General features: G+C 44.2%; 1 protein-coding gene across 1 annotated transcript; it reads left to right on the top strand.

Annotated features, from left to right (window-relative positions):
• The first annotated feature begins 23,973 nt into the window (after positions 1 to 23,973).
• Gdnf (glial cell derived neurotrophic factor) lies at positions 23,974 to 50,659 on the top strand. Its single transcript, XM_034523226.2, has 3 exons — positions 23,974 to 25,360; positions 29,915 to 30,091; positions 47,434 to 50,659. The coding sequence occupies exons 1-3, from the start codon at positions 25,300 to 25,302 to the stop codon at positions 47,919 to 47,921; spliced, it is 726 nt and encodes a 241-aa protein (XP_034379117.1). The 5' UTR covers positions 23,974 to 25,299; the 3' UTR covers positions 47,922 to 50,659.
• Positions 50,660 to 72,089: the final 21,430 nt, after the last annotated feature.

Raw genomic sequence — 72,089 nt, 5'->3', positions numbered from 1 at the left:
AGGCGGGATGCACTCCCTAATGCTGGAACCCACTGCCTGTGCTTTAAAGCATCTAGACTCAGCCTTCCTGTGCAATTACATCAAATTATAAAAGCAAAGATGATTCCCATTTACCATACATGATAGTGTTCATTGCAGGTACCAATTTGGATGAGCTAAGGGATACCTAGGCAGTTAGTAAAACAATTTCTAGTATGTCTATGAGGGAACTTGTTGAAAACACTGGAAAGAAGAAAAAGGGCAAAGGAAAGGGAATTCTCCCTCTTCTGAAGATGGGACACTTATTTTTCTGCCCTTGGGCATCAGAGCTTCAAATGTTCAGGCCTTTAGTCTAGGCTGAGTCTTACCACTGGCTACCATGGTTCTCCATTCTTTGGATTCAAATTGAGTTGCTCCACTGGTCTCTGTGTTCTCTAGCTTACAGATGACATATGGAATGACATCTTAACTTCCATGATCTCATAAGCCAGTTCTCATAGTAATCTCTGCATCTACTTACTTATCTGCCTCCTATTATTTGTGACTAAAACACCATACTAAAAACAAAAGTGGTATTCCTCCATTCCCTCCCTAATGCAAAAGAAAAAAAAAGATTTCAAAGAGGAAAATATTGATAAGTTTGATATTGATATCAATATTGGCATTATTGATGGTTATCAAGACCATTCACATACTTGTTCTATGAAATGTAATTGTTGTTATTGTTCATGGAATTAATACAAATAGATTTTTCAGGTAATCTAGGGCTGTAAGGGATGTGGGAGTAACTGCCTTTGGATGTCAGCATCTGGTAAGAGAGTAAGTACAGGAGGAAAGCATCCTACTGTCATAAAACTGAAGTCTTAGCTGAGCTTGATGGTACATGCCTGCAATCCCAGCACTCTGGGGGCTGAGGCAGGAAGATCTTGAATTCAAGTGTTATCTGGGAGACAGGGTGAAGACTCTGCTCCAAAAACAAAACATGAAAAGAGAGCTGGAAATCCAGGTCAATCTTAGAATACTTTTTTGGCATTGTGTAAGGTACTAGGTTCTGTCATCTGCATAGCAATTAGCTAATTAATGTATAAATTAATAGAACCAGTGACTAGCAATACAGTAAGTACTCCAAAAGGAAAGGTGAAAAATAATGTTGAGGCCCAAGCTCGAGTCCCTGTTTGGGTGCCAAAATAATGTTGGGGTCCACACTAGCCCCACGTTGGGGCGGCCAAAATAAATGTTGCAGCCCAGGCAAAATGTTGAGGCCCGGGCCGACCCACGTTTGGGTGGCCACTGTATCCCGGCCCAAGCTGCTGCTCCGGTCTGCGGGTCGGGGTTCAGCAAGAGTGAGGGTGAGGGCAGACTCAAAGAATGGAGACCAGACAGGGTGTGATTCAATCCCGTTTATTCTTCAGTCTCTCTTCCTCTAAGTGTCTCCTGTCTGATTCTCCCTCTATACTATCAATCTCTACTGTCTGCCTCTGCCTTTTATATGTCTTACTTCTAAGCCACGCCTCTAAGTTACACCTTTAATCATGCCCTTAGGTCTTGTCTCTAACTCTGATCTCTATACTTCTAAGTCACACTCTTAAGTCACACACCTTTAATCTCACACACCTTTAATATCAAGGTATCTAAACCAAGATTATCGGAGTGTGCTCAGCTGTTGTAGGCTATTGTAATCCAAATCTCATGTCAGGGTATATGGCTCAAGATGGCTGCAAAGCTGATAGCCGCTTTCTGCTAAAAGTCGGCCCCCAACAAAAGAGGGAGAGGGAAAGAGAGGAGGAGAAGAAAACAGGGAGGGATGGGGGCGGAGATGGAGTTGTTATTCATGGGAGTAATTCAGCATCAGTCTAGCAGACAGGAAGACCTCACCCAGAGTAAGAACAACTCTCAACTGCTAATAAAGTACCACCTTCGCTCTGTTCTCCACCTGCCCAGTCTCATTTACTGAACATCAATTCAGTTCATCCTTAAGGTTTCCATGGCTGTGATAAATCACCATAACCAAAATCAACCTGGAGAGGAAAGAGCTAATTTCAGGTCTGTATCACAGTTCCACCTTAGAGTCCAACCCCAAGGGAAGTCAGAGCAGGAACTTGAAGGTGGGAGCTGAAACTGAACCTATGGAGAGGTGCTGCTTACTCTACTGTTTTCCGGGGCTTACTCAGCCTGCTTCACTAGACCAAATGTCCTCTACCTCCATGGTAAATGTTGATAATGTTACCCTACCTGAGCACTTGCCACATCAGCACTGCATAGCCCAGTTACTAACGGGTGACACCAGCATGTCTTCTGTAGGACATCCTGGGCACTCCAGAGCCACTGTCACACTCATGTGACTGGGAAGAGCAGGGAGAGAGACTCTAGCCCACACACTTCTGGGACAACAGAACTCTAAGGAATACCATCTACATTGAAACCCAGAAGGATCATTCTCTGGCTACTCAGGGCCATAACCTACTTGATAATGAACAGTAGAGTTGCTGGGAGACAGGAGTCCAGCAAGGCCAGTTTCCAGTGCCTTGTTTGCTTATTGCATTTTCTGAAAATTCCCCTTGTTCCTATAGCCTGCTCCAATGAATATTTCCTCAGAACCATGAGTATTCTACAATGGTATGTCCAACAACAGTTTCACCTTGTAAGCTAATATTTGTTATTTCTTCTCCTTCTTCCTACAGTGGATGGCAGCAAAACTCAACAGTGAAGTAAGAGAGGACAGACAATAAGCATTCACTTAATGCTTCCACCTACCCACAAAGGCCAGCAAGCACAGTAGACTCTTGTGGATGTTGTCAGAAAGTTTCCCAAATATGGCAGCATGATTACACCACATAAACTAAATACAGCATCTTCTTCCACTTTCGTATTGGCAATACTTCCAAGTCTGACCAACACTTTGTCTCCCTGTTTTGTTTTGTCTTTCAGAAGGTGAGACGTGTTAATAGCCCCGATATGGACATCATCGAACAAAGATGGTGTTCTAGGTATAGAGAGGGCAGAAGCCAGCCCAGACAGCTGCTCATCTGGGCAGCTGTTTGCTGTTAATACGTACAGCATTACTAGAGCCTCTTTGCAGAGCATCCTTACAATGGGAAAACTTTGCTTGAAGGGAGTTCACCAATCGATCTGAATCCACAGCTGAACACCCGACTTTGATGTAAGTGTTATCTAGCATTCACAATGTTAAGTCATTTTCTCCAGACTTCAGTGTAAATGTTTCAAATGTCTGAGAAGACATCTTTGCTGGGAAAAAAAAAAAAAAGACACAGAGAGGCTGCTGCAGACATGCTTCAGGCTCCCTTTTGCATTCTGTTGAACTGCTGATCTCTTTGCCAAAGTAAGCAATCAAGCAATGTCTACTGAGCCAAGAAGGCATGGACGAGCATTGCCCACAATGACATAAGAAGTATGTGGGGGTAAGACCCTTGTGGGATTTGTTATCGTATCCCTGCTACCTAGTTCCTAGACTAGGACATAGCAGGCCTCCAACAGAATACTGTTAAAGGAATAAAGCACTGAGTGAATGGATGGGGAGAGGGGGGTACTTACTGAATAAATCAGCAGATGCATGAAGTAGTGAAATTAATAAATTACAGACATACGCTTGGAAAACCCAAGCCAAGTTCCCTAGCCCACCTGACAATGAGTGACACGAAGATTCAGAGGTAAGGAAAGAACTGACTTGACTTGTCTGATGACTTTGCTGAAGTGCCTACCTGGGGACAGCTTCATTTTGAATCTCTGAAAAAAGTTTTTACACAATGTACTTTTTTGCAGAATGCAGGTACAGAGTCCCTGGAATATGACCAATAGAAAGTAAATGCTTAAAGACTGATGAATAGAAAAAAATTAAAATCCTGCACAATTCTTTGGCTTCATAGTCCTGATCAGACCCTTGTGTATCTGACTAAGTACATGACACCTGTGTATTTCCTCAGTCTTGCTCACCCATCTTCCCATGTCTCTTTGCTCTCAATAGGACCAGCCCCCACAGACTTTCAGAAGAGTCAAGGATTTTTTTTTTCCCTTTCCAGGCTTCAGCTCTGAAACATAAGATCCAGTGTTTTTTCATTGTCACAGGTAACATAGACTTTTTATTTAGAAGATGATCTGTCTTCTAAGTAGACAGTGAGATCTAGGCTGTGCTAAAATGTAGATTCTAGGGGTGGGAAGAGTGGATAAAGCAGTTGTCACACAAGCATTAGAACCCTCAGAGTTTGGGCCCAAAGAACCTATGAAAACACTGGTCAGGCTCATCCATCATCCCAGAAGAGATACAAAATCTCTGATGCAAGCTAGCTAGCTACAATAACCAAATCAGGAAACTCCAGGTTGAACAAGAGATTCTGCGTCAGAACGGAGAGGACAAGAGAGATGGCTCAGCAGGTAAAAGCCCTTGCTCTACAAGCTTGACAAGCCAAGTTCTATCCCTAGATCCCAAGATGGAAAGGAGAATCAACCCCTGGAAACTATCCTCTGACATCCACATATGAATGATCACTCCTAACACACACACACACACACACATTAGTAATAATAATAATAATAATAACAACAAGAAGGAGGAGGAGGGAGAGGAAAAGGAGGTGGAGGTTTTAAAATTATAAAGAAGGGAGAAATTGAGGAAAGCATCTAATATTATCCTGTAACTTCTGGATACAAGTGTACATATGCAGGCACACTCATACATACTTGCAAATACACATGCATGCATGTATATCAAACACATCTACACACAAAAATTTAATAAAGACAAGAGACTTTGGGGTCCTAACCCCAAAAGGCTGGACATTTAGAACCAGAGTACAGCCCAGAAGTCTGCTTAGTAACCATACCCCAGCATACGATTCTATCCTCAGTAGTAACTATTAAAGGCACTGGGGGAGAAGCAAAGCATTCTGGATTGAGGAAATGCTTCATTCCAGAATGCTTCTAGGGACGCAATTCCAACATTAGGGTAGTTGATGCCATCTCAGGATGTCCTTCAGGAAACCTCTCAAGTATGGCCTTCAACTTACTATTATTCAAATGGGAGGGTGGAATACATATTCTTTCTTCTCTGTAGTAGTGGGGAAGAGAGAGAGAGACAGACAGACAGAGAGAGAGAGAGAGACAGAGACAGAGACAGAGACAGAGACAGAGAGACAGAGACAGAAAGATCAAACAAAGGGCTTTAGTAAGTCTTTGAAGAGCTCTTGGGTGTGGTTTATACAGAGCACTTCTCTCAATGTAAAATGTGGAATTTATCACTGAGAAGGGGGTCTGGAAGATGGCTCAGTCAATAAAGTCCTTGGCTTATAAGCGCAGTGACCTGAGTTCAGTCCCCAGAACCTACAGATTGGTGTCACACATTTTTAAATCTCAGCAGTGGAAGTCAGAGGAAAATGAGTCCGACACTCACTGGCAAGCCAGCCTAGCCTCCTTGGTGTGTTCCAGGCCAGAGAAAGATCTTAAGAAGTCAACAGTGCCTTAAGAATGCCAGTCAAGTGTCTCCGCTCACCTCCATATGCACAAAGGTTCACACAGGTGATGAGAGAGAGAGAAAGAGAGAGAGAGAGAGAGAGAGAGAGAGAGAGAGAGAGAGAGAGAGAGAGAGGAGAGAGAGATAACAACATGCACATACATACAAACATATCATAGAAATGGAAAGAAATAGAAATGGAAAGAAAGAAAACCAGAAACAGAGGTTAGGACTGTTGATGCTAAAGGAGATGAGAACAAGGGAGACCCATGGAGCCTCTGACATCTGAGTTGCCCTCGGGAGGATCCTTGAGGCAGGGAGGGCTGAAGCCCAGGGAGAGCCCACTCAAGTACTGGGATGACAAGTTCCTGCAGCATCATGATTTAGAGACTTGTAATGTATCCATCCACACCATAGCTGCTTTGAGAGTCAATGGTGTATCCCTGGAAGACAACCTGGAAATCTGGAAAAATCAAGATAAATGGTCTGTTAGCGTAAAGGATCTTGATGGTTTAAATCCTCGGTATATCATGCCTGCATGAAAGGCTTTCTCTAAAGTAAACAGAGAAGACCACACTGTCTTCCACCAAGGCCTTTTGCCTTGTTTTAAAGGGGGAACTATTTTTCCACTGGGAATATGGTTTCTTCATTGTGTCAGATACACACACACACACATTCTGCCTATGTGTGTAAGTGGCAGGAAGCTCTTCTATCAGTTCTTAAGTAGTAAATTCCATCTCTTTTTTGTATCCCACTGGAAAGACTAATGATGCACGCCAGCTGCTTCTCCGGCACCATTTAGAGACTACTGTCTCAGTGAGTTAGCTGTCAAGATCCATTCTCACTATGCCTCACTCTCACATACCCAACGGTCTATTTGGTTTTGGGGCCACTCTGAATAAACAAAAGTACTTAATGTTTCCTTTGTCTTCCACCAAATCTGGTTTTTAAAAGCTGTACATCACTTTCTATCTATTTTGTAACATATGAGCTTCAAATCTATTTCTGTTGACAAAAAAAAAAAAAAAAAATAGATTCTTCTGTTCTCTTAGACAAAGACCTTATAGACCTGGGCATCTTCCCATAGATGCTGGGAGAGGTACAGAAGTCAGAACAGCTGTTTTGTGCTGTGATGATGCCTGTATGTTAATCTGTTTTTCAATGCTACCATGAAATCCCTGAGGCAACTTAGGGGACAAAAAAGGTTTTTTTAGACTCAGAGTTTTGGAGATACCAGTCCATGATCAATTGGTTCCATTACTCTGAGTCTGTGGAGAGACAGCTCACTGTAAGAACAATGAAAGCACAAAACTTCACAGCCAGAGATAAACAGGAGAGGAAAGGAGAGAGAAGAGAGACAGAGACAGAGAGAGACAGACAGACAGACAGAGACAGACAGAGAGGGTAAGAGAGAAACAGACAGACAGAAAGAGACAAAGAGACAGAGAGAGACAGAGAAGCAGAGACAGGGAGAGACAGAGAAAGAGACAGAGAGGCAGAGGGAGGGAGAGACAAAGACAGAGACAGAGACAGACAGAGAGACAGAGACAGACAGACAGAGAGGGGAAGAGAGAAACAGAGAGACAGAAAGAAAGAGACAAAAAGACAGAGAGAGGCAGAGATGGGGAGAGACAGAGACAGAGAGACAGAGAGAGAGGGAGGGAGAGACAGACAGACTGAGAGAGAGAGAGAGAGAGAGAGAGAGAGAGAGAGAGAGAGAGAGAGACCACTGTTACAGGATGTGGTCTCCGGAGGACTTGGCAGCCCAATCAGTTCAAGTTGTCCCTGGTGACTTGAAGCTCACATGACCTCTCTCTTGGCCACTTTTTTTTTTATTCTATTTGTAATTAAATGCATTGTGTCCAGACAGAGATGGGCACATATGAATGCAATACTGGTGAAGACCAGAAGAAGGCGTCAGATTCTCGGAGCTGGAGTCATTGTGAGCCACCTGACTTGGGTGCTGGGAACCAGATTGCCTGTCCTCTGCTAATGAGCTCTAAACCCTGAGGCATCTCTAGAGTCCTCAGGCAGCTTCTGCAAGCTGTTTAGGCTTCCCTTGGGAGTGTTCCATGTCATTAGCACTTCTACTTTCCTGGGGTCCCTCACTCCAGCCTCAGCTTCAACTGCATCTCAATTCCCACTCTCTCACCTTAACCCTGCCAGAGGCTACTTGCAGGATCTGCCACCCTGAAACACACTGCCTGGTTTCCCAGACTTCCCTTTGAATTTTCAAAGCAATCCTCCATGGTCCCATAATTCTTACATTCTGCATGCCTGCAAACCAACGCCATGTGAGTAACAACAGGGTTCATGCCAACACGAGCCATCTTGGCCTTCCTTACCACAGCTGCAACTGCTTTTCTGTGTCTCACTGGTCGAACATGTGAAATCATTCTCCAGAGACTCTTAGGTAGATGTGGCTTTTCCCCCGCCCTCCCCCCAAGCAATTATGCCTTGGAATGTCATTGAGAGAATTTTTTTATTTCTTCATTTATGAGCAACAAGACTGAATGACAAGTCTGGACCCAGCCTTAGTAAAACTATTTATGCATCCATGTTTGAGTGTGGAAAAAAAAAATAGAACCCAGAAGCTAATACCAGAAGTTTTAAAACAATAATTGTTTTCAGATCAGTGAAATGCCATCATTCACCCATACCAGGATAAGTTACATTTGTAAGACTGACAAGGCCAGTAAGTTGGCTTAGCAGGTAAAGACACTTCCTGCCAAGCCTTGTAGCCTAAGTTCAATCCCTGATACCCATATGATTGGAGGAAAAGATGGACTCCTTCATATTGTCTTCTCACCCTTCATGTAGCATGTAACATGGCACATGTGAACATACACACAATACATACATACATATACACACAGATGGATGGATGGATGATGGATGGATGGATGATAGATGGATGGTAGGTAGATAGATAGATAGATAGATAGATAGATAGACAGATAATAAACCTATTTTTGAAGACTAGCAATATAAAGTATTGGTAAGAATATAGAGTAATCCCAGTTGTCATGAGTTGCTAGTAAGAGCATAGAATGGCAAAACACTTGAGCAAACCATTTTGTTTCTTTAAATGTAAGTCCACTTCTACATATGTATTTCTAACAAACTGATACATATGTCCACCAAAAGGCATGCACAGGGGTGGCCATGCTAGCTCAGACTTGTACCATGTCTCCTTTCTCTGTGGTGAGTGACTTCCCATCATATGATGGAGTCTAGTAACATATGGACACAGGGGAAACTTGCTTCCCCTGTTGAAGTCTTATGCAGAACTGACACAGTTGCTTCTGCCCTTTTTATCCATCACACCACTTACCGAGCATCTGCCACCAGCACGACTTTTGAATGCAGTTTAATCTTCACAAACATAAGTGCCATAGACATAATGATTATCTCTTTACTGAAAACAATTACCAAGACCAGTAAATACCCAAAACTGAATGCAATCAGATTTGGGTGCCCTCTGCATTGAACCAGCACAACGATTGCAGGAGTTTGTTGTAAACTGGGGCTTACCTTTTTAGATGATTTAATTCGCTTAATTTCTATTTCTTCTTGCGTGAAATGGGAGTTAAATTAGCTTGATCTCTAGTCTCATTACCAGGTAGATGTTTAGTGCCCAGAGTCTGTGAACTCAATGGACCATTTTTCATTTAGCCTGATAACAGCTATAAAGGGACTCCATGCTCCCTCTCACCGCACTTCTGGTAACTACATTCTTGGAGGTCTCAATGAGACTGCGGTATCCTTCTACATAGAACAGAGACTAACGTAGTTCCAATTTAAGCATTTTTTTAAAGTTTGCTTTGGGGATAATATTACAGGCACTAGGAAAAAGTAATTCTCTGTAAAAGTAAATTCCTCCGATAATGTAAGAACTTTCTTCAATCCATAGCTGCAAATTTCAATTCTCATGGAAGCACTGTAAGCCTGTTGGTAGCTGACTCTCACCCTCTGCTCTCTGTAAGTTCCTCATACAATAAAACACAGAAGGAGGTCAATTCCCAGGAGAGCTACCTCTTGATATTCATCCAGACAAACCTGGTTCCCATGGGAGCTAAGGCAAGTGCTGAAATTATCTCACATATCCCGTTGCTTAAAATATCTTCCTAACATTTTCTGAGAAATTTTAAGCAAACATACTCTGATCTCTTCCAATGGACTTACAGATTTATGATCTCTACCTATTTGTTTCTCTGTAATGACTTGTTAGTAAATGCAAAAACCACATAGGTGGGTGGGTAAATGGATGGACAGATGATGGGCAATGGACAGATGGATAAATGGATGAGTAGGTGGATAGACGGACAGATGAATGGATGGGGAGATGGACATATGAATGGGTGGGTGGATGGACAGATAGGTGAGGTGATGGATAGGCATACAGATCAATGATGGACAGAGGAGTGGAAGGATAGATAGATGAATGCATAAACAATTAGGTGAACAACTCCTTTCAGGAGTAGGAATGTGCTTTGCATCCATCCTACTGTGCCTCTCCCACTTTCTTAATTCCTGTCACACACTGGTTGTCAACTCAAGCATTACTTCCTCAAAGAAGCTCCCTCTGATCCCCACTGAGAATCAAGTTCTTCCATTTATTCCCTGCCCTAAGGCAGTAGTCCTTGCTTCAGAATAGTCGTGTTACATACTCATGCACTCATCAGAAGAATTACATCACTTTTAATGTTTATTTCCTCTAAGCTATAAATTCCTTAATAGCACAGACTATGTGTGAGATTTTTAAACAAATGAGCCAACGGTTAGACAAATGTATGAACAATAAATTTGGAACCTTGGTACAAAGATGCCTCTACTATAAATGTAGAATGTTAGTACATGAGAAGAGAGACTAAAGATCAAAGACATTTATGGAATAAAAGAGTCTCAGGGATTGCATTGTAGTATATTTGACCTGTATGAGCAGCTTGCCTAACCCTTGTGAGACTTTATTTTGGGAACAAGAATCTGATTTCTTAGAAAATACCATTTGCTGTACAGTACTCTAAAACACTAAGATGTTTGCCCCATATGAGTGCATACCTTATTCTAAAGAAACTTTACTCAACATTTTCAATCACTCAGTTTATAGGCCCACTTAGCTCATCGTACTAACTGAGCTGTGCCTGTACATACATTCACAAGTTATATCTACACATAAAGCATTAAATAACATGATGTCACATTTATGAATAAAGTCATTTTTAAATGTTCCAAACTATTTTAGTGCTGAAGAAGAAAAATCAAAGTTCTGTAAAGTGAGGGATAGTTTAAATTTCAGATGAGTTGATGTCTAACTTGTATCTCGTGAGTTTAGATTTTGAATCTAAATTTTCTGAAGACATGGAGGAGGCCAGTGTGATGGCTCAATAAGTAGACAGTTTGCCACACAAGCCTGACAAACCGAGTTCAAACTCCGGAACACACATAAAGGCAGAAGGGGAGAATCTACCCCACAGAGTTGTCCTCTGACCTCCATGTGTGTGCTCCATGGCTTGTACACATGCCCACACAGATATATTAAATTACCATCATCATCATCATCATCACCATTTTAATTTTTTAAACTATTAGGGAGCTGTAGAAATAACTCAATGGTTAAGAGCACTTGTTGCTCTTTCAGCAGACCCAGGTTCAGTTCTCAGCACCCACATGTTGGCTCCTAATTACCATAGCTCCAGTTCCAGGGAATTTAATGTCCTCTTCGGGCCTCTCTGAGCACCAGGCATGTACATGGTGCAGACATGTGCAGGCAAACACTCATATACTTTTTTTAAATCTCTTAAACAAAATATTCTGAAGATGATACTCACCCACAAAGCTATTCATTTCCAGTACCAGATTTTGCAATGAAGATATTCCTTGGGGCAATGACTGTGGATCATTTTATCATCAGATATATTTGAGTATTTAATTATCTCTGTTTATTGTGCTTCAGAAACCATATGGAGACAACTTGAAGATGTCCTCCTTCGCTTCCTTCTCAGACTAGTCCAATCTGATCTGGAGATCCTATCCACAAATGCAGGATGTCTCAGCTCCCAGCCTACCTGCTGACTACAACCCATTCATCCACACACATCTGTGAAGACAGCTTGTACCACCCTGGAATGGTCTCAGGAAACAGGAGCATCAGTGATCCTCTCACCTGATGCCAGGAACATATCTTGTAATAGGGAAGAAAAATCATGCACAACATCAATTGCTACACCCATGTTCTCATTAGTGAGATCCTGACTATCTAGCTAGTGCCGGGCCTGACTCAGGGAGTTCACACTTCTTCCCATTTGCTAGTGGTCTAGGTGAGAGTCTCCTTCAATCAAGGGAATATGAGGTAAAGTCTTGGGGAAGGGAGCTGCCAGAGCGTAATTTTTCCATCAATTAGAGATCCTCTTCCACTCTGTCTTAGTCTGAGTTTCTATTCCTGTGACCAAACACTATAATCAAAAGCAAGTTGGGGAGGAAAGGGTTTATTCGGCTTACACTTCTACATTGCTGTTCATCACCAAAGGAAGTTCAGACAGGAACTCACACAGGGCAGGATCCTAAAGGCAGGAGCTGATGCAGAGATCATGAAAGGGTGCTGCTTACTGGCTTGCTTCCCATGGTTTGCTCAGCCTGCTTTCTTAGAGAGAAACCAGCACTAACAGCCCAGGGAAGGCACCGCCCACCATGGGCTGGGCCCTCCGCATTGATCACTAATTGAGAAAATGCCTTACAGCTGGATCTCATGGAGTCATTTCCTCAACGGAGGCTCCTTCCTCTCTGATGACTCTAGCTTGGGTCAAGTTGACACACAAAATCAGCCAGTATACTCTCCTCATACCCCTCCATGTATTTGGATCACTGTCATGTGAAGACATGGTTCTTGAAATTATGACAGCCATCTTGCACTGTAAAAAGAAGTGTCACCAATACCTATGTATTAACAGAATGAAACCAGCAAACGTCACTAGCAAGACTCTGTGCCAACCCTGCAAACATGTATATCCAGTGAAGAGAACCTCAGACATCTTCCTGGCTTCAGCCACCATTAATCCAGCCCTCAGCTACTTGTAATGAAACCCACCCCTGATTCAAATCATAATATAGTCGGTATCTTACATCAGCATGGTGCTTTACAGCCTCCAAAACACTTTTATATTCACTACCCTATTCAGTCCTGCCAACGGCTTGGAAAGAGACACTGTAACCAGTGTGAGTCTTCATTTCTACAAATATAGAAATTCAAGATATAGAAAGAACTAGACTCCTTGCTGCTGTCTCTCTTGGAGTTCACAAACTATGATCAATGAGCCAAACAAATAGATGGATAATTTTTGCATTTCCTGAATAGCAAAAATTAAATGTGGAAGACACCATTTCTTGGCATGAACATTTTAGTGTTGGGAAACAGCCACAAGCCCGCTCATTCCCATGTTGCCTACGGCTACACTGGAGCTACGGTTACAGAGCTAGGTAGTGACGACCAACCTCATGGCCCCATGGACTGAAATAGCTATTCTCTAGCTCTCGACAGAAAGCTCTTCAGCACCCTGTTTTACCCTCGTCGTATTCACTCAAAAAAAAAAAAAAAAAAAAAAAAAAAGGGGAAAAAAAAAACAGAGCAAAGGAAAAGCCTCTTATTCCGATAAAAACTGTATTAAGTGATTGGGCCAATGTATTGTGCACCTAGCGAAATGATTTAACTTTCAGTTTGCTGTTTATCTTGGGTTTTGTTTTGGTTTATTTTTTTTTTAACCCTCTATAACCTATTGACAGGATCATAATCCCCAGATGCCAAGATAGGAGCAAACAAATTCCTTGATTGACTGATAAATTAATCAGTTTGGCTTGAATTCTCCCTTTAGTAAACACTAGGACACACCCGTTTAAAACAGTGTTTTGATGTTTTAGTCCCTCAATCAAAAGGAGAACTCTAACATCCCATGTGAGGAGGAAAACTCTAACATCCTATGCAGGCCAGGTGGCAGCAACTTTTTCTTCTCTCAGATTTGCCATCCTGTGAATGTCACTTAATTGGTGAAATCTGGTAAAATGCTCACAGAACTTCCTGGGAGATTATGGGTTACCATATTATGTAAACCAAGATTCTACAAACCAAACATAGCAGGAAAAACAAGTCATTTTATTTCTTAACTGACTTCTAGTTTCAATCTATATAACATGATATTTACTGAGTAAAGCATTTAAATAATCACTAGGTGAGAAAATGTATATCTAAACATTTAACACAGAACCTGATAGTTGTTTGTGTGTGTGTGTGTGTGTATGGTTTTGTTTGCTTTGTTTTGTTTGAGCCAACTTCTCCCATAGCCCAGGCTGGCCTGAAAGTCCCTCTGAAGCTGAGTCTATACTTGAAATCCTGATCCTTCTTGACTCCACCCCTGAAAGGCTAGGATTTTAGGCCTGCACTGCCTCATCGGCCTTCCCAATACATGTGTTGCAGTCATTAAAAATTAGTTGAAGAGAGCTGGACAGATGGCTGTGTCTGCAAGCACTTGCTGCAGAAGCAAGAGGACCTGAGTTCAGATCCCCAGCACACACACACACACACACACACACACACACACACACACACATGCACACACACATGCACAAGCACGCACACACACACCATTCTGGCATATGCCTATAATCCTAGACTTGGGGAGGGAGAAATCGGTAGATCCTGGGGGCTCACTGGCCAGCTAGTCTGGCCAATAGGTGAGCTCCAAATTTAGTGAGTAACCTGTTTCAAAAGAACCAAGTGGAGAGTAAAAGAAAGACACCCAGTGTTGACTTTCTGACAACTACAAAAATACATACATACAATACATACATGCATGTACCCCTGAGCACAACACACACACACACACATACACACATTCAAATTAATTAAGGCTGGAATGTTACTCAATTTCTTGCCTAACTTAAATAAGGCTTTCAATTTTATCCCCAATACCACAAAAAAAAAAAAAAAAAAAAAAAAAAAAGAACAGTAAGAGAAAAAAAGAACAAAGAAAAGGAAAGAAAAGAACAAATGAATTGAACCTGAAAGTTCATGAACCTTGAGGAAGAGTATTCTTAAACTACTTATTAGTATGTGTATATATTAATATATACGTCTTTCGCACATAAATGCTTGGAGTCTACAATCTTCTAAGATTTAACTGAAAATTTGTTTCATATTATCATGGCTCTGGCTTAAACCTCTCCACAGAGCCCCTACAGATCCCTTGAATAATAACAACTTAATTCCAGCGCATATCAACAGTTTTACCAGCTTATAAGCCTTTTGTTGTTACCGAGGCAGAAGCAATTTACGGGTCGCTAAGGAGTTTCTTAAGCTTTTTAAATTAAAATTATACTTGCCACACTACCAGCCACCACCAGACTGAGGTCACAGATTCTCCAAGTTGAAGGTTCATTTCAGTGTTTCAGAACTCCCAGCTCCCTGTTGCCTGGAGAACTTGATGTTCTTAGCCTATCAGCTGTCTAGCGCTGTGGTGACTACCAGGACCCTGGAGCTGTCCTGCCACCTCATGTGACAGCAGTATACAGCAACAGAACAGGCACAGGCAGCTGCATTGATTCCCACAGTTTTGACCTTGCACAGGCTAGGGAAAAGTTTTAAATCTGAAGGGGAAAACTTCGGGGGTCGGGGTTTGGGGGAGAGCCCTTGAGACACACAAGAAAAGAGCCAGGCTGCACCCAACTGTCTCTACCACCCAACAGAAAAGGAATTGTAAAATTGTAAAATGTACAGACTTTTTTTTTACGTGATGGTTTAAAATTCTTTTTGCCTCATACATAAACACTCATTTTAATGATAGTATATTCTCTGAAAAAGAAAAAAGAAGACAGGAAGCTGGTCACTGTGTTACTGGAGAGATGAAGGTTTGACAATGATGTGAGAGACTGACTCTTTTATAACTAAAACAAAAAGGTGATGTGTGTTTGTGTGAACTCTCATCAAATAATTGCCCTGGTTACCTAAGAGCTAGTCATGTTTTATACTATAGGTTACAGGCCAGATTTGATCTTAAACTAGAGTTAGTAAAACACACAATTGGAGATCTGACCTCTAACCTGTGTCTTGATTCTTTTATGTGCTAGTAACTACTGTCTATGTGATAGGGATTACAGGCGCACAAGAGAAAGATGTGACTCCTGCCCTCACCAAACATTTTGTTTAGCTAACAGAGCCATACATTTTATGCTTCCAATCACTTGACCACATGAGTACAGGGCACAGGGCACAGGAAGGATGCCCGATAAGCACCCTAAATGTGTGTCTAGAGAAAGGTCACCTAGAGATATCATTCACTTATTAAAGGAGTATCATGACAGTTCAACATTGAGAGTTCTGCTCCTGTAATCAGAGTATAAGCTGTATCAGTTAGCTACTGTTATAGCAGTGCTGTGTAACAACCACAAAATCCCAGTGGCATAAGTGCTCATTCCTCATCTACCCTAAGAGGCTAGAGAGGCTTCTCTGCTGATCTTTACAAGACTCACGTACATGGAGGACCGGCAAATGACTGTCTAAACTGACCTTGGCTATAAAAGATGGGTCACCACCACTCAGTTTTGCGTATCTTACAGCTTCCACCAAGCTAGTCTGGGAGTGCTCTCAAGGCAGCGACAGAAGTTTGAAAGATCAAGCAGAAACATGTTCAACCTCACGAATCTTGACTCAAATGGGCACACCCTCAGTACGACTTCATTCCACTGGTCACAACAAGTCCCCATGCCAGTTCAGATTATGGGATGGAGATACAAACACCACCAGTTTTAGTTTTAGTACGAGGAACTGTAGTCACGGGACAAAGAACAAATGCAGTTGCAAAATAAGGAAAAAAGAAAGGAAGGAAGGAGAGAGAAAGAGAGAGAGAGAGAGAGAGAGAGAGAGAGAACAAGCTGAACCACTGCAATTTACCACCAAACTGTGCCACTAGAGCAGACCCTAAAGTACCTTCTGTTAGTTTGAATCATCGTCTTTCTTCCACTAGACTTGATTTCAGATGATTCGGTTTAAGCCAGAAATTTAACCCATCCCCAACATCAAGGTAGTTGTTCCCGATGGATGTGTAGATGCTTTCTCTCTCACACGTTTTTATGAGTCCTGGTAACTGCCAACACAGAGTCTTATGAAAAACAATGCCTGAAGGGCATTTGTTGGATGACTGAACAACTATGAATACATATCATAAAAGTGTTTTGAGTGACAGACACATATTAAGATTCATTTGCTCCCCTCAGGCAACCATTTTGACATGGATCATTCGATATATAAGTGTTCCTGAAGAGAGAGGGAGAGAGAGAGAGAGAGAGAGAGAGAGAGAGAGAGAGAGAGAGAGTCAAAGGTCGACATTGGCTATCTTCTATTATAAGTTCTAAATAACTGAACCGTCTCCCCAGCCCGCTCCTGAGTCTATATTTTTTAAGTTACTGATTATGTTCAAATCCTACTCTGACTATCCAACGTTGCAGAACAGAGACATATTCGGCTTACTTCTTAAGCATGTGTTTTTTTACCCCAGTTTCTAAAACCCTCTTCCCATTTGTCTGCCTTTATTTTTCACCTAGCAAAGTCACTCTACAAAAGCACTGTGTGCTAACCTCATGCTGGGCGTGTGACCGTCTGCACGTCACTGGAGAAATGAACACCCATCACTTTTAGTAAGAGGAAATGCACACAGGAGAAAACATAATTACCAAAAAGGAAAAAGTGTCGAATTAAGCCACATCATTAGAATGACAAGAGAATGACTATAAAAAAGGATGAAATAATTGAATCAGAGCTTTATTCCTGGGGAAGAAGAACTCTAGTAAAGAATCTCAGAACTGCCAGAAAAATTAGTATTAGGCAATTTGGTTCCCAAAACCACCGCTAACTTTCTCAGTGTCACTGTTGGTGCTGTATGTACCTCACAGAATCGCTCAGAGAAGTTTACAGGATGGATCCTTTGAACAATACCCTGCTCAGGTGCTTTGTGTACTATTAATTCTTTACATTTCTAGAGCAGACTGTCTCTCAAGAAACTCCCAGCACTGCGCATATGGTGTGTGGTGTAAATGATGCCCAGGAGTGAGCTAACGGTGAGAGGCATTAACTCTTTCAGATTACTGTTCTTCTACCCAGAGCACTGCTCCAGGACAGTAATTTACCTAATCGTACCCCAGTGGCTGGAAAGAGCAAGAACGATATGAATTATTCCCGGGCATTACTTTGCAAACTCTTGAAAATCATGTTTATTACCTCATCTGTTCACACAGTATCCCAGTCCGAGGGAGAGAAGTAGCACACAGAGAGACAGGGAGAAAGTAGATGAGGCCGGGATGCTGCCTTTACTTTAGCCACCACAGCCGGCTAAGGAAGGGCAGAGCTGCCTCTCTGAGTGTCTGAGCATCCTGCCGGGTTGGGATTCGGGACTTTTGAGTTAAAGTTTCAGCTAAATGGGGCTACAATTCCGGTAAAGTGAGTGAAGTCCCGGGATGTAAAATAAAGAACCCCACTCCCAACCTTGCTGCTCATTCAGCACTTGATTGACTTGATTCACTCAAGGGAGATCAAAATTTCATTTGTCTCTATTAAACCTATCAATGTTTCAGGTTTTCAGTATTGAAGAAAAGCAAAGAAGGTCTTGGGGGAAGGGGTATGAGGACAGGGAAACGGTTCACCCTAGTGTTCCTTGCCTAAGTTGGAAATGACCATAAGTCATCCATGTTACAGAAGCAGAGATCAGTCTAGATTGAAATCTGCTTACTATGCAGTTAGCTCTCGGCAGTTTTATCTTGAAGATCTAAGTACCAGCTCCTTATCTCACAGTCAGTTTTCCACAAAGGCAGTATTTAGCTACCTTGTGAATTCTGGCTTTTAAGGAAGATCCCAACAGGTTTTCAACAGGCATTGGATACTCTGCAAAACAATAACAGGCTGGGAGGCTACAGCATGAAGACTGTCACAAGTTCGAGGCCAGCCTAAGCTAAATAGTGAGACTCTGTCTTAAAAGCAAACAAACCAAAGAGGAAACAGGTGTCTTGTCTCTCTACTCACAATCTCTACTTACTCTGCTCAAATCTCCCTGCCCCCAGCGTGCACACACACACACACACACACACACACACACACACAGATGCACACATTCAACACAAAAGAGGGGAAATGTTTAGTACTCTCTGGGCTCTACTTGGGACCTTTGCTACTTTCCCAACAGTACAGTCAAAGAGTTGGCCCAGAGATACCCTAATATGACCCTGAGATACCCCACCCTAATAGATACATTCACAACCCAATCCCTATGTCTAAGGAGACATGGAAAAATTGTGAGACTCAGACCAGTACGCCTGCTTCCAGGTGGCATCCTCCATAAATGACAAGGAAGCCACTCCCATGAAATCTCAAACTCTAGTCACCTAAAGAAGACCTACACTATGATACCAGTTGACAAGGCAGCATGAATGAACAAATCTCACTAGACCCTTTCCCTAAATAGAAGCATAGGAAATTAATGGCTGCTACGAGAGAAAGAATTCAGTTTTCTCTAAGGATGAACCCCTGGTAGGTCATTCAATTCTACGAAGTCAGCTCTAAACAAATATATATAGAAGCATCACTGAATAAGGCTCAGAAGACTATATTTAGGCGTGCGTGTGTGTGTGTGTGTGTGTGTGTGTGTGTGTGTGTGTGTATGTGTGTGTGTGTGTGTGAGAGAGAGAGAGAGAGAATAATTAATAAAGTCAGGAAGTTGAGAGGGAGTAGAGGAGGGCATGGAGGAAATTGGAGTTGGAAGAAGGAGATATAAAAATTATGTAAACGTCATACTCATATAGAAAATGCTAAAAAACAAAAACTCAATTCAATTTTTAAGACAGCCATCAATTCCTTGTCAAAAGTTTGCCACTCCCCCCCCCCCATTCAGCTTGTCATCAAGTGCCGATACCAGTAAAGATGCCATTTGACTTCTCTGAAATCTTACTTCCACAAATTACACTAAGTCACAAGCTCAAAAACAGAACATGGCATCCCTCTGAGCGCCCCCCCCCCCCCAACTCATACATGAAAGAAGCAATTCAACCTGCTTACTCAGATGGTAGAACTGGGCCCTTTACTCCGTGTGACTTTGAATCTGGCTCCTAACCAGGCTCTGCCTCTACTCTCTGGGTATGATACAGTGACTGGACTTGAAGACTCAGCCCTTCCACCTCAGCATGTCGTGGCCCCACTTTCTGTAAGCAGAGGAACAATGTGAACATCACACTCTCTGATCAAAGTCTTATTTCTGGAAAAAGGGAGTCTCTTAAAGTAACTTCAAGAACCCAAAGGAAAATGAACAAAAAAATTAACCAATCTGATTCTTGTTGAAGAAACTGCTAGAATTCATTGGTAACTTTTTCCCAAAGCTGTAACTGATTAATTATGATAAGCCAATTTGCTCCAAAGAGATTGTCTCGTTTCGGTGTTTTGAAAAAAATAAAAGACTGTTGCAGTGCCTTTTCCTCTTTTCTTTTTTAGGTGGTCTAAAGACAAATTTATCTTTTTGTCATGAGTAATAATATCTTCTATGAAAATGACTGGTCAGGAGTAAGCAAGCATGGAACACATCCTTGCTTCTATAAAGTAATGACTTTGAAAAGGAAATTGCCCTGCTTAATGATGACTCCCATTTCCACCATCATGACCCCAAGTTTCCAGGTACTCGGGTCACAGGCATGGCAGCTGAAAAATCCCATTGAGAACTCTCCTGGAACTGCCTGTGAATGGTAGCAGTCTCACCCACCCCTCTGCTCTGCAGCTCTGAGTAAGAATGCAGGCACACTTTGTGTGAGTCTCAAGAGCCTTCCCCTGTGTACCTACCCCATAAAAGGCTTACTTTGCCATGGCCTTTCCACACCCACATGCTACCCTGAAATAATCTTCATCATTTTACCTTTGTGTTTCTCTTCCCAGAGACCTAAGACCCTGGAACACAGATGGTCACATTAGTTTAGACATTGTTCATTGTTAGAGATCCATAGAAATCCCCAGGAAGGTAGGGTGACATAGTAAGTTACCCAGGGCTTCAAATATTTACCATGAGAGATGTGAGCATTCATTCCTTCTGATCTTCAAAAGGGTTTTCCAGGTGAAAAGCAGAGATTTGGGGACAAAGTAAGAATTTACAGCTGCTGTTATTGATGTTTTGTCAGAGGACATTAAAAAAGACAGAACAGTCCTGCAAATTGCTGTCTTCCAGACACTGAGGAGGACCAGGTTCAAATCTAGCCTATCCTTGTGTCCTCAAGATGAGGACCTCAGAGCTGAGCATCTTTCCCTTTCAATTTCTTGGGGGTGCAGAAGTTATAACATTAAGCCAAATTCTTATTCCCAAGACACCAAATGTCTACTTCTAGCTTGCCTGTGTCTGAATTGTTCATTTCAGAAGAAAGCATTCTGCTTCTGTGTACGTGGGGTAATCCTGGACATAAATCGTGTTTAAAAATACTTATTTTAACTCTAAGTTAAATGTTTTCAGTTTTGCCAGGCATAATGGCACCTGCTTTTAATTCCAACACTTGGGAGGCAGAAGCACACGGATCTCTGTGACTTCAAGTCCAGCCTGGTCTCATAGTAAGTTCCTGGAGAGCCAGAGTTATGTAGAGAGTCAGTGTCTCAAAAAAGAAAGAGAAAGAAAGAAAGAAAGAAAGAAAGAAAGAAAGAAAGAAAGAAAGAAAGAAAGAAAGAAAAGGAAAGGAAAGGAAAGGAAAGGAAAGGAAAGGAAAGGAAAGGAAAGGAAAGGAAAGGAAAGGAAAGGAAAGGAAAGGAAGAAAGAAAGCAAGAAAGCTAGCTTTAATTTTAAGAACACTGGATATTCTTCCAGAGCCCAACACCCTTTCCTGGTGTGTAGATACACATGCAGACAAAACACTCATACATAAAAACATAAATAAATATTTTTAAAATGTTTTCATATCCCTTTATACTGCAACTGAAGATAATTTGTATGTCAAGAGGCATCATCTTGTCTTAGATGACATATGTGTCCTATATTTGCTTTAAAGGAAAAAGAGGACTTATAAAATGATTGCCACCATTGGAAAAAAATAAAGCTGGTGATAGGCAGGGGGAAAGTTTTAAATGCCTTCAGAGATTTACTCTCCAAGAGTAGGGAGCTTAGGGGTTTGGGGAGAAGACTTCTCTTGTAAAAGACCTACTCAGTTCCCAGCAATTGTTAGACTTAGCACCTGTAACTCCAGCTCCAAGCGTCAGATACCCTCTTCTGGCTTCCGTGGGCACCTGCACACACATAAACAAAAATAAAATAAATCTTTAAGCAGGGGCAGAGGAGATGTTGAATTGTCCACTACAAGGCCTAAGGTGGTCTGAGTATGTTTTATGCTTTCTCCAGGGTTTCTACCAGCAGCATGCAGAGCAGACTCCAGCACATGAGTGCATCAGGTACACGTCCATCCAACTAGTTCTCATTTTATTCTCCGCTACAATTGCACATGACTGACTCTGTCTACGGATGATGCTATGGGTTGAGTGTAAAAGGCTCCCCCCACAAATTCCTGTGTTTAAATACTGGAGGCTCTATTTTGAGAGCTTGTAGAACCAACTGGACATTATGCCTAGTTAAACGGGGCAGGAACACCACCCCAGTGTCACAGGAGTGGAGCTTGTGGGCTCTCTGTTTCCTGACCCACCGTTATGTAATGCCTTGAGCTCCCACAACCACAGCTAGAGCCCTGGCTGCCGTGCCTACCTCACATAAAACCAGAATAAATCCTTCCTCCCTTAAGATGCTTCTTGTGAGGCTTTTGGTCACAGTGATAAGAAACTAATATGAACGGATAAGCTTAAGAAGGAAGGAAGCTGTTGAACAGAACAGAGCAGTTAAGACTCCAAGTGCCTGCCACTAACACAGATCTTCCTGTGTGACCCACCACTGTGGAAAAAAGTGGGAAGGGACCCCAGAAAGGGTACTCGGCAAGGGGGCCTCAGAGGCTGTTGTCTCTGAGACATGAACAAATTGGATTCAGATGACTGGCCCAGGAACTGCACCTGATCTGAGGTCTTCGCATCTCCAGGGTGACCTGGCATCTCCGAGGAGGCCTGATTAAGAAGTTCAGTCCAGCTCAAATGTTTTGTGAGTGCCTAGCAGCAGATACTTAAGCTAAAGAAGTTTAAATGGGAGATCAACAGAGAGCTGTGCAGTTGGTAGCAGGAGCAGAAGCCAAAGAACACCAGAAGGAAATCAGGGAGTGAGGAGCTGAATTGTCCTGGCGGCTAAGCCCCGTTAGTAGGGACAGGCAGATGCCTGGTTTTGAGGGGGCAGCTAGATAACCCCAGCCCAGAGCTGCATCCTGAATGACCTTCCAGTTCCTGGACTTCAATCCAGTTTTCGTGAGGCCTGGCTGAGTGGCCCTTCCGGAAGGCTTTTGGGTGACACGTGGCTGAGTGGTGGAGATTCCGGTCAGCCTTCCTTCCACAGCTAACTCAGTGGCATCTGTCCCTTGGAGCCCCTCACCTGATCATCACAGTACCCAAGGCCTAACGCATTCCCTAGCACACAGCAATAGCTAAATAAGTTCAGGCGGTTTTTTGCGGGCCTGCCTAGTGAAAAGTTTTAAAATGAAAAAAAAAATCATTTATGATTTAAAAAACAACAGCACTAATTCAAGTCAGCTTCAACTTCCAAAATCATGCTGAACTGGAAATGGATACATTAACCTTTCCCCTCAGTCCCTTTCTAAGCCCAAGTACATTGCTACCATGCATCTATCAAAGAAGGAAGCACCCATCACGTTCGCAGGCAGTGGAGAGCATCCTGCTTTTGAGGTGTTGTTTGGAAGAGTTGGTTTGCACTCGGGTTTAATCTCAATCACAGTAATGTTAGGAAGAACAATTTTTTTTTCCCCACCCACACTAACTTCACTGACAAGCCTCCAAAGTGGCTGATCTTTGACTCTGGGTACTTGTAATAATATGTGATCTTTCCCCCACAGTGCCACACACATTACCCGTATCTATTGTCTCAGTTTCTTCCAGAACACATACTCCCCAACAACCGGATGAGTCATAAAAAAAGAGGGGTGTAGGTGTAAATTGAGCCTGTTCATGCTTTCACTGTCTCCGACTAATAAAATTAAGGAGCTCCTACTAAACTCGGGTCCGGTGGCTTCCGGCAAACAGGTTTACCTTAGCAGAGACGTACCTTATTTAGCATATATCAAAGACAGAACGGAATCCATGCCTATGTGAGGAAAAGGTATTTACAGTTCAGCCATATGCAAGGTGTGCAAGGACTTGTCCTCCTCCTGTCCTCTACAAAGAAGGCTCCTGGCTTCTGGTGTTCAGCTAACCAACAGAAGAAATGCAGAAAAGGTCTGGCCTCCTTTTCAGAGCTCTAGAAGGAAGGCTGAGTCCCTCTCGCTGGAAACTACACCCAGTCCTGTCCTTGCTTAGGTTCCTCCAAATACTTTTTTTTTTTTCAAAACTCTAAACAAAAGCAGGTTTTTGCCCTACCTCCCCTAACCTCTCCCTGATAAAGTGAGCTTACGCCTCTGGAATTGTGATTTTGAATGTATGTGCCTACCCCACGTCTGGTATTATATTACAACAGCATGGAAATGGAGCCTAGGTCTGAGAAGCCGGCCAGCCTCAGAAGCCTTCTTCATTGCCTGCCATGTAATACATGATATGCAAAGCCTCTGACTTCAGCCAGCAGATATTTGGAGACCGTGTTGGCCCTAGCATGGGGACTAAACTAATGTGTGTTTAGGTCAGAAAGCGAATCAGAAAAGCCACTGGAGGGCACGTCACGCAGTGAGAGCTCTATAAATGCATCCCCACTTGCAGCGTCCCCTGGCAAACACTCTGTTCTCCTCTCCCGGCTGTTCCGCGCTTCTTCTCGGTGCTGGGAAAACTTCTCGGTGCAGGCTGCTCGGTCTTCTCGCCACTGCCTTCTGCCCTGCAGAAAACCGGGAGGGCAGGACACTCGAGGAGGAAGGACAGTCTTCGAAGGGGACGAGGAAAGCCCCGAGGTAGCCTCCAGCAGGCAGAGCGCCCTCCCTCGGAGCGCGGGACGCCGTCACCAAGTTGCGATTGCCCCCTGGGGCTGCTGTGAGCCGAGCTCCGCGCGCCTTCCTGTGGATCTACCCCGCTAGAAAGCGCGAGCCCCGCGGCGGTTCCTGCAACCCACCCCCCCACCCCCGGTTGAGGTTCTCGGTGTCACCCACTCGCACCCCGCACCGCGCCCCCGCAGCTCCGGTGCTTCTTCCCCGGATCTCCGTCCCTCCCCCACACTCAAGCCGCTGTTACCGCCGGACCCCTCCCCTCCCCCTCCCGGTTCGGCGCCCCCCTACTCCCCAATCCCGGCCCTCTGGCCCGGGCTCTCCACGACCAGCCTGCGCTCCTGGCGCCCTCATGTCTTCAAGGGACTGCCAGCGCGCTTTGACGTGGTGTCTCGTTCGGATCTCCAGGCAAGACCTCGGCATCCTCAGACAGGCCCGCCTTGTCCTCGCAGCCACCGCGCCCCGAGGAGGTGCCAAGCGAGGCGACTGCCTCTGAGCCACCCGCAGCGCCCGGGCCCGGTGCTGCTCCAGCCCAAAGCGCCGCGCGCGCAGCCGTGCCACCCCTCAGCCAAGGCAGGGGCGGCTGCTCAGACTTAGTCTTTTTGGGGTCCAGGAGGCCGGTGTGCGAGGTGTCGGCAGCCTTCGCCTTCCTCGCGGCGGCGGCGGCGGCTGGCACGGTGGCCGCCGCCTCCTGCGTGTCCTCGCTGCCCGGCGCGACCCCTGGATTGCGTGCTCTTGCTCCCGACCTTCTGGGAGGGGCCCAGCGCTCCTGCCCGAGGTCCGGATGGGTCTCCTGGATGGGATTCGGGCCACTTGGAGTTAATGTCCAACTGGGGGTCTACGGAGACCGGATCCGAGGTGAGAGGGGAAACGTGCTGGAGGGTTCAGGGCGGGCAGCGGCTGTGTCGTTTGAAGGCAGAAGGGCGCGGCTGGACCCCAAGCGGGCGACAGAGTATAAAGTAGAAAGGCTAGCGGGAGCTCAGGAGACAAGTTGAACCACAAGGAGGCTAGCCTTGCGAAGGAGTAGGTTGCCTTTTCCGCGTGGTCAAAAAAAAAAAAAAAAAAAGTATAGACAGAGAGCCCCTGGTGCCCTGGAACCCTGAAAAGCCAGAGAGGGTAATTCCCCTGCCCCCGCTCGGTACAGTCCTGGAACCAACCTTGCGAGACTTGGCTATCTACTAACCCGCCGCCGCCAGCGTCTCTTCCAGAGTGCAACTGCAGCGTTATCATAGCTCGGAGTGTAACTTACTGTTGAGCTTGTTTGGGTCTGTTCTGGGAGAAAGCTAAGCCTCGGGAAGGAGGGCTGCAAAGGTGCTGGGGACCTAAAAATAGAGTGCTCACCTCCTCTAGAGAGATTTTGCAAAGCGGCGTTCCTCCCCTTCTCCGGCCTTTTGCTCGAACTTTGTCAATGCCCTTATGCGGGTCGAGGTTAGGAAAATAGCTCCTTACAGCGCCTCGGCCTTAAGATTCTGTCTCAAAAGACTCTCAGGAGCCCTCTAGGTCTCCTCCAGGCCTTCGAGGTGATTGTTTTAATTACCTCTTCCTCTTCTCTCTGGCGCTCTGAGTCTCTTCTTCCCCCCCCCCCCCCCCACCAAGACTCCCCCACCCACACACTACTTTGTACCACTTCGAGGCAGACTCCTGAATGGGGTTGGTATTCAGCCCCACGCAAGGAAAAGGAACCCGTGAATCGGGAGTAGGAAGGCACTTTAACGGGTTCCCCTCCACTTGCAATCTTGCCTGTAGCAGAATCTGCCTGCAGGGCAGATGAACACGCCATCCATGGGAAGCTTGTCTAACTAAGCTCGGAGTTCGCCAAGTTTGTGCTCTTTGACCAGGATAAACGCAACTCTGCCAGTTCCTTCAGGGAATATGTTAAGAGAGCGCTAGACTCACTCTTCCTCGGTATTTTGAGTATGTGTTTAAGCGATTCAGGAGATGCAACTAACCCGTAGTCGTGCACCTCCTCCCTCCAAGCCTTCAAAGAAGGATTCGCTGTTGGTTTCTTGCCCTGACCATGCCTTCCGTCTCTCTGAGCTTTGGTGGGGGAGGTGTCGTTTAAACAAGTGACAAGTGCGTAGTGTCCGGTTAGCCCCGCAGCGTTTCTAGCCCACTGCTGCAAGAGATTGCAGTGCTCCGGGGCCTAGAACTCTACCTTGGGTCCTCTAATAAACAGACCCACCCCTGGCTTTTTTTTTTCTTTTGGGGGGGGGAGCATCCCATATTTTCCCCCTTTCTCCATCTTGGGCTGGCCAGTTATAGGACAGTGGTGAGAGAATACGTCCTCAGTCAAGGGCACTGAGCACAGTGAATACAAGCAACAGACCTTTTAGTCATTTCTGCCCAGACCCTACATGAAACACTGGAGTTTGTAGTCTCCTCCCGCGACACCCGGTCTTGAAAGCAAATCTTAAACAAACTTTCCAGTCTGCCAGCGTCCAAAATGTGTGGGGGCACTGGTGTCAGGGAGCAGCCACCCGCTGCAAAGCTTCCTCGGTGATAGAGGATCAGTGTGTCTAAAAGTAGGTTGCCAAGAAACCACCTCAGGTGAAATGGAGAGAGGGAAAAAGGAGAAAGAGAACGGAAGATTAGAAACCCGAAAAGTGAAGACTCACATAAGGGCGTGTACAGGACTAGTGTGGTGATAGATGGTAGACACATTGGTTCTCCTACTGTTTTTTATTTTAAAATGACAATCCAACCTACCGGCCGCGGGAAGATTACAAGGCCCGAACGGTTTCTAGTGCCCCCTGGTGCCGGGAACTCAGAATCCATGAGCGGCGATTTGGCAATCACTACCGCGGCTTTTCTGAGCATCCTTTACCCCCCCAGTCCTGGGACCCACCAGGTATCCAAGTGCGCGGAGCGATCCTTCTGCCCTGCTGGGATGAGTCGACCCCAGATGCAGAGTCGAACCAGCTTTACTAGTCGAGAGAGAATGGGGTTCACTTAGCAGAGTCAACCTCCGAGTGAAAGCTTGATCCCACCCCCCACCCCCCAATCCCCCGCACGGGCCAGTGTCTCAGGCTATTTGCACTCGTTGCAAAGGCCAGGCGTGGCGAGGACTGGTCTGGTCGACGCTTTAAGGGTAGAAAGCGGTAAAGAGATAAGTAAGGATGCGGGGCGGGGCCCAGATGGACTCCTTGAAAGAGCATACAGGGAGACGCACATCGCATCTTTTGCCCAGGGTGCGGGGGAGGCAAGTGGCACCAACTAAAGAGCGGGTCAGAGAGGAGCGGGTCCCGTGTCTCTCAGAGAAGAATTCTCCTGCTCCTCCTTGGGGTGCGGGGTGGGGGGCGGTGTGCTTTCGGGAAGCCGGATGCTGCCCGCCTAGAATAAGATGGAGAGTCTCTTTTGGCGAGGCACAGAGTGAATGTTCCAGTGTTTTCCTCCTTTGCCAGCGTCGCCACACTTCTGATCGAGGCTCGCCTCGTCCAATTTTAAAAGCCTTCCGTGAGCCAAACTGGAATAAATAAATAAATAAATAAATAGGAAAACCCTCTTAATGCGGAAGGGAAATCTGGTGCCTCCGCCGCTTCCTGCCGGCGGGCACAGCGATCCGGGACCGCGCCTCCCTGCTGATCGGGACCGCCAGCCATTTCGCACGCACCCGAGAGCTGGCAAAGCTAGCACCCCGGAGGCTGGAGGCCTTGCCCGGCTCCCCTCTTGCGAAGTGCCTCTCTGCACTGCTTCTCCGGACGGGAGCCAGAGGCGTCTTTTTTTTCCCCTCCTCTGGGGTGTTCCGAGCCAGCCCGCGCACCAGGAACCCCGGAGTGTCGCTTCCCAGTCCCCGAACCCAACAGCTGCGGAGACAACAGGCGCCCAAGGGATGGAAAATGAATTCGTCTCCGCTGCGGTGGGAGGTGGCAGCCTAATTAAACGCTTTCCTGGTGGCCTTATCTAGGGGCCCAGACTGGAATTCTGTGTGGAGATTGTGAGGGGCGGGGGGATGTACCCCGGAAAGGAGAGAGAAGCAAATGTCTGGAGACTAGTAGAAAAGGTGCAGGGAGAGGTGTGTGTGTGTGTGTGTGTGTGTGTGTGTGTACCTGAAAACTGATTTGCCCTCCCCCACTAAAAATGTCAAGGCTGTTTTATCAAAATGCAAGAATTTCTTGGATTTGAGAATGTTCTCCAGGCAATGGTTCCCACTCTGGAACACTGGGGCTCGTAGATGACAGAGTACCACCATTACACCCCCCCCCCCAATGATTCAATCCCTCTTCCCCCATCTCTTTAGATGGGACTTTTAGCCAAGTGAACATAGCTTTCTTTATTAGCTCGCTCACCCCCAACTGCAAGGTCTTCCTTTCTAGAGAAGTGAGGCCTTAAGAATCCAAAGGACTCAGTGTTCAGGACTCTTAGTATGGTCCTGGAGTAGCTAGGAGAACAGAAAGACAGCATCTCTGCCGAGAGGGAAGGAATTAGGACCAAACTTCACAAAGCTGAAAAACTAAACTCAAGGGCATTTTCGGGTATAGAGTATGCCACGGAGGGTTTTTAAATGTCAAGATAAATTCAGTCCCCGCCTACAAGCAATGGTAAAACATTTATTGGGCACTTTCTGGGCTTGTTCGTGAGTTAATGATCCTAAGAAGTGGAACTGGTATTTTAAGCCAAGTCGATGCTTCCGAAGTTAAGTGACTTAACCTGGCACTTTTATGCAGGCCAAAAATCTTCAAATTCACATGAACCTGTTCTGGTGACAGTTTTGTTTTGTTTTTTCCACTTAACTGGGATGTTTAAAAGGTAGGCAGAGGGAGGGCAAGTGTTTCCACCGAGCCTTTGCCTACACCCTGCCTAGCTGGAAGAGAGATCTAGCCTGGGACAGAGGGGTGAGCTTGATTTTAGCCCCAAAGGTAAAAAGCCTCTTGTTTGCATCAGCGAAAGGATGGCTCCCAGAACTCACTTACCGGAGCCCCGTGGCGGGGTTGGGGGGGAAGGGGTTGGAAGGATTGGGGGGGGGGGGGCTGGTCTGTCCAGGGCCCCGCAAAGGTAGCCTGATGGGAGCTACCCGGTGCGCCCCCGGAGGGAATGTGGGGTGTCTCGCGCGCCAGAAGAAGCAGCGGGCCCGGGAGTTGTGATATATGTTTAATCTGTGATATATGTTAATCTGACCTCTGGGAGCCGGAGGCTGGAGGACTAAAGAGAGGTCAGCAGTGGACCCGTTGGGAATGCGAGCTGCACCTGGGGTGTACCAGGGATGAAGGAAGATGGGCGGGCAGAAGACTAGGGTCGAGGGCGAGGTGCTTGGGGAAAGCGCGGGTCAACAGCAGTGCTGAAAGAGAGGTGGTGAGCTGGGAGCGGGGACAGGGGAGTGGCGGAGAGGCTCCCCTGCAGTCAGCGCATGGGTCCTGGGCTTCTGAGCCTAACTTGCCTTGGTGCGCTTCTCTTCCCGGCTGCCCGCCCGCGCAGGTGCCGCCGCCGGACGGGACTCTAAGATGAAGTTATGGGATGTGGTGGCTGTCTGCCTGGTGTTGCTCCACACCGCGTCTGCCTTCCCGCTGCCCGCCGGTAAGAGGCTTCTCGAAGCGCCCGCCGAAGACCACTCCCTCGGCCACCGCCGCGTGCCCTTCGCGCTGACCAGTGACTGTAAGAACCGTTCCCTCCCCCGGGGCATCTTCGGCGGACCCCAGAGCACCCCACCGCAGCATGCACGCACACAGTCACCCAGGTCCAGCCGCGAAGGCTGTGTGCCTCTCCACTCTTAAGTGGGAAGGGCTCTGAGGCCCTTAAGGGTACTCAGCTGCTTGCCGCTGCCCCCAGGGTCCCCAGGCGCCTTGCGAATACATGGATCCTCTGTCCAGTGTAGCGGATATGGACTAGTGTCCCTTTATCATTCCCATCAACAAATATCCCACTAACACCACCATCACAACCACCACCAGAGCACACACACATTGCCCCCTCACTTCCCTGCCCCTCTACGAACACTCGAACACACGGGAGGATCTTTCTTCTATGGCTATTTTACTGTGCCTCACTGTTTTTAATCCTAAAACTTCTTGCATTTTCACCCTGAACTCCACTTGCAAGGGGTTTTGCGAAAACCCAGCCAGAGAGAAACACACAGCCTCTGTAGCCTCCATTTCCAGAGCTAGCATCTGCCTAGTGTCAAATCTGTTCAGAGGAGTTCCTGTTGTAGAAAGAGTTCAGGGTAACTAGAGCAAATGGAACTGAAAGGGAGAAACGTTCAGAACGCACCTCACTCACCTCAAGATGCTAACTCAAAAACAGCGACCACAATAAAAACAGGGCGCTCTTAAAAACAAGTCTGTGACTTACTGCTAAAGTGCTAATGCCTTCTAGAAGCAAGCAATTGCAGTTTGATTTGATACAACCTATCCTCCAGTCCTCAGAAGTCTGTATGGGTAAAGTCAGAAAAACAGATAAGGAGTTACAGAGAAAATGAAAGTATCTAAGGTAAAAGGTAGCAACAGAAAAATACTCTCCCCCACCACCACCACCACCACCACCCACCAACCCTTTAGAATGATTGGCTTTGATGTTTTGCATTTGAACTGTACTGTGGTGTTAGGACCATCAGGGCTGCTTGAGTCAGCGTGGGGGACATCCAAAGTCCTTGGCCCTGGACTAGAAAACAGGCAGAACTGTGGCAAGTGTTTTGTGTTTCATTTTAAAAAAAAAAAAAAAAAAAAAAAAAAAAAAAAAAAAATGGCTTCTTGTAAAAAAAAAAAAAAAAAGAGGGAAAAATAGAATTCTATAAGGATTTCGGGAGTGATTTGTGGTTTAAAAAGGAACATAGTGGACCCCTTGAAATTCAAACATGTGTTCCCAGACTTTCTATCAATTCAACTCAACTTTAAAGACCTTCACTTCAATCACAAGTTTAGGGCGTACAAATATTTCTCCGATTGAAATTCTAAATGCCCTCTCTGCTGTTGTCTTCCTCTATCCATTCCAAAAGGACAAGCCAAAGGGACAGGGATAGAGTGGCAGATAATAGTTCTCTAATTCAGATATCAGTGAGAGAACACTGACTGTTTGATTGCATTCTGATTAATTCATGGGGTTTTAATGGCTATATTAGTATCCTATTTACCTGGGCTTGCTTCCCATTAATTCTTACAAGTTAATGGCTTTAGAACTCGGTGTAAACAGTTTACAGGTCTACAAAAGGAAAGCCTTTCTTCTCCCATGTGCCAGTAGCTACCAGGTCTGTTCCTTGGCCTCCATGCTCCTGTCATAACCATCCTTGGAGAAGAGACTCATAAAAAAGAGAGTGGAGTCCTCTAAGAATGCTAAAGGCTATTGATACTGGATCACATGCCAGGAGAGTCTAGTTTAATTGGTTTGAGGTGTAGCCTGGGTGTGCAGACTTTTAGATGTTTCCCAGGTGTGTCTAGTGTCGTTCCCAAGGTTGTGTCACCAAAGCTTATTAACACCCTAGGAAAAACTTAAGCTTTGGTGGGTTAATCAGCCACTAAGCAACCAAAATAGCATTGAATCCCATTGACTGCATGGATCCCACTGGGAAGAGGGACAGGATTGCATCTCCCATTCTCAAATGATACTAAAGCATCTATGGACAAGATTCTGACTACAATTTTGTTCCAGACGGCAGAATACAACCAATTCTGCTTTGTCTATGGAAAGACCCAGTGGAACCTAGACAGAGAAATTACCCAAAGAGAAACTGAGCTGTGTTCTAAGCCAATTGACTTCTTTCCAGGTATGTTCAATTCGGCAGCAAGCTGTCAGTGCAGGGAAGGCAAAATAACGACAGTGTGCAGACTTTAAATATTCAACTAATGTCAGCACACCCCTCACAGCGCTGACATTTATATCCTCACTGTACACGGTGCAACTGGCTAAGTCTGGTGTAGAAAACCATTAAATCATTGCATTTCATTTGAAAATAAAAGGTGCTATAAATTTTGGTCCCTGTAGTTTCTTTTGGGTGCTTGAGGTTTCATAATTAAGCAAAAGAAGTTCTGTCACAGTGACAGTGGTTTTGCACTTCCCATAGAGACACTGGACCTGTGTCAACCCCTGCACACACTCACTCTTGGGACAGCATCTGCTCCCGTGGGTCCAGGACAAGTTAAACATCCCAAGTTCTAGTCCAACATAGCACAAGCTAAGCAAATAGAATTAGTAACTGACTTGCTTGTCTTGAGCTTGGCTATAAAATAAATGCCCGAGACCATTTTTAACTTACTCGGAAACTTGCTTATAGTTTGCCTTTGGAAGCATCCAAGACTTTGTCTCTGGCCCCCTTGTTCATTTGTTTTTCTTCCTGCCTTATCTTCTTCAAAGGAGGACTGGAGATAGGATGAGGGGGTATGTCATTCAGAATATTCAGGTGCCATAGCATTTTAAAGCTGAAACCGAAGGTTTCTAGTTCTGAGAGCTGAAAACATAAAATCCAAGTGCCAGGTACCCAGGATGGCAGCAGACAGGTCTTTGGACTATGAAGCTGGTGTTTACCCAAACCACTAAAATATATTTTGTGTGGAAGGGAGAAACTCTATAGAGGTGAATGTTCTTCAACCAATGACTAAAACTGATTGTTTAAGATTTTCAGAACTCATTGAAGATTGGTTCACTGTAATCTTGTGACATATCTTGACTATCACTCTGCCTAACAACTAAAAGCATAAAATACATACAATTTAAAATGTTTATGTTCAGAGTGTATATATTCATTCGTCAAATAACTGTGTTCATTCCAGAGATTGACCAGACTGCCGCAAATATCTGGTACACGTAACACACAGACATCTCTGACAATATAGAACATCCTTCCATGAATGTACACATTTGGTTCAAAAAATTAAGCATGAAGGAAACTTGAGCAGGTAGCATGGGTTGAACTTGATTAGACACCAATTGGGAAATTACTTATTAAGCGTAGTGGTAAGGCTATAGGTCGGTTGACAGAGTGCTAGCCTAGCGTGCAATAAAGCCAAGTCCCTATGTAATTGGGAAGGAAGAACTGGCACTTGGAAAGAGGCTTTTGAAACTAAAATCTGTGAGAATGATTTTTTTAGGAGACCCTGGTCCCTTATCTGAGATCAAAGACCAGCATCTTCTTTCTCAGCCCCCCCCCCAAAAAAAATTGTTGTCAAGAGAAATGGTTTCAAGGCTCACTTACAATCAGCCAGAGGACATTGGACTGGCCCATCAACCCAAGCATCATGCTCAAAAAGGTCAATATTGGCTGATACAAAAGTGAAAGGTTCCCAGTACTTTCCTCTCCTACTGTACGTGTGACCTTGTTTATCCAGTCCTCATGGTCTTCACTTAATGAAGATACTGAGTATATAATTAATCATTTAGGCTCCAACAGAAGCTATTTCATACACCAAACATGGACAGCATCCAAAAGGCGAAATCAACCTAGCTGTAAATTATAAGTAAATTATAAGAAGACAGTCAGGCAGGTGGACAGGTGAGTGGACAGGTTGTCAGCAGGACAGATAGACACATCTATCCTTTGGCTAAAGTCATACCGCAATGGACTCACTGGGACATGGAGCACAGGAAGCGGGATCTGAAAGGTGCTTGAAAGGGAGGTGTTTGGAAGGAAAGGAAGGGGAACAGACTAGAGAGCAGCATACAGTATTCGTAGCATGCTAATCAGGGAGGTGAACATGAAGGCAGACAGAGCAGTGCGCATGTGCGGGATGCGGTGCTGGCGTGAGGGGTATTGGGTGATGTCTTGGGAGATGATTGTGGAATGCTCTCTCTAGATGTAGAAAAATGAGTTTGCCCCGTTTCCTATAACAGGCAGGTGATAGCAAGTGTCCTCTGCCAACTTGTGCCAAATAATAGCCAGCTACTAGAGAGTGAGACTTTCACCACAGGCAACTTTCTTACTTGTAGCTTTGTGCTGTTGTTTTTAAAAAGTGTCAAGGGCCGGGGCGGTGGTGGCTCACGCCTTTAATCCCAGCACTTGGGAGGCAGAGGCAGGCAGATTTCTGAGTTCGAGGCCAGCCTGGTCTACAGAGTGAGTTCCAGGACAGCCAGGGCTACATAGAGAAAACTTGTCTCAAAAAAAAAACCAAAAAAAAAAAAAAAAAAAAAAAAAAAAAAGTGTCAAGGCATGACCATGATCAAATCAACCCACTCACCCGCAAGGGCCTGGAAATACAGATTCTGTACTAAAGTTAGTGTCCCCTTTGACTATCTAGTGAGTAACCTAGCTAAGAGCACATTTTTAGCTTACTTTTATTTAAAAAAATTAATAAATAAATAAAAAATAAAAACTTTGGTCCTGCTAACTTCACTTCAATTCCCCCCCCCCCCAAAAAAATAAAATAAAACCTCTCAAACTAATGAAGCCAGGTAAAGTAGCTTTTTGATCAGAAAAGGCTTGACTTCATAATTGAAATGTATGTGCTAATATATGCATTCCACAATGAAAATGTCACTTCTGGATCTGAATTATAAGAGGACTCAGTGAATAGACAGATAGATATAACCCAGGCTTAGCCTTGCCAGCCTGGCCAGGACGATGTATGGACCTGCCTGCCTCAGTATTCCTGGGCTTCTTCATGCAGATCCCTTCCTCAGAAGCATCCATAGAATGGTGGTCATCTGCCCACCTCTCAGTAAGTTTTGTCTCTTTGGGGCAACTTGCCTCTTCCCCCCCCCCCCCCGCCCCCTTCAGCCATCTAAGAATGCACTAAGCCAGTCACAACATTAAGTACTTTTGCATATGCCCTCCAAGAACAGCACAGGGTCTTACACCAGCACAATTCAGCTACAAAATCAGGAAATTTGACATCACTATAATGCACTTACCCAACAGGTATTCCAGCTTCATCAGGCCTGGTGATAATGTTCTCTGTACTATTTTTTAAGTCCAGAATCACAAGGTCCATTTGATTGTCTGCTTCCTGTATTCTTGCTTAATGGCTTCCCCTGCAAACCATGACCCTGGTGTGGTGGTGGTGGGGGAGAGTAGCTTCTTTGTCTATTCTTTCCCTGACCATCCTTCAATTTGAACTTATTTGATTATCTCTATATGATTAGATTCAAGTAATGCATTCAAGTGAAGTTCACCTTGCACTGTAAGGAACCAGAAGGGCTAAAAACGGCAGGGGGATCGTCAACAGGACCACAGTAGGCCTAATTGGATGGCACAGAAGATGTGCAAGTTGAGGAGTAAACAAACCCCCTTGAAGCTAGCCCTTACCCCCAGAGCAGCAGAAAGCTTTCTCCTAATACTCCCAGAGGACGCGTGCACCCAGATGAAGACAGGAAAAATCTCATTTATGGCAACCTGTTGAGTCTGTTGATGGGCAGAAAGTTCATTGTCAGGTATCTCTAGAAACACAGAAGAGGCAGCAAACACACTCCAAGACACCTGGTTCCCTCTGCCCACAAATCACTGAGCCAGGACCTAGACAGAGGTCTCTCCTTTGTAGAAAATGCTCTGGAGTCTAAACTATGATGAGAGCCAAGCGTGGATCCCCTGGGCTTTGTTTTAAGATGCACAGTGGTCTTAGTTACCCTGCCTCCAATACAAATATCGATGAAGAATGATTGCAGACACAGTGCGTTGCTTTACAGAATGTTCTTGGAGAACACTGTTTTCATTCTCCAAGATCAAACCTTTGCTTTGTTAATCTTGACCTGAAGGTAGAGTTAACAATTCCTGTCTTAGGAGAGAAGAGCTTTTAGGGGAACCACATAATCAGGGTCTGAGTCAGGGCAGCTTGGGTTCATATTCACTCTTGTTCCACACAAGACTACATCCTGCTAACCCAGGACACTCACTTCTGATGACAGAAGGAAGGAAGGAAGGAAGGAAGGAAGGAAGGAAGGAAGGAAGGAAGGAAGGAAGGAAGGAAGCAATAGAGGGATGGAGGAAGGAAGAAAGGGAGGGATGTAGAGAGGAAGAAAAGAAGGAAAGGAAAGAAGGAAGGAAGGAAAGGGAAGGAAGGAAGGAAAGAAAGAAAGAAGGAAAACGAAGAGAAATCCAGCACTGATGTTTTGCAAATGTATTTTTCTCTGAATGATGCTTGTGCCTGGCTCTCTAAAGTCTTAAAGGTTTCTGTGAGCTCATTCACAGGCTAGAAACTTCTTTATATCCAACTAGAGCAGTGGTTGTCAACTTCCTGACTCTGTGACCCGTTAATACAGTTCCTCGTGATATGATGACCCCCCCACCATAAAATTATTTTTGTTGCTCCTTCATAACTGTAGCAAAATTACAGTTATGAAGGATTCTGCTACTGTTAATGTTAATGTAAATATCTGTATCTTCCGATGGTCTCAGGCGACCCCTGTGAAAGGGTTGTTTCACCCCCAAAGGAGTCTTAGACACACAGGTTGAGAACTGCTGAACTAGAGGAGCCCACCAAACAAATGCAGATGATCAGGAACTATTTATTTTCACCCTCTTTACTTCTCTGCCATCTTCTCTTAGTCTCTGCTTGTTCTCATCCAAGTGCCTAAGGTTCTCAAAGTTACTCTCTTATTCGCTTCTTGCCTCTCTTGCCCACCCCACTCCCAAGAAAATCCAGTGGCTCAAGATGTTTTAAGGGCCTGTGGCCCCTTGGGATTAGAACAGTACCTTGCAAGAAAGAGAAAGTAGAGACCTCCCACCAAATTCTTCTGAAAGCCCCTCCCTCAGGGCCCAGTACCGCCTGCCACTGATATCACAACAAACTGTTTTCCCTGGTGGCTTTTTTTTTTTTTTTTTGCCAGATTAATTTTACTGGGTAATTTCTCCCTATCCCTTGTTAAGTTGTTGGGAAAAAAAAAAAAAAGAGTTCATAGTGTGTGCTCATTAGTGTGGGGTATTTATCGATAGCTGATAGCTGTTGAGTGCTTTTAGCTCACACTGGGTGTTCATGGATTAGCTAACAAATGGGCACCCCGGTGGGTATTTTCCTGACTTAAAAGCAGAAAGTGGTCATTCCTCCACAGGGAGCCATGCTGGATTCTTGGGAAATCATTATTACAGCTATAATAAAAGTATGAGCCACATGCATAAAAATCAGAGCAATGGAATATGAATAATGAAATGAATATTTTGTTCCCGAAGTGTTTTGGGTTTTTTTTTTTTTTTTTTTTTTTTTTTGCTACTTATTCTCATGTGCAGTTATTATTACATTTTCTTAGTTGAGTTGTAGGCTAAGAGCTCAAAATTTGTATCACTAATAAATATGTGCCATATTGGTCAAAGTAGATGCAAATCTGAGTAAAATAGCCTATCAGTGGGCAAGGTGGCTTTTAAAATATACCCTGCACGCTCTTTTCCTATGTTCTGAAGTGGCAGACATTCTGATTTGTCGTTTTCTTCTGCTTTGAGAGTATCCAGAAATCCCTTAAGAGAACTACAACAAAACGCTGGTGGTGTTACTGTGCAGAAAACTCTTTAAATAAACCAATGTCACCGTTGGTCATAAGAAAAGAGCACCAGTCACTCTGGAAAGGCTAGAATACCTTTGTGACTTGTCTCAGCTGCTGACTGTTTCAGAAAAAAAATAGATGCTCGAGAACCCCTTATGACTTAACCAGGAATAGCTCCCACTGGATGAGCAATTCTGTGCCCAAAATCAGAAAGAAAGGATGGTACTTAGATAAAGGAGGACACACCAGCATTAATATTTATTTTCTCTCTCTCTCTCTCTCTCTCTCTCTCTCTCTCTCTCTCTCTCCCTCCCTCCCTCTCTCTCTTTCTCTCTGTGTCTCTCTTTCTCTTTTCCTCTCTCCCTCCCTTCCTTCCTCCCTCTCTCTTTCCCTCCCTCCTTCTCCCTTCTCTCTCTTCTCCCTTCTCTCTCTCTTCTCTCTCTGTCTCTCTTTCTCTTTTCCTCTCTCCCTCCCTTCCTTCCTCCCTCTCTCTTTCCTTTCCTCCTTCTCCCTTCTCTCTTCCTCTATCTTTCTCTCAAGTTCAAGTATGTGATCAAACAACGACTTTTAAACAGTACACAATGATAAAGTTATGCAGAACTCTTTGAAGCATTGAACATTGTTCTACACTCTAGTCTCTCATTTCTGAGGTTCCCCCAAAGGCAAACAGGAACAGGGATCTATGGATAACCTTCTAGGTTTAGGACAAGCTATGGAGCACCCACAACCCCCATCCATTTTTGTGGCCGTTGCCATGATTGGTTCACTGAAGCAGTGAGCTGGGAATGACTCCAACAGATTTGAGACACAAAAACAAATGGGTAAAGCTGAAATTTTTAAGAAAGCATTGGACTTTTGAGTGATAGAGACTGACATATTAGAACAGGTTGGTACATCCTCTAAGCCCATGGGGCCAACTCTGCCTCTCCAGATAGAAACTGACAATACCTGGACCCAGGGCACTTGCTGGTACAAATATAGGATCCTACATGTCTTTCTGGGTCTTTTCAGTAAGAGGTGGGATGTGACTTGGTTTAAGAGAAGATTAGCCATGATTAGTTTAAATTTCACAGACAGGTTCAGCTGAGCCAGAAGGTAAAGAGAAGAGGTTACCTAGATCCCACAATGTGGGGCTTCACAGTGTAGGGGGATGGGACTAACTGTGGTAGCTGAGCTGAGTGCTCCTCCCTGCATAGGTGGCAAGAAGCCAACGCCTGCTTGCATTTTCTGGCCAAAACTTAGACTCGCTACATCTTAGGGCTTCAGAGCTAGAGAGGCCTGTAGGACAGCAAGTTGACCTCAGGATGGCTAAGCCACTAGTCCAAGGTCATACACTGGTTAGGGACTGACCCGGGGCCTGGAATCTCAGACTCTGTCTTCTCCAGCTCTGCAGCAAGAGCCTGGTCACTGGTGCCAGACTGAGTATGAGAAGCTTCCGGACATGGGGCCTCTCTGTCTGAATCTGCCCCCACTGCTGGCTGCTGGCGTTCCGGTTATGACTTGGGAATTGGCAGATCTGCCTCAGAGTGACATACAAGAAGAAGATGGGACAGAGGTGCCCCCAAAAGGCATGGTGTTTTCCTTCTCTCAGACTCATTGCTCTGTTCTGTGGCCCGTGGTGGCCTAACTTGGAGATCTACTTCATGCACTTGAGAGTTCGTACTGAATTTTTCCCATGGCGGGTGTATTTCCCTCATCCTGTTCCAAGTCTTAAAACAGGTATATCTTGCCCTTGTTTCTGTAGTAATCGACTTCTGCCACCAGACTCAAAAAGCTGCATGGTAGTAAAATTTTTACTTAGAAACAAAAAGGCAGCATTTCAGACAAGACCTACACTTATCATAGAAACAAACCCAGCCATGTTTATGCTTACTAACCACTTGGTCTTAAGCAAACATGTCTCCTCTCAGCCTTGGCTTTTCGGTCTGTAAGGAGATGTGCAGAGATTGTTTAATTCCAAACTAACAATCATACCTACAACAACAGTGGCTATGGAGTGAGTGATCAGTGTTCAGCCATAGGAACAGTCCTTTACTGTAGCAGAAGCAGCTCTTAGCAGAGGGGCTGCTTCAGGCAGTAAGAAAGATGACAAAATGTTCTCCAGAGTCATGCAAACTCTGAATGTGGAAATGAATAACAGGATAGAAGCAAACTTAACGAGGGATATTAGGATAAGATATTGCTAGCAGCGATATTGTCAGGTTTTACCCTCACTTCTTCTGAGACTTTTAGCCACCTCTCCACCTTGATACAATGTTACATGCTTCAAGGAAGCTATTACTTAAGATGCTTGAGAAAATATTGTAACATGAAGAGGTTTTAATGCAATAACAGCTGAGTACGTCTTGTAATAGTTTTTCAAAATGAGTGAAAGAAAATTGCGTTTGTGCCTTTCTGGAAGACACAAAATAGCATTAGTCATACTTGAGAAGTTATGCTAGTCCTAGGCTGATGTCTGCATAGAAAGTAAGCATTTGTGTGTGTGAACACACAATAAGTCTATGCTTTTGCATGTGTGCAAGAATGTATTTCTGTTTCTCAGACACTTAGCCTACCTAGAGATGTGTTCTTTGTCTACAGTCGAGGTAGGTTAGGAACTTCAGATAAAATCCTCCTTCCCTGAGGGTTTTCTGTGTCCCCCTGCCTATGGAGTCCTCTTTTGTGTGTCTGCACACATTGTCCAGCTTCTCACTCCTCAAGCCAAGCTCCATCAGAAGTGGGCATTGCCCCAGGCATGGACCTCCGGGCACTGATTTCTGGCATATTTCTTAACTGTATGGCCAGCTAGGCCTTGTGAGCTCAGCACATTTGTCCTTCCTGCCCCAGAACACAAGCTGGAGGCTTCACAGTGCTGTAGGGAGGCAGCTCCTCCCACACAACGTGCCCTGTGCCTTCCATCGCAGACTTGGCAGGTCTCAGTTTGGCCTGGAAAATCTCTTCTTTCATAGAGACACTACAGCACTAGAGTCAGCCCCTCCCCCTTTCCTGAAACATTCGTAGCTGCAGAAACCCTCCACCAGTCTCTGAATCCAGTCACCAAGTGGGGAAGAGTCATGTGCCCATATTTTGTGGACAACCTTATGTCTCCCTCTCAGACACATATAGGAGATAGCTAAAAGTCTGGCTGAGACACCGGGCTTGTCAGCATGTAGAGGGCACACAATTACCAATAATAATAATAATAATAATAATAATAATAATAATAATAATAATAATAATAATAAAACCTTTTGGTTAACATACAGCTGACCTACAATTTTAAAGAAAAATTTGACATTTTAGCCATCTTAACCATGATAACACTTTGAATTTTGTGATTTTTTTTTTCTTGGCAGTTACAAGGAATTCCCAGAGCCATCACTATTGTTCTGATAAAAACTCAGTTGGCTTTACAGTTCTTAAGGTGACATTACTATTTTTTCCCCATAATCAAGGGAGACAAAGCCTTTGCAGTAAGCGGTTTGTTTCTAGAATCATGCCTCAAGACAAGGTTTCATTTGTTTAAATAACACTGTTTATACAAAGGACACATCAGAGTTAAAATATTTGAAACAGAACAATGCCAAAATATTTGGTTACACTCTGAAGGATGACTTAAAACAACTGAGAATTTTGATATCTCAAAACTTCAGCTTTCAATCAGACATATTTTTCAAAATATAGCCCCAAGTATATCTGGGAAATAAGCAAGTTTTTGACCTGCCTGCCTTCATTGTTTTATATATTTACATGACATTTTATTTTATTTTATTTTATTTTATTTTATTATTTTATGTTTTGGTTGTTCAGAGTGTGGCCTTCTTTTGTGGTTTGCAAGTGTTTGACTGTAAGGTGAATATTAGTAGGGATCCTGGTATACCTGACGTTATTTTGTAAACTCTTCATAGGGTAAAAGTGTGTGTGCTGTGCTGTTAGGACATGGTATAGGACACAATATGAACCCAGGCCCCTTTTCTCTCCCCTCAGCTCAGTGAAGCCCTAGAAGATCAAAGCAACTGTGGGCCCCTGAGCTCAAGGTGCCATGTTACTTGCCTAGACAAGGCTAGAAATTTCTGTGCCATTCTTAAGAACAGGCTGGTGAGGTTTGCCCAGCACCTTCTACTACTAATGTCCCCTAAATGCTAAGCATGATAAAGTGAGGTTGTCTCTGCCAGTGAAAGTCAGTGATACAAAAAAAACAAAACAAAACAAAACAAAACAAAACAAAACAAAACCCTGAAATTAGGAATTTGAGTTCTTTCATGGTTTAAAAATATGATGTTTTATCCTCATTTCTGACTATTAATTCTTAAGCCCACAATTTATATAGGTAATGTTTTCCATATAAATATATGCTGTTTGTTCATTTTTTAAGACTATGAAAGAAACTTACCCTTTCAACTCAATAGTCATGTAAAACTTGGTGATTAAATAATATTCCATCTTATTATCATGTAGAGGAGAGGTTTGTCATCAGCAAGAGGAGTCCTAACTTATACTCTTCAGTTCAACACATTGAACCAGTGTGTCCCAAGGTCAGAAAAGCCTTTTTTGTTTTGTTGGTGGTGGTGGTAGTGTTTTGAGACAGGATTTCACTATGGCTGGCCCAGAACTCACTATGTAGACCAGGCTGGCCTCAAACTCACAGAATTCCACCTGTCTCTGCCTCTGCCTCTGCCTCCAAAGGACTGGGATTAAAGGCATGTACCACCATGCCTGGCTTGTGTGTGTGTGTGTGTGTGTGTGTGTGTGTGTGTGTGTGTGCGCGCGCGTTTTTAAATAAGATTACACCAAAATTCAAAGGAAGGTACAGAGGTTCTCTACATGCCTTCTGCCTTCGTACACACAACTCTTCTTTTTTGTCAATATCAATACCTCTTATATGAATGGTACTTGCTACAATCATCCATCGGTTACACTGGAGTTCATTCTCAGTGTCGTATATGTTATGGCTTTGAAATAGGTTATTATGGGATAAATTCAGGATGAACAAGAAACCTTTTAGCCAAGGTTTTATCCTGGTTCTGTGGAAAGGCCAAGGGGAATTTAAAACTAAACTGTCTCATAATGACATACAGCTATGTCCTAAATATTACAATATTTGCCCCATACTAGATTTGGGACTATTGATTTATTATTATTATTATTATTATTATTATTATTATTATTATTATTATCATTATTATTATTATTCAGTGTTTATCTCAGAAGCCAGCCTAATTCAGCATCTCATGCTATATCAGCTGAACCCAGCCTATGACAAAGCTGAGTACAAGGTTTGGAAAACAGGGAAACTTTTAAGAAGATTGAAGGTGTTCGAGCCAAATTATGTCACTGGGATTTGTTCAAATTGTGACACATGTAAATTCATGAGTTTCTGAAGCTGGAAAACTTAATTTTTCTAACTCCAATGTTTTATTTTTAACTTCTGTTGAAGTTTTCATGTTTTATCCTCATTTTTTTATTATTCTTTAGTTGATTAGTAATCAATCTTAACTTTCCACTTTCCCGGGTTTCTAAGTTAATGATCTACTTAGGAATTTTTAAATAGAGCCTGAGACCTCATAAAGTGAGTCCTTTGTTATACAAAATCTTTAAAAAAAATTTTTTTAAAAAAACTGTATCTATTTTAGAAGTTTGGATTTCTGTATAAGAAATCTGTATTTTTTTAAGTTTGAATTTTTTATAAATATAGGAAAAATATAGTTTTTTATAATTAAACACACATTTATTTATTTTCTCCTCACCAATTTATTCATGAAAAAATTTAAATTTAAATGACAATCAGGTCATTTTTTTTAAAAAAAATTTTTTTAAAGCAGAATAACTTAAGAATCTATTGTCTTTTTAAGAAAACTCCCTAAGGGAAGTGCTATGAAAAAGTAGTTCTAAGGAGATAGGAGCCAGGCACATGCTTCTGGCCCAGCCTCTGGAAATGTGTCTCCTCTGCCTCTTGAAGAAGACATGGCTGAGAGGCCATTGGCTAGGCTTGAAACTGTGAAGAGTAAGAGAGCATGAAAATGCTTCTTCACCTCTCAGGCCTCCATCAGTTCCAGAATTTTGGGTTATTTTAGACTCTAAAATATTTTAGACTCTTAACAGTGTAGACACTTAAAATATAGAGCCTTTCACGTTATAAAGATTCAATTTTCCACAGAGAGCATACTATCATCTTGACAAGTTAATTTTCTCACCCCCGCTCCCCACTGTGACCCCATCCCATTATCAAGGCCCCCAGATTCAGAGTCCTACCCCAAGCACTTGTTGCTGATCAATCAGTTCCCATCTCAGTGGATCTCAAGTTCAAGGTCAGCCTGGGCATAAAGCAAATGTGTGCCAGCCTAGATTACAGGGCAAGAACCTCTCTTAGAAAACACACACAGTCCCTGTATCTTTTCATTGCCATCCTCCTAGAGACCATAGAGAAGAAATGACAAACAAGACCAAGTTAGATAGTGTGTGAACATATAGGGGATCATAATAAGGATGGAGGAGATGGAGGAGTAGGGCCTGGGAGGGAGGAAGGTTAGAGACAAGAGAGGAGTTGCATTTTCAACAAAGGAGTCAGTAAGGGACTGAGCCAGTCATAACAAGCATATACTTAAAGGAGATGTGGGAGAGGTATAGAGGGCTGTAATGAGCTGTGGTCTATGCAGAGGCAGCCCCACAGAGGCCTGTCTTTGAGCTGTACTTCTTAATCTGGGTGATTTATGCCCTGAGAACATTTGGCTACATCTAGAGACACTTGCATTGTTTTTTTATTAACATGGAGAGGTGGCATTATAGTTGGCTTTTCCGTTGCTGTGACAAATGCAGAAAGCATTCTGGGGTGAAAGGGCTTACTTCATCTTGTAGGTTATGTCCCGTCACCCAGGGAAGGCAAAGCAGGTACGAGAGGTAGACACTGAAGCAGAGACCATGCAGGAACCCTACTCCCTGGTTTGCTCTCAGGCTCATTTTCAGCTTCCTCTCTTATATAGCTCAGGCCCACCTAGGGGATACTTCCACCCAATGTGGGCCTTCCTACATCCATCAGCAAAGAGAAAGGAAGAAGGGATGGATGGAGGGAGGAGATAAAAGGAAGGAAAAAAGAAAGGAGGGAAGGAAAAAAGAAAGGATGGAAGTGAGGAAGGAAGGGAGGGGAGAAGGAAGAAAGAAGAAAGAAAGAAGGAAAGAAAAGAAAGGAAGGAAGGAAGGAAGGAAGGAAGGAAGGAAGGAAGGAAGGAAGGAAGAAATAACGAACCCCACAAATATGTCCCCAGGCCAGTCTGGTGGAGGCAATTCTTCTCATTCCTTTCCTCCAAGTGTGTCACATTGATCATCTAGATTAGTCACCACACATAGTACTACTGGCATATGCTGGACAGAAACAAGAAACTCAGTTTGATGTCCTTTGTATGAGGCAGCTTTCTAAAGCAAGGGATGAGCCACCCCAACATGGCAGCAACACATCAGGAAGGGAGAAAGCAGAGAAATAGATGTGGTCAGAGATAACTAAGGCTGAGATGTGGCAGAAGCCAGGTCAGGTACAGTCTTTCTGCCAGTCTAGGCTTTGGCTCTTATGTAAGGGGATGATGAGCTTTGGAGAATTCTGGGCACATAGAGTAAGTGATCTGAGTTTAAGAGTTTACCATTGAGTAGAAAATAGAATCAAGAGAGTTGAGAGGAGTGAGAAGACGCTCAGCTGGGGAGGGATGTGCTGTGGAAATGTATTTTGTTCAATTCCCAGTACCCATATAAACCCCCGGACAAGTGACACACCTGCAATCCTGGTATAGGGAGGAGGAGATGGGAGGATCCTGTGTCTTGCTAGCCAGACAGTGTAGCTCAGTCAGTGAGTGCAGTGTGTCCCATAAGATCAAGAGCAACTGAGAAAGATACTTGTATTGACGTCTGGACTCCACGTATTTCTCATACTTGCTCACACATGTACACAGACATGTATACACACCCCCCAAACAAAAGTGGAGGTAAGTAAAAGGGATGGTTTGGGGGCCATGTTAGGTTTTTAGGCAAGAGATGAAGGGGGGCTTACACTAGTTCTGAAGCAGTTTATCACTTAGGGCAACTAAACATCCAATGCTAATTTTCACACCACAACAAACAGTGCACCCTTGATTCCAATTCCCAGTCTTTATCACGTATCACACTGAAGGTGTATGTGTATATGAAATCTAGTAGCTGAGCTAGGCAGGTAACCTAGCAACACACACAGAGACAGACGGACAGACAGACAGACAGACAGACAGACACACACACACACACACACACACACACACACACACACACACACACGGATCCTTGCTGCATTTTAACAACTAAATAGGTTAGATTTATGATAGTGTAGCTTTCGGTAGAATAGATACAATGTATCTTCCTGAGCTTGCCAAAAACAAATAACAACCACTAACTCTAACATCTCTTTTGAAGTTTTATTTTTCTAAGTCACATATAACCCAAAGACTACTGAATTGCATGAAATGACCATAAAAGCTTAATACCTGATTTCAAAAGGGGCGCAGTAGGGTTAGGTTTCTCCTCCCCTTGGTATGCATTAAATCATCCCAATGGCTGATTTCCCCTTAGTTAGTCATCCTCGGCAAATGCTGGAATACTCAGAATCTCAGATGACTGTAAATCTGTCTTCCCCAGAGGTCTCACACATCCTGGTTCATCTTTCCTCTGTGGGGTCTCCCTGGAGCTCACATCTCTTGTCCTGTTTGTAACCACACAGTGGGAGCCCTGTGGCAGCTGGAGCATAGACTGCCTTCACCCCTGGACCCAGGACTACATCTGTCCCCAACAGTCTCTCCTTTATACATAAATCATTCTATCTTCTCATTAGAACCCTGCCATGTGCAGTTCGTGTCAGTGAAATACAAATATAATCTACTTTTCTGTTTGGGGGGATGGGTTTTTAAATAGAGTTGAATTTTAGAGATCTTTGTAAGTGCTGTTTGAATCTGGTCCTGCTCAGCCAGGAAGAGTCAGGGTAAACTTACAGCAAAGTAGCAAAGCCAGGAACTATCACATCGCCTCAGCCTCCGAGAGCTGGTTTCTCAGTTTGCTCTGATACCCACATACACCAGAATCCTGCAATTTAATAAAAATGCAAGTGGCTTCATTGTTCCCCAAACCAGGGCACCACGGTCTTTAGGCACAGAGGTAAGTCTTAACTGTAATACACTTAAATGTCCCTGCACCACGGTTTTTAGGCACAGAGGTAAGTCTTAACTGTAATACACTTAAATGTCCCTGTAGTATTTCCAAGTGAGAGGTGTATCCAAGGCTACAAAACAAGACCTTAGAAGTCAGCCTGGTTAGTCATGTGTCTCCATGCTAAGCCAGGCAGATGTTGCCCACATGAACAACTCACTCTTTGAGACTTGTTTCCCTCAGGGAACTGTGTCTTCATTGCCACGTGTCTCCTCTCTTTTGACATCCATATTTTGCAAAGCCTTAGAGAGCACATTTTAGCCTTTGCTTCTAGGGGCCCATTGTGAAGGCTTAGCGTCATTGGTTGATCATTTTGCCATGGGTTGGATTCTAGTGACTTCCCATGACTTAGAAGACTGCCCGAAAATGATCATTGTTGTCTCACTTGACGTTTCTGTTTTGTTGGACAGCCAATATGCCTGAAGATTATCCTGACCAGTTTGATGACGTCATGGATTTTATTCAAGCCACCATTAAAAGACTGAAAAGGTCACCAGATAAACAAGTGGCGGCACTTCCTCGTAGAGAGAGGAATCGGCAGGCTGCAGCTGCCAGCCCAGAGAATTCCAGAGGGAAAGGTCGCAGAGGAGGCCAGAGAGGCAAAAATCGGGGGTGTGTCTTAACTGCGATACACTTAAATGTCACTGACTTGGGTTTGGGCTATGAAACCAAGGAGGAACTGATCTTTCGATATTGCAGCGGTTCCTGTGAAGCGGCCGAGACAATGTATGACAAAATACTAAAAAACCTGTCTCGAAGTAGAAGGCTAACAAGTGACAAAGTAGGCCAGGCATGTTGCAGGCCAGTCGCCTTCGACGACGACCTGTCGTTTTTAGACGACAACCTGGTTTACCATATTCTAAGAAAGCATTCCGCTAAACGGTGTGGATGTATCTGACCCCGGCTCCAGAGACTGCTGTGTATTGCATTCCTGCTATAGTGCGAAGAAAGGGACCAAGGTTCCCAGGAAACGTTTGCCCAGAGCGGAAGATAAGGACCAAGAAGGCGGAGGCAGAGGCAGAAGAAGAGGGAAAAGGAGGAAGGTAGCCATCGTGGGAGCCTGGTAGAAGAAGGCCCAGCTACAGAAAACTGGATAGGAGTGAGAACAGCCGTCTGAGCACTCCAGGATGGCAGCTGATGTCACCAGAAGCTCAGGGCTGGTGTCCTTGCTTAGCTGTTGCCAGCGTTTATCTGATACAGTCCATGGTCACCGATGGCGGTCCGAGTCACGGATGCACGCAAAAAACCAAGCCAGTGTATCTCTTGTGGTTCATTTTCACGTGTCTGAAGACACCAGGGGAATGTGACGATTCTGGTGTCACCTCTTGTCACTACATTTTACTGCTGAAAATAAGAAAGATGTATTTTTCCTGTCACTCGATGGATTCACACCCTGGAAAGGAAGGGGGGGGGGGGGGAACAAAGGCGGAGACGTAAAAAGATGACAACCTTTGAATTTGAAAACCGGGGCCTGAGAGTTACTACATCCAGGATTTTGGGGGACGTTTGGTGGTTGATTTTGGACACAGAGTGTGGGGTGTGGAGAAGTTTGCTAGAAACCCAAAAAAAGCTGTCCTCGTACTTAGAAACACACCTAAAGGCATTTCCTTCATGCCCTCAGAAACAGGAAGCAAGTTGTGGTTTTCGGCAGCATTCTCATAGGAGAGCTAGTGGGGAAGGCCCCCAGCTGCCCCTGCCAGGGAGACCCCGGGGCCTGTTGGTTTACAGAGACGGATGTTACATACACAGCTCCGTTTATGCGTGGTCACCAGTGACCAGAGAAGCTACTCGATGCAATGCATCTGTTTCAAGTACAGAGATATAGAGAAGATATTTATTGAGATTTAAGTTATTGTTATTTATTACCATTCACTAATGAATTTCTCTTTTTCTTCCCTTATTTATTAAAGACTCTTTTCAAAGGTGCCAAAGTATATGTGCTCACAAAATACAAAGGTGACAGAAGGAAATATTAACGTTGAGAACAAGGGTCCATTCTCTTCAGAGTATTAAGAGGGTTTTTGCTAGGCAAAAATTATTTACTTTATTTTAACTTTATAAGACAGTCTTTCACTAGCTGCCACAAATATCAGCATTTCTGCCCTCTTTCTGTGGACAGGATCTCCTGTAGCCTAGGCTGACCTTCAGCTTACTGCTTGGTCAGGGATGACCTTGGCCTTCTGATCCTCTGGCTTCCTGTGGTTTTGGCAGACATCACTCTCACCATATCCGCACACTAAAGAGCGATTTCGGGGCTTCATCCATGCCAGACAACTCTAGGTACCAACTGAGTTACACCCCAGCCCCTGCTTTTTATCTGTTAAAGGGAAGGGTTAGGAGGGGCGTCTCAGCCCCACCCCCTCACCAGGAGTACCAGTAGGACTGCCACCTGTTTGTATCTCCTCTTTTATCCTGAGCATCAAGGCCCCGAGCTCCACTGTCCATTGAGTTAAGCTCTTCTTTCCCCCTCCATCCCACGCAATATCATAACCACACATTCAGAAGGCTGAACTCCCCTTGCAAGTCCTGAGCTTATTGTCATCTAAAAGTAAAATGAAGGTCCCTGCCAGGTAGCCAAGGTTTAGCCCCTCTGGGTGGTACCTCTTCCTCCATTCTTGCCCACCTGCCTCTTCCCTGAGATCACACAGGCAGGAGAACTTGAGGAATCGTGCAGGGAGAGGCCATCTGCCTTGTCCTTTGCCAGGGCTCAGTTGTCACCTGGGCTCAACCTTTGCTACCCCTTCAAACCCAGTGGGTTCTAGGAAGAAAGATGGACAAGACATCTGACTGGCCATAGGACATACAAGAGGCCCGCCCTCATTGTTTAGGGGGAAGAAGCAGAGAGTGGGAATGGCACCTCTCACTGCACCCCATAGTGTACCTGTCTAGCAGCTGACAAACAGATCATGCCTTGAGTCCTATGTTCGAGCTTGTTACACATTTCATAAATGGAATCTTTATGTAGACGCTAATGTATTACTTACTACCTGTGTGGCTTCTATCCCGCCAGGGTAGGATAGATCTAAAATAATAAATGACCAATTAATTGGCCTCTCTCAAATACTCATGTCAAATTTTCAAAGTAACCAAGAGGCAAAAGTTCTTAGGCATCCCCCTTCCCCTCCCGTGGACCTAAAGACCCAAGTTATGGATGGTTCCACACCCTCTGCAGGACTGGGAAGTGGAGGTGTGTTTCTGCTGCTCTTTCACCTTCTCCTGCTCAAAATGGTGACAACCTCAGCTGCCCTGCACAATCCAGATGTAGTTCCAGACCCTCTGTTCACTTCAGACAATCCTGACAGATGTGGTAGCTGATGTCCCCAGGTCCATACACAGCCTCCAGCTCTTGGGGGGTGGAGGGGGGGATCCTTCACAAGCTCAGCATCGTCCACACATCTCTTGAAGGTTCTAACGGGAGCAAGCTGCTCAGCCCAGTCCACAGAAGGGTAAAGTTTGCGACTGTTTTCCTTTACTGTCGTGATCAGCAACTGCCACAGTAAGGAGCACACTTCTTTGGAAGTTCTGACCTCTCTGATGTCTCGGTCATTTGTGTTATACAACCAAAGTTCTCTACAGACTTTATTTTTGTACAATATCATTTTGTAACTTTTTACAAATAAAAGCTCATTTCTATTGCTTTCTGTGCTCTTGTATTTATTTCCTCAAAAGCCAGCGAAGGATGTCTGGGCCAGGCAGGCATCAGATATTAATTGAGAGCTGTGCCCTTAACCACCATACAGTGCCGTGGTTGGTCAACGACCCTACTCCTCAACTTCTCATGACCAATCACTACTCAGAGGGGAAAAGGCTTGTAAGGTTGTTCTTTACTTATTCATTCAACAAATATTTATGGTGTGCTTACATTGTTCCAGACACCATTCAGAGCACTGGAGATCCGAAAGTGGCAATCCATCCATCCATCCATCAATCAATCAATCAATAAATCTTTGGCCTTGGAGAACTAAGATTTTGTTTGGAATGACCAGCTCAATGACTATTATCAAGACTGCAAAAATAACAGTAGAGCCTACTTTACAGGTGATCTTGGGACTGAATATAAAAAACAGCGTTGACCAATCAGAAGCATCCCAGCAGAAACAGCAACTTATGCAAGACCCTGAGGTAGCCAAGAGCCTAGACGGAGTCCCTGATTGGTAGGTACCACCTGGACAATGTCTTTCCAGATGCTTCTACATGGCAATGTAGCAGACTTGCTGGAACTGTGCAGGCAGCTGTAGTTTACTGTGTTCTGGTAGAAGTAGACTGGGGAGGACATGTGACCATCCTGGATTGAGTGAAAGGAGCAGACGACACACACACACACATACACACACACACACACACACACACACACACACACACACTATATTTGGGCATTGCGGTTTCTGGCTCACCAAGAAAAACAAAACAACCAGTGGCTGACTTTGGAAATTTCATTCAACCAAGAAGAGTGGGTGTGTTGAAAACTGGAAAATCCTTAAAAATAAAAAAGGAAACTTTCACCATACCTTGTAATACTCTCCCTAGTCTCAGGCTGCCTCAGCATAGCAATGGGTTTTCTCCCAGGTGTGTGTCCTCAGAGAGAAGATGCTCTATGACATCAGCTCATGTGACCATCTTAGGAGGGTTTTTCCTGGGTTAAGCAAGGAATCTGGGGTGGATGCCAAGGGAAGTAGGTTTAAAATCACTTTTAAAAGAATGAGTCTGCTCTTTGCAGACTATGGTGGCATGTGCCTTTAATCTCATCACTTTCTGAACCTGAGACTCAAAACCAAAAAGAGTTCTGTGTGAGTTACAACTGAGTCACTTTGGAAACAGAATCCCACGAGGACAGGGAACCTGAGACATTGCCACCACCACCACATGGTCCACCCTTGCAAATGGCAGAGAGGTATTTGGGCCTCAGCTAGGGGCTTCTGGCTTTTTTCCACTGGGTGATGATGTGTTGAATTCTGAGTGTCTTGTTGAGACACAGCAGGATTGCATCTGCACTCCCATGCAATAGTTAACTCATCTTCAGCCTGAGCCACACGACATCCTGAATGAAATTAAAACCAAATGCTGCCAAGTCATCCCTGCGAGTTGAGGAACCAAGGGAAAACACACACTTAGTCACACATCACTGCTCATCCCCTGCCTCATCCCTAGGCCATGGCAGGTGATTGTAATGGAGATGGAACTGTAGACAGAGGGTATGGGGACAGCCAGTGACACTCCCCAGGAGGAGGTCCATGGGGCCATCAGTCTGTAAACACTGCCTTGACAGGAGCAACAGGTTAGACCAAGGGCAGAGTGAAAAACACTAAAGAATAAGGACGTCAGATAAAATATGGGCAGGCTGTCCTGCTAAAGTAAAATTCAGATAAACACACATAATTTCTTAGTATAAGCATGTCTCCTACAATATGTGAGATGTGCAATACGTAAAACATACTCACATTAAAAACTTGGGTTATTTACCTGAAGTTCAAATTCAATTAGGTGTCCTGTAGTTTAATTTGCTGAATCTGGCAAGAGAAAGTAACATTGTAGCTGGACGTAGGGTGTGGGTTGGGCTGGGCACAGAGGGAGGCAGAGGCTGGTCTGGGCTGAGAGACAGACATTTCAGGCAGAGAGAATAGTGTCCCTCCAAATGACAGAAAAGCAGTGTTCATTCAAGTCACAGTGGGAAGGAAGGCTGACTCGGGATAGACCACCACGAGGTAGAGCAGATTCGTTGACCAGGGAACACAAGTCTTTTTGGAAACCCAGGAAATATTTTGATTCAAGGACATATTTTAAGATCTATTTTATTTCTGACATAATAATAATTATGTATGATCATGAATCCAACCTGTATTAAATTAGTATCTATGCCAAGACAGAAAAATACGGGGGTTTTTTTGTTTTGTTTTTTGTTTGTTTGGTTTTTGTTGTGTGTGTGTGTGTGTGGTTTTTTTTTTTTTTAATGGGAAAAGGGCTCGCAAAGGCGGACATGCCTGGAGCCCACAAGAGTCCTGGTATTCTAGAATTCCTGTTCCAGCTTCTGTTCCTTCCAGTTTCCCCTCCTTATTAATTGCAAAACCAACCTCATTTTTGGCAAGGCTTCTTTACATCCTATGGTATGGACTGTCTTCTCAAGATATTTGCATTTATTTCCTACCTAGGGAAATGCAGACCTAAGGACAGATTATTAATATTTAGAGTTCATTAATGAATGTGTTTGTTTGTTGTTTTGAGAAAAGCCAGAATAAATGTTCTAGAGCATACTAACCACTAAGGGAACAGAAACTAGGAAGCAGGTCAGAGGGAAAATGAACCATGTACGTGGACAGTGAGGAGGCTGAGAGAGGAGATGTGCCCCCAGGACACCGGGTCATCATAGAGTTGTATAATGCTAGAAAGGAGGCAAGTGTCTGAACGTGCAGAATAGGTTCTCTGAACTTGGGAAATTCCTTAAGTGTGTAAGAAATTTTACCCCAGTCCCTGTTCCATTCTCGACTCACCTTTACTCAATTCATTGTTGAGTATCTATCACCTGCAAGGGGAAGATACAGTCACCGAAGACAACGCTCTCTGGAGCCTACCAGATTAGAAGAAGCATCATGAAAACACTAGGGGGACACACAGAAGTATGAGGTCATGAGTCAGGTGAGCTAGTTGAGTGAAGAAAGCAATCAGGGATGGTGTCCTAGAGGTGACTGCCTGGATGACTACTAAAAGATATATAGAAATGTTCCAGACCAGAGCAGGCCAGAACAACTGAAGAGTACAGCCATGAATTCTATAAACACTTTTGGCTGGATATGGGCATGGTATCAGACTGTGGACTTTATGGAGCAGGAAGGGATTAAGCAGTATCCTACAGTCAGGATGATGAGGTGAGGCATAGGGCTTTACTCTGCCAGGCTCCCATTGGCCATCCTTGGGATCTCCCACCTGCCTCTCCCTTTCAGGCTCACTACCTCCCCAGCTGTGAGAGTTTAAAGAAGAATGGTCCCCACAGGCCATTCCAAATCTACAAATATTCGCATGCTTAGTCATCAAGGAGTGGCACCATTTGAAAAGGATTAGGAGGTGTGGCCTTGCCGGAGGAAATGTGTCACTGTGGGGGATGGGCTTTGAGGTTTCAAAAGCCCACAGCTGGCCCTGTGTCTCTCTTTGCCTCTCAGCTACTGCTCCAGTGCCATGCTCCCTGCCATGATGAAAAAATGGTCTAAGGCTCTGAAACTGTAAGCAAACCCCAAGCTTTCTTTTGTAAGAGTTGCCTTGGTCATAGTGCCTCTTCACAGCAATAAAGCAGTGTCTAAGACACCAGCCCTTTTTCTCCCAAGGTCTTGACTGTGTGACTTTTATTCATCCACGTGGTCTCTTCAGTTAGGAGACTACTAGGGCTTCCAGACCAGCATTGTCTAAACTGTGCCCTTGAGCTATAGAAATTCTCCAGAGAATCTGGGCTTCTTTAATTCTAACAGTAGAGTAATCCTGTCATGTCAGTCAAGTCTCAAGAAGAAACATCTCCATCAGAGTATTAACCAAGGTTCTAAGGATGCTGTGGGGGAAAGATCCATTTGACCTCATTTAACATCGCATTTCACGATGCTGTTTGAACAAGGAGTGTCTCTGTCTTCTAACAGAAGTGCTCTGATGATTGCAACATAGGAAATTCTACTCTAGAATCAAAAGAATGCCTCTCTAGGGAAGAACTGCAGAGAGGCGGCAGGTTACTTCTGTATAGAAGACTCTTCCCAGAAGCCAACCAGAGTTGACAGAATTGAGAAGAGGGGAAAAAAAAAAAAGGTCTGAGCAGAAGTGTCATGTGTCTCTTTGGAGTTGAACATTTCAGTGCCATTATGAGCCTCCCTAACCCCACCCAGGGCCTTTTCTTCTGAGCTAACAACATCCAACAGGGAGGCTATTCTGTCCATTTTAAATGGCTGGGAGGAAGTCAGAAGCTTGGTCAATCCATAACTGCTGTCCCGTGGTGGCATAAGTGAGAAGCAAACCTTGGTTATTGTAAGCCACTGAAATTTGGACGTTGTTTGTTACTTTGGCATACCTTGGCTTATCCACACAAGTACACACATTTATGATAATGAGGCACCACAGGACCATGAAGGGAAGCCAAGAAATTTCCCATAATAACTGGACCATAGTACATTATTTAAAGACTGGATATCTAGTCTGATAGGAAGATAGCTTTAAGAAAGTAGGTCATTCTAGAAGTCCCTACAGTCTACAGCTACTGGAGCTAGTGAAGGGGCTGGTCTTCCAAAACCAAAGCTGCAAAATCTCAATGACACGGGGCAACAACAGGCTACCCGAGAGGACTCCTGGTGTCTAATATTGATAGTGTAGCAGAAGCCAGAGGTCTCAAACCAGACCAATGACTCATCGCAAGGGACATTTGCAAGTAAAGCTGTTTGGACAAAGGGGTGTATAGTGAGACACACTGCAGCTTCCAGGGCAAGATTCATTTTTTTAATTTTATTTTTTATTTTCTTTTGAGGGGGGAGGTTGCAAGGGTGGAGGGCAGATCTGGAGGGACTTGGAGATGAGTGGGACTGGGGTACATAATGGGAAATTCACAAAGAATCGATAAAAAGCGTTAAGAAATCAAGTGAGACATATCTAAAGAATTGCTCCAGCTGCTTTGTTGAGGTTAGACTATAGAGATGGCAAAAAAAAAAAAAAAAAAAAAAAAAAAAAGGGAGGCTAGCTGAGAGAGTCCATGCCAGTGGTGATAATGACTTGGACTAGAGCCTAGACACGATTGCTCAAGGACTGGGTGTGAGGAGAGCCAGGGTGCCAGGAGCTGAGGTGGGACCTACACTACATGAGTCTGATGCCAGCGCAGCGATATTTCCCATGTGGGTGAGAGCTGGTGTCTTGTGTTGGGAAGGGAAGGACACTGATGTCCTCCCACCCATTGTAACTGCAGGTAAAGCAGGGGCCAGTGCGAGGCATCTAAGGGAGCCTGCCAGGCCAGAGCTCTGGAATGCCATTAAAATCGTGCGTGCCAGGCAGGTTGACTAGGGTTCTGGGATGAATCTACCACTGCTCCCTCTGACAATGTTTAGCATGAAATAAAAAGTATGGCTTTCAAACATTGCCACACGAAAGAGTCTTGAGCAAATATGGCCAAAGCCTGTCTGCAGAGTATTCTCAGTGGCTGGATCCCAGTCACCACTAGACTTTTTTTTTTTTTTTTTTTTGGGTCGGGTCGTTCCAAGGCCTGCACTATGGTTCAACAATACAACTGATTGCCTCCAAGTAGTCAGATCTGCCTGCCAATCAGATCATCCAATCCATCAGAGCCTCACAGTATAGTCAAAGAAGCTTTTTCTCTGGCTGGAAGTTGCCCCAACTCTTCCCCCTTGAACTTAAACTCTGTATGTTTACTTATGAATGTTCCACAGAATCTTGGAACACCTGCTGAGCTTTTGACCATTTGTCTCCGTGGCATCATTTTCCAAGTTATGCTTTCTTCTAGGAAGAATGTTTTATTAATGCTCCAACCTCTTCAGCTGGTATTTATGACTCTTCACCTATGGTCATCACTCTTTATGTGAACTGGTCAATCCGATGACTGGACTCCTTTAATTATTTCTTGGCAAATGTAGATAAGATATGCACTGATCTTGTGTTCTCTGATCCAAGTCTCCCTAGGAGAGGGGCCAGGTCTGTAGAGTCCTGAGCACATACCTCATGTGTTGTACATGCTCAGAATTCACCTGCATTTGTCAGGACTTTGGATAAAGTGACCTAACATAGCACAACATGTTTATACACTAAGAGAGAATGGATGAGCTCAGACAGCTTCAGAAATGATGCCACGAGGCACGGACCCTCTTGAGTTCTCCCAGCTCACTAGTTTTCTCTGTGTTAGCTCCATTCTCAAACTGTCTTCCCTCCACCCACCTGCCATGGGAGCAGAGATTTGTGGTAGAAGCTACAGGCTTACGTCATACTCTACACTTCAGTAGAAAGAGTAAACTTCCCAATTGATGATTCCTGAAAGAACATTTGGGGAGATGCTGATTGGCCAACTATAAGCAAGCACAAATTTCTTGATCATTTGGGGGAGGGCTGATTTTTCTCTTCTGGTCTATGACATGTTTCTGATGTATAAAGGTGAATTTACCTAAATCATATGAACTGAGAACATGCAATGGCTATGTGATGGTCTGGATGAGAAATGTCCCCAGTAAGCTCATGAATTTAAGTACTGGGTCCCAAGTTGGTGGTGCTGTTTGGGAAAACTATGAAACTCTTGTAAGGGTCCATGATTTTCCAAAGAATGATAACCCAGATTCAAATCGTATGTAAATGCAAAGAGGGTTTTATTCTGCAAAAGTCAGGCATGCTGGGGTCTACCATCTACAAAAATGGAGACACCAAAGTGAACTCACAGACCCGATTTAAAACACATTGGGGGAATTCCAGGGAAGGGTAGGTGATCTCTATCTTAATCTATTCATTCTATCTCTAGGGATATTCCAGAACCCTCGGGGGGGTGGGGCTTGAAACTTGCTGGTGAAGTCAGGAAACTGTTGCTAAGAAAGTCTGGAAACCACTGATGACCCATTGTCCTTGCCTCAGACCAGGTGTCCAGGCAGCTTTTGAAGCCTAGACTTGCCTGGACTTGCTCAGTTCTTGGTAACAGAGATTTAGGTCTAGTCTCCTGAACTGCCAATTTAAAGCCTGTCATCGAGTCAGCCTGTCTCACTCTTAGAAGGTGGAGACTTGCTGAAGGAAGTATATCACTCATGTCACTCAGAAGAAAACCTTTGAATTTTGTGGCCTGGCCCCATTTCTTGTTTTCTCTCTCTTTTCCTCTGCATCTTGGTCTGCTTTCTATTGCTATGATAAAGACCATGACCTTCATTGAGGAAAGTCAAGGCAGGAACTCAAGACAACAACTCCAAGGCAGGAACTGAAGCAGAGGCCATCCCGTATCAACAATTAATCAAAAAAAATTGCCCCCAAAGACTTGTCCATAGTCTAATCTGTTGGATTTTTCTCAACTGAGATTCCTCTTTCCTAAATGAGCCTGGCTACTGTCAAGTTAACAAAGAACTAACCAGCACATTACAGATGGATGAAAGGTGATCATCCAGCTTCCTGTTCGTGCTGCCATGTCTATCTGCTTGCCATGTCTTTCTGCCATGGTGAATTTTATCCTTCTAGAACTGATAAAGTGTTCACTGCAGAAGCATGTGGACCTGAGTTTGAATCCCCAGCACCCATGTAAAAAGTCAGGTGCTGTAGTGAGCACCTGTGATCCTAATGCTAGGGAAACAGTAACAGGAGTGTCTGTGGAGCTTAGTGTCCAGCTTCTCTTGGCAACTCTGAACCAAGTTCAGTAAAAGACCCAGTCTCAAAAAACACCTAACATCTCTCTCTCTCTCTCTCTCTCTCTCTCTCTCTCTCTCTCTCACACACACACACACACACACACACACACACACACACACACACACCAAAGGGGTTGAGACTCTATCAAGGAGATTGGACACTATGACCTGAAGAAGGGGTAAGAGCTACCAAGTAGTCAGGAACAGCAGATGTCCATAACAGAGTCAGGTTTTGATGATGCCATATTCCAGTAAAACAAATTATCACTTTCTTTTTCCATATCACTTTTGACAACCATCTGCTCAAAGAAATTAATGTTCTCATCTTGCCTGGCTGATTTGGCCATAAGATCAAGTTTACATAACAATTCAATCAGATCAGCAGGAAGTACGGAAAATGGGTAGGGCACATTTGAGATAAATATGAACATTGGCCCCTTAATTATTTTCTATTACAAAAAAAGAGAGACAGAGACAGACAAGAAGGATAGGAAGGTGGAAGAAGAAGAAGATTGGAGGAGGAGGAGGAAGAGGAGGAGAATGAAGAGAAGGAGAAAGAGGAGGAGGAGAAATCCATGAATGGATGGATGGGAAAGATAAATGAATTAAGAAGAATTTATTTATTTGGCTATGGCATTCATCATACTAAAATTCTGTCCTAACAGATCCAGATATAAAGACAATTCAAAGTAATTTCACTTAATAGGAAACTCTGTTTACCCATCTCACTTATATCTGTAAACATATGCATGGTATATGCCATAGTACTAATTTCACAGGCAGGTCTGTCACTGGTTGTTAAAATAAGTGGTCAGATGTTGTAGAACAATGGCTATCTGTATAATCTCAAATCTCAAAGTATCTCCCAGAAGATAGTCATTAATTGCATAGGGGGAAATGTCACAGCAAGCATCATTTTATTCCAGTGATCATGGCTAAGGTTACCAGAAGTACAGTCCACTGATGTCATTCTTCCTAATGCAGTGCTGTACTGAGGTGAATATATCAGTTCTGAGTTGTTTTTCCAAACAATACAAAACCTCATGTGATTTTGAAAACACATCAGAAAAACTGAAATTGGGAAGCAGTGTGCAGTCTAACTAGCCATTTTTGAGGACATGGTCCAAGTTGGAGGGGATATAACAGCTAAATCAGCATGGCGTTTTAGATTGGATCCTGTAACAAAGAAAGAACACATTTTAATTCTTGCTCTGCCCTATCAATAGACCATAAACTGAGGCAGCTGATTGACAACAGAATTCATCCTCTACAGTTATGTAAGCTTGGATGTTCAAGATTAAGGCACTGTCAGAGCTGATGTCCAGTCCTGTTTGCTGGCTCACAGAACAAAATGGTGTCTCCCTGATGTGTCCTTAAATAGTGGCACTAACAAGGCAAATCTTTGAGCCATTGAGCTCCGCTCTCTGAAACTCTATCATCTGACAGCCCAGAATCCTTCCAAGAGCAGCAGAGAGGTTCAGCCAATTAGAAGCTTCCTGACCGTGGCCACACCGTGCTGGTGCTTTGGCCTGCCTTATTGTATTGGGAGATGCGGGAGCTGAGCTCTTGAATTTCTTACATAATTATGTCATCCTGAATCAGCTCTTCATCACTAATGACCTGAAGGTTCCCATTACCCAGGAAAAGAATTCGAAAGCCTCATGTCACAACAATAAAATTTATACAAAGAGTCGGGAGCTGGGAGGAAGGGAAGGGTGACACTTTGACGTCTCCTACAGCTAGTCACTCCTCCTCTCAGGGATAGGTGAGATCTACTCAGTCTCCCTCATTTCTCCTATCCATTGAGAAGTATTTGTATTTCATGTTGGTATCTGGAGAGCCAGAGACTTCCCTGGGCCAGATCAGAAGATATCCCTCAAAGGACTAAAGCAGTAAAGTCCTGCTTTCTGTATCATGTGATAACCAAGACATGGCCTCTGCCTTTGAGGTCACTGGGTCTCCAGGGAAAGGCCAAGGGGTGACTGTTCACAATACAGTATAAAACCAGAGGCTGGACACAAAGGTGCAGGAGCCCAAAAGAGACAGAATCCTACCGTCCTGGTGTAATTCTTTCTCATCATTGGGAACGGGTCTTTGGAAGCAGAAACCCGTGTTTCTGGTGCCCACCATAGACTTGTTACATCCATCTTTTTAGGGTAAGTGAATGAATCTTCATCTTTTTAGTCAATTCAATCTCATTCTTGGGAACAATATATCCACAGAAGAATCCAACCAAATTGTAAGTAGACAACACTTCAGCTCTTCTCAGTGCCCTGAAATTTTTATCGCATATCGTCTTCTTTTCAGTTGATGTAAAACACAACCTAGTATAAAAAACAACCATTAAAGTGTACAGTTTTCTATCATTCAGTTGTATAATCATCACTTGTCTTTAGTTTCAAAATGGTTTTTATTACCTCAGAAAAACAGTCTTATCCATTTATAATCATCCCCCAGTCCCTCTTCCACCCATTCCTAGTTAACCACTGTTTTCTCATCTTAGTGATTGACCCATCCTGGATGCTTCAGTAGAAAAGGAATGCTTCTTCCATAGGGCATGTTTTGGAGGTCCATCCATGTTGCAGTATGCACGTCTTATGGCTGAGTGGCATATCTTTGTAAAGAGATTTACCGAGCTTTGCTTAACCCCACACCCACTGACGAACAGTTAGGCCGTTTCTACTCTTTTATGATCAACAGTTGTGCTGAAAACATTTGCATGCCGGGCTTCTGTTTGAACACGTGTTTTCTTTTCTCTTGGGTCTGTTCCAGGAAATGCAATTTCTAGGTTGTCTGGAACCTCCTGACTTTCTCAGGCCTCGCTAATGACTTTCCACAGCAGTTTCAACCCTTAACTCTCCAGTATTGCCACCCATGTTATGATTACAGCAGGCCCAAGCAATGTGTTTTAAATCAACATTATGAGGCTGACATCATCTTGTCCTCGATTTGAAAATAAAGACTTGAGCCAGGCGGTGGTGGCGCACGCCTTTAATCCCAGCACTTGGGAGGCAGAGGCAGGCGGATTTCTGAGTTCAAGGCCAGCCTGGTCTACAGAGTGAGTTCCAGGACAGCCAGGGCTATACAGAGAAACCCTGTCTTGAAAAACAACAACAAAATGAAAATAAAGACTTGGCATCACAGTAACTCGCCCAAGCCCAAAATCATCTAGGTAGGAGGTGTGTATGTAGGTAGAAATCTGTGTGCAGACAGAAGAGTAAACAGGAAGGCAGCTTTATCACAGAGAAGATGCTAAACTAAGTCTTCAACATTACATGAGTATCTGTCAGTAGATGTGGAGGAAGTCTACAGTCTCAGGAAAGCAGCAGAGTTGAGTCAACAAGCAAAGGCACTAATGTTTGGGATATCCTCAATCTGTGATCAGCCTGGGATAAAGGGATGGATAGAAGGGCCAGCCTCCTGTGGGCACAGCAGGTCGTGTTTCTTTTTCTTGCATTCCCTGCCAGATGTACTGCATTTAAATGCCCACTAGACATGGTGAGGAAGATGAGAGGAAGGCAGTTAAGTCCCCAGGAGATAAACAGAGTTATCACTATAGCAATACTTCTAATAAGCAAAGAGTCCCAAGCTGTATAGTAACTCAGCCCTGGAATCCCAGCATTCGGGAAGCTAAGGCAGGAAATTATTCCAAATTTACAGTCAAGCCTTGTTTCAGGTGAGAAAAACAAACAAAAACAAAAAACAATCCCAGAGAGGAAAGAGGTGCTAAAGAATTGTTCACCCAGGTAATTGTCTCAGCAAAGTTGCAGTGCTCTTCTGAAGATTGGTTGTGAGGTGGTTAGGAAATGAGGATTTCCCAAGGAAGTCATCAAGGAAGAATCCACTTAGCAGGGCTTGGCTGGAGGATTGCTCTTGATGTCCTAGATGCTTTTGAGTTACTGAAGAGATGCCTGTCTGGCTGGAGAGCAGGCGGTGAGGAGAGGAGCCATTTGACAAGGTTGGGACAGAACCTAGTGCAGACCAACTTAGATTTTATAGATCACCAAGAATCTGACCTGTAAAGACACACAGATGCCAATGGAAGATTTAATCTGCCCATCCCTGCCCCAAGTTCTCCATAGGAGCATCTGGTTTGTCAGAAAGATATAGTGTGGGTTTTCTGAGACTGGTCCAAGGACTAAGTCACTGGTGGTAATAATCTAAGGCTCAGGCCAGAGAATTGACAGTGATGCCTAGGAATTGGAATGTTCAATGTGATAATGATTGGATATAAGAGAAAAGAAAAAAGGGAGGAAGTCAATATACCGGATCTTCACTGTGAAGGCTCAGCTGTGTCCCCCGGAGTTACACATTGGAAACATAATTCCCAGTACAGTGGTGCTGGGGGTAGCTGTGTCTCATGAGTTCTGCCCTCCCTCACAAAAGGATGAGTGTGTCATTACATAAGTGGGTTAAAGACCACAGAGTGGGCTTCTGAGAGAAGGATCAGCCCCACCCTTGACCCTGACCTCTCTCACATGCTCACTCTGCCGTGGGAAGATGCAGCAGAAAAGTCCTTGCCGGATGCTGCTCTTAAGATGAGACGTTTGGGCTCCCAGAACAGTAGGAAATGGATTTCTTTTCTTTATAAATTACCAAGGTTATGAGATTCTGTTATGGCAACTGAAAACACAATCATCCAGCTGAAGCTGTTGGTACCAGAACCCCCCAATTTCCAGACAAACAAACCTTTGGAAGACTAAGTGACCAAGTAGTTAAAATGTGGGTTTCCCAACCCTCCCGACACTTAAGCTGTCATTATTTCAGGTACGTATCAAGTGACTCATCCTAAGGCTGTCATTACCTCACAGAAAACCCATGGCCTGACCTCACATGTTTTGAATGCTGGCACTCCATGGCAAAAGCCATATAATGAGAAGGCACCAGAGAGAGCGAGTGACGTCATGAGCCAAATCGAGTCGCTATTCAAACGTGCACTGTGAACTTACATGATCACCTAATTATAGCTCCTAAGGAAGTGCCGTACAATAACATGCTGTACAGAGGCCAGTGAATATTTGTCAGGGGGCCAGGCAGTCCGTTTCATCCAAGTTGATATTTGGAAGATAACAGGTAACAAGTTCAACGAGTAGCTTGTTGAATAGATCATCAGTCTTTCATCTCTGAATAAAAAAGAACTCAGCCAGCTCATTCTCCAAACAGTCCTTTGCTGAGACCGGACAAACAAGTATGATCAAAAGTACAGCTGACCTACAGATTTCTCTCCCCATGACTCCGTGAAAGAGAGCCAAGAGGTCACAGTTCACGTAAATATGTGTATATCTGATATTCAACAAGACATCCACATGCCCTTGGCTCCTCTGGATCACTAATTAGGTAGGGTGGATATCAATTTCTTTCCAAGCAGTCTGATTTTAGTGACTGAAATAGTGGTTTAGCTCCCTCCCACCCCCAAATCTGATGCCGGGTTTTGAAACCCAGTCTCTCCCAGCACAGAACCAGGGGTTTCCATGGCTCTATGCTGCTTTACAGCTGGCCAGTCATCGGGTTCTTCACCAGCCCCTGCACACTGTCCCTCAGAGCACCAGAGCATTTGTAACACAGGGTTTGAATTGAGGCAATGGTCAATGCAACGGACTGCATGGCAATCCAGCTGCAATTCAACAGTCTGGGATAAGTCCTATATTCTAATGTTTTCAGAATGGGAAAGACTTAGGCTGGGGGGGGGGGTTATATATGTGTCTGGGCTGTTCATGTTCAACATGAACAACACACTGTTTTCAAGCTCTTCAATGAATAAAATTGTACTAGCTGTTTGCTTTCCCCTCATCTCCCTGTAGGATGCTTTCTTTGTGATTCTTCAGGCCCTCCGAGGTCCTGTTGGGCTTAAAATCTGTGCTGTTTGTGTAATGTGCCAAAATTATCGGTGCAGTTGCTGACTATTTTGGACCTTCTTACTTCCCTTAGTTGATCAGTACTAACTGCCTCTGTATTTGTACCGATGAGGCTTGAGACTCTGGACCCGTAAGAATGGAAGATACCGTAGTCACTGCCATCATGTATTGTAGTTCACATTATCACTGGAACCCTACAAGCTTCAGTAAGGACTTTTTGTAATAAGAGCTATTCCCCCAAAAAAGCCTCACTTATCAGGGAAAGAAATGAAGAACCATTGCCTCTGCTTCAAGGAGTCAGGGATATTCCCAAAGAGTCTGCCTTCGCCTCAGTTCCATGAGGAAGAAGTTAAGTTAACCCTCTCTCCACTGGGTAAGATGTCAGCTCATCCTGCTGTGTGGGAGGAGAGCACTGTGTAACCACATAAAGAGCCTCTCTGAACTCCGCTGTGACTTAGTCACATTTGGTTCCACTTTAGACAAACACAGGAGAGGCAGAGCTGGCTTCCCACCATCATGGAGTCGCCTGGCCAGGCCCGGCTTCTTCTCCCCACCTCACCTGGCTCTCCTCTGCGTATCACTTTCTTTCACCCTATCCTTAGCTCCTGCCACCTAGAAAATTGTCTTGAGATGAGAGGACTGGCAATCAGTACCCTGTCTTGTGTAATCAAATACCTCACCCTGAAGGCATGCTCAGTCTCCCTGGCCTCCGCTCACTTGAGGCCCGCCGCCAGCCCCGTACCCACTAGCGTCACACAAGAAGGACAGAAGCCTTTTCCTGGACACACAATTTCTTGGAAGAGAAACAGCAGATGCCCCCAAGGTTAGCCCTTGTGTCACATACAATGATGAACTGTCTCAACAAAAGGAGAAAGGTCTGGGGGTTTTGAATGGCCAAGTAGATTTCACTGAATTATTATTAATTACCACAGTTATTATTTTAGCTGTTTGGCTACTACCTGACCCTGACTACAAAGAATTCGAATATGTCCCTTGTGGTTTTCCATAAGGGGGGGGGGGGGAGGGAGAATCACATTATTTGAATGGGTTAGAGCTGCAAAAATAAAAAATAATTTCCTGTCTCCCTTAGGCTATACATTTTTACATAAGCTCTGTAGATTGGCCATATTTAGAACCATGCTATAGAAAAGTCAAAACTTTTAAAAATTAAAAGGTTTTATAAGCAAAGTGTTGGGGTGAAAAATCAACCTGAACCCCAAAGCTATTTGAGGTTGAACCCAACCTTTACTCATGGGCTTCTCCACATCACTGCTCCATGAGCCAAGAATGGCCCAATCCCTGGGGTCGCACACGGATTTATTCCCTAAAGGCAAAGGTGACTTGCTTCCATATACTTAACAGTCATTATGAAGCTGGGCGAGGACTAACCGGGGTATCGTGGTGTGTGCCTGTCACCCCAGTGCTCAGGTGGTCTCTCACAAGTGTGAGGCCAGATTGAACGACATAGTGAATACCAGAGTGGCCAGGACTACATATTGAGACCCTGGCTAAAAAAAAGTGCTCATGGGGGCAGTGTGAGGGAAGCATATATTGAAGGTTGGAATTAGCACAGCAGTGGGGACCTGGGGCCCTGTCCTTCCAGATGAATTCTTATTATATCTGGATTGTGGAGAAGTAGGTGGAGAGGTGCCTTTGACGAATGGCCTGGAGTGGTAGGACTCCCTGGGAGCTCGGAGAGCTATTTGTCAACCAGAGCAGAAATATTTCACCAAGCTCCCAGCTTGCACACTGGTGCCAGGACATGCGCACTAATGTCATTCCTGCCCAAGGGGACCGGAGAAGAACAGAAATGAGCGGATGGCCACGACTCAGCTCCAGCCTATAGCTGATAAGGACTTGTTCTCCCACAGGAAGCTAAAGAGGCTATACTGCAATTTAGCAGGTACCTCATGTTCAATAAATGTCATGTGAGTCACATCAAACAAGCTCGCCTAGAGCATTTTACTAACTCCGAGGAGTCAAGACCACCTGGTCCACACCCAGCCTGGAAACACAAGTCCATCAGTTTGTTCATAAAGCCCTCCTTTTCTTTCCATGCCACAGTCTTTATCCTACTATGGGTTACCTCCTGACTCACCTATTTGATCACAAGAGTGTAAACAGGTGATCTTCCTTGAATTCATGGCCACCCCCTACAGCAGTGACTTGCATCATCCAGAGGTGTAGTTTCATTATTTATTGCTGTGTCTGCAGAGTTGAGCAGAGCTTGACATTCAGAAGTCACAGAAAGAGAAGGAAGGAATGTATTCTTCTGTACTGTCAGGTCCTTACTATCATACCAAACGTGTGGTCCTATAACCCAGTTTTATTTGACTCTGAACATAATACGAATATACTGTGTAAATATTTCATGTCATAAGAGTCCCAAATGGAAAATTTCATAGTGCATCTCTGGTAGGCATGGCCTTCATACTGACTTCTTTTTTCCAACTAGAAATACTGAATATTTTGCTAAGCATAAGAAAATAACTCCAATTAGTAAGCTTTTTGTTTTGTCTTGTTTTTTACAAAGCTCATTACCAAGAGTTGTCTTGAACAGACATGGTCAGGGAGCCACCCAGCCAGTAAAGTTTTGTGAGTGTGAGGACCTCAATTCGATCCCTAGAAACTACCGGAAAGAAGCAGCTTGTAATGGTTGCCCTGGGGAAGTGGATAAAGGGAATCCCTAAGGTGTGCTGGTCAGACAGCCTAGTCAAGTTCCAGGCTAGTAAGAGAACTTCACACACACACACACACACACACACACACACACACACACACACACACACAGAGAGAGAGAGAGAGAGAGAGAGAGAGAGAGAGAGAGAGAGAGAGAGAGAGAGCATGTGGGTGGAGTGGGGGGCGGGAAGGGAGGGAGAGAGGATGGTGCCTGAAGCACAACACCTGAAGTTGTCACTGATCTTCATAGACATAAACACACGCACACAAACACACACATCTACACAGACTCAAGCACACATACATACATGGGCATGCACACACACCCCTATACATGCTCATGCACACACATGTGCACACACATACTCTCACACACATACATGCATGCACGCACACACTTACAAAAAACAAAAAAATGAACAAACATGTTCAGCCTGGGGCTGTAGCCCAGCATGTGTGGATCCTCTGTCCTATCCTAGAATGACAAAAAAGGACACTGTCTTTGTGTCACAATGATGTGGTTATATTTAACACTTCTAAAGTTTGTATACTTAAAAAGTGGTTAAGGCTGTACATTTTATGATGTGTTTTTATCATAACAAAAAAGTGGGACACATGCACTTGTAAGAAAACAGAAATGGCCCTCAGTCACCTTTCTTCACAGAAGGAGGCTGACTTTCTCTGTACTAACAGCAAGGAATGAGACCTTGAGAGGAGCCTACACCCTTGGTGCTGAAATTCCACAGCCCAGTCTTGGGAAGTCACACTGAAGGAAAATCCTCTAAGGACATGCCTTTTCTACGTTTTTGCCAACTGATTCTTCAGGGATGGAGAAACATGGAAAATGTCAGCACAAGATTCCAGAGGACCTCCCCCTGCCCATCCCTACACCCAGCCATCACCACAGCCAAACACCATAACGTCTTCAATGAGATCATCACGCAAAAGATTCTCCAATAGCCATTTTCAGATCAGGTCCCCAGGACATTTTTCCAGATAGCAGGATGGAGCTGGGTATCACTGCTGGCTCCAGGACACATCTCTGAGCCTCCATTTTTTCATGAATGAAATAACTCATCCTGACATTCTTGAGGAGGTGAAGTGGCCATCCAAAGATAAAGTCAAAGCCAATGTCAAATGGTGTCTTATTTTAAGGAAGCACATATTTTACTCAGTGTTACCACTACCATACAGCACCCTCAGGAATTCAGAGAAAGAACTGCTTCATTCATAAAGCCAAGATCAAGAGATTGCAATGGCCAAGGCTTCTGAAGCACTGCTTCAGTCTCTTCTCTCAGCTCAGCCATATCCCTGCCAAGTTCTTGAAAGGACCTGAGTAAGTCTCACACTTAAGCTCAGAATCAGAAAGAACATGAGCACTGCATGCTGTCTTGATTGTGCTCCTTGAGGACATGCCTGTGGCATCCAGTTTCAGTATCATCCAGGGCTTAGGTTGAAGTTAAATAGCTGGGGATGGGACCCAGGGTTGGGTATTTCCAATCATTAACCCCAAATGACTAGTGTAGCCAGAAGCTTCAGAACACTGCTTTGCTCTCATTGGCTCACCTCCCTGTGCTGAGACACCCCTCTGAGGGGATGACTGAGTGCACAGTTTGTCTCTAAGAGCCTCGCTCCAGGCAACATTTTTTTTTTCAGCAGCTTGTAAGATTCCCACACACCACGAGAATGGACTGTATAGAGAAGGCTATCGCCGATGGCATTTTGGGTTTCATAAGGGGGAATGACACAACTCTTATTTCTTGAAGAATGACTGCTACAACAAATGGCTGGCTGTGAAGTTAGCAATGCAGCCGTGACCACAGCTATGTGCCACTCAGACGTTGCCCATAAGCATGACTTACACCCCAGTCACAGCTTTGACTTCTGCGGGGTCTCTGCATTCTTCTGAGACCAGATGACAGTCCCTATATTTGAGATGTTTATGAACAATTCCCACAAAATGCCACCTCGGGGCATAGACGCTCTTGATCACAGAGTCGGCTTACCCACACCTGCTCACTTAAGTCTCCTGGTAAGTCCCTGTGCCTTGGTTTCTTTAGAAGCAAAACAGAAACTGTGTGCTGTCCTGCCTCTGAGGAGAGTGGCCAGGATCAAGAGACAGGATTTGCAGAAAGCTGGGTGGCACAGAGGAGAAACCTCGGCCTACATTCAGAGGCCCTTGTGTGAATTATGTTCTCTGGGATTTGGGTGAAATTCAAAATGGGCCTGTTATACCACCTGCTGTGGCTCATATGCTGGTCTTGCCAGTGCACTCTCAGGGAAGAGAACTGAAGGGGTTCCAGCTGCTCTTTCTCATCTCATCCTACACAAGCATTTCCGAGCTTGGCCTTGAACTATTTGGATCCTTCCATACACTTAATTCAAGAGCCCACGTGCCCACTCATCTGGAACCCTCAGCCTAGGATGGTTGCTGCTGTCTCCAGCACTGAACAATCCTGGAGGAAGTGCAAGGGTCACTTCAGGGGACAGTACAGGGAAGTGACAACTTCATAATCACCACTGAGACATTCTGGATTTTCTTCTTTGCTGCTCCCAGGCAGTGTGCCCCTCCTCCTTTCTAGATTTCCCTCTTCGGGTGGGGTGTTTCTTTATTTCATCTCAATGAGTTCACAGTAGCTTCAAGTGGGGAAGGGAATGGCTTAAAAAGCCAGCAAAAGCAGTAGCTTGGGAGAGTGACCTTTGCTCAGAATCCTGCAGAGTCTGGAGTTTTCAAAGAGGTCTCAGAATAATTTGCATTCACTAATGTCTATTTTTAAAAAGAACAATCTGAATGTTAAGTAGACTTCTCAGCCACGTGAAAAGACTCTGATATGACTAATTATGGCAGAGAAAGTTAGCAGGATAAAAATGAGGAGTTGGATTTCAGTTTCTCTGGTCTGCATTTAAAAGACGAAGGGACTGTCTCTCCAATTTTTTTCAAGGACCAATAGAAGGCAAACTAAACCTCAAGAAAATGAGGCGTTCAGTCCACAATTACAGGCAAGTTCATTTTAGTAAGGCCAAGTTGATATTGCAGTGGAGCAATTTAGGTATATTTTACTGGCCCTTTACATAACCAAATCGCTGCTACCACTTGCCGTCCTGGCCTATGGTTAAGTCTTTTTCTTAGATTGGATATCTTACTTGATTGTGACAACAACCTCCAGGAGTTCAGTACTCACATCTCAAGTTTTATGGGAAGGCGTTGCATTCGCCTTTTAAGGCTATTGTAAGTAACTGCTACAGATGAGGTAGCTTCACCCCCAGGTATGAGTGTTTTTCTCGGTTGTAGAGGTGGACTAGAAGTCAAAAATTAAGAAGGTGGCAGGTCTGAGGTCTTCTGAGGTATCCTTCCCCCTCAGTGTGTCCTCACGTGACTTCTCCATGCAAGCATGCGTGTCCATCTCTGTTGTCTTTTCTTGTGTCCAAATTTAATATTTTGCAAGGGGAAAGCAGTAATTCTGAGGATTGAATCCAAGACTTTAGTCAAACCATCCAAGGGTCCTACCACTCATCTATGTGTGTGCATATGTGTGTGTGTGTGTGTGTGTGTGTGTGTGTTAAGCTTCAACCTCATTGTTTATAGAAACTGATCAGAAATTTTTGATTGGTGATGCCTGATTTCTACTAATATTTAATCGTTGATTTATATGGCCTCACATTTAATTATAGTATCGTTAAATTCTAATTTCAGTTCCTCCACCAAATCAGCCAGAGCATACGAGGTGGACTTTGTTTTATTCTGTTTCTCACCTTCTTTTAACTTACCCTACACGTTGCTGAGTTTCATTCTGGCAGTTTCTCTTTAACGATCACATTTCTATTAACTCTTTGAGAATCTCATAGGTGTCTAAGATATATTTTGATCATGTTCAGCTTCCATTTTTTTTCTCATACTCTTCTCCAAGATCTACCCCTACCTCCCAATCTGCTCCTAAACCATACGTTCTTTCATTCTGGCATTTTCAAGCAAAATTTAGTTTTATTGATTCTACCTTCTCCTCTCCTCTCCCCCGCCACCCCTCTCACCTTCTCTCTTCTGTTTCCCTCCCCCCTTCTCACCCTCTCTCCTCTGTTCCCTTCCTCCACCCCACAGTCTCCTTTTGTTTTCATGTCACTGGGTATCTTCCCCACCTTCCTTCTGCACCTCTTTCTCCCCGAGCTTGTGGGTCTGCTTTCACCTCTCAGTCTACCCCTCTGCTCAACCCCACTTAGACATATAAGTATGAACAGCTGGGATTCACATGTGAGAAAGCAATAGACTTTCATTTTTCTGCTTTTCAGATCTATTTATTTTCCTGAAATTTTCAATTTTCTTTACAGCTGAAAAAATACCCTGTGCACCTTCCCCACATTTTTATCATCTCTTCTGTGATGGACGTCTTGGCTGCCTCCGTGTTCTTGCTGTTGTGAATAAGGCAGCAACAAACATGGATGTGCAGGTGTCTCTTTGGTAGGTATAAAAGTCATATATCACAGGAGTATAGCTACATCATGTGGTGGCTCTGTTTTTAACTTTTTTGAGAACCCTTTTACTCATTTCAGTAGTAGCTGGGGTAGGTTAAAGTCTCACCATCAGTGAGTAGGGCATCCTCTGTCCCTATACCCTCACCAGCAAGTGTTTGTTGTCTCTTGCCTTAATGGTGTCATTTGGTTGTGGTTAGATGGAATGTCAAAATGGTTTGAATTTCCAGTCCTCCGGTGGCTAAGGATATTGAACACATTCTACTGCACTTATTGGCTATTTGTGTTTCTTCTTTCGAGAACTGTCTGTTCATTTTTGTTAGCCCATTGGTTGATTGACAGACGATACTTTTTTCCTATTTAATTTTTGTAGCTCATTCTAAATATTAATCCCTTGTCTGATGAAGAGCTGGTATCCATTTTCTCCCACTCTGTAGGCTACATATTTACTCTGCTGATAGCTGTGAAGAAATTTTTGATTTCATTCAGTCCCATTCGTCCACTTTTGGAGCTGTCTCCTGTGCTACTGGAGTGCTATTCAGGGAGGTTTTGTCTGTGTCTAATAACTTCAAGTATGTCCTCTATGCTTTCCTGTAGCAGTTTCAGCATTTCAGATTTTAACTTTGGGATCCGCTTTGAATTGACTTTTTTGTGCAGGGCAAGAGAAGTGGAATTATTTTTGATTTAATAATTTTTTATTGGATATTTTATTTATTTACAGTACAGATGTCA

The sequence above is a fragment of the Arvicanthis niloticus genome, chromosome 19 (genome assembly GCF_011762505.2).
Source record: "Arvicanthis niloticus isolate mArvNil1 chromosome 19, mArvNil1.pat.X, whole genome shotgun sequence".
Taxonomy (NCBI): Eukaryota; Metazoa; Chordata; class Mammalia; order Rodentia; family Muridae; genus Arvicanthis; species Arvicanthis niloticus.
Note: the sequence above shows the minus strand (reverse complement) of the source record. Positions and strands in the feature narration are given on the sequence as shown.

Coding starts and splice junctions, on each gene's coding strand:
- Gdnf (XM_034523226.2), top strand. CDS start 25,300: ATGGGATTCGGGCCACTTGGAGTTAATGTCCAACTGGGGGTCTACGGA. Junction 25,361..29,914: donor CTACGGAGACCGGATCCGAG/GTGAGAGGGGAA, acceptor CCGCCCGCGCAG/GTGCCGCCGCCGGACGGGAC. Junction 30,092..47,433: donor CTTCGCGCTGACCAGTGACT/GTAAGAACCGTT, acceptor TTTGTTGGACAG/CCAATATGCCTGAAGATTAT.